Source organism: Dipodomys merriami, unplaced genomic scaffold (assembly GCF_024711535.1).
Source record: "Dipodomys merriami isolate MVZ:Mamm:240054 unplaced genomic scaffold, mDipMer1.0.p SCAF_746, whole genome shotgun sequence".
Classification (NCBI taxonomy): Eukaryota; Metazoa; Chordata; class Mammalia; order Rodentia; family Heteromyidae; genus Dipodomys; species Dipodomys merriami.
In genome coordinates, this window is record NW_027206342.1 from 422,738 (window position 1) to 494,826 (window position 72,089).

A 72,089-nucleotide genomic window follows, 5' to 3' on the forward strand; every position below is an offset into this window, starting at 1 on the left:
AATTTCAACTTGCTCACGGGTGTATGGAATAATAAATTTATTTGGAATTTTTGCAAAGTGCATCAAACAATACTTTATACCCAAAATTGCCTGCTTAGCCACTAATTCAGGAAAATATTGAACAGTTTTTGCTCCCACAGAATTGCCGTGGAGCCACCATAAGGGGCCATTTTGCCAAAGAACCCCCGTGGGATAATTTTTTGTTTTTAATATACATAAATCGATAGGTAATTTTAAATCAACCCGTGAAAGTTGAGCCCTAGACAAAGCTGCCTCAACCTTTTGTAGGGAATTTAGTGCTAAAGGTGTCAGGGATCTTGAGGAGGTGACTTCAGGGTTGCCCTCCAAAATGGCAAATAAAGGTAACAACTCTGACTGAGGGAGATTAAGAAACCCCCTTATCCAATTAATATCTCCTGCCAATTGCTGAAAATCATTAAGTGTTTTGAGATGACCAGTTTTTGTGGTTTAATCTCAGTAGGAGAAACTATGGTTCCCAGAAATTGAACAACACTAGTCTGTTGCACCTTCTCAGGGGCAATAATCAGTCCTTTATCAGCTAAGGTCTCCGTTACCTGCCCAAACACTTAATGAAGAATCTCTACCGAGGGAGCAGCCAACAAGATATCATCCATATAATGGACACTCCGTACTTTTGGAAATTTTTTTCCTGACAGGGGTTAATGCAGCCCCTACGAACAATTGACAAATGGTTGGGCTATTAGCCATCCCTTGGGGGAGAACTTTCCACTGATAGCGAGCATCCGGGGTTTCATGATTAACAGAGGGCAAAGTAAAGGCAAAGCGCTCCCTATCCTTTTCATAAAGAGGTATGGAAAAAAAGCAATCCTTAATATCTAAAGCTAAAATAGGCCACTCTTGAGGTAGCGCAGAGAGACATGGAAGTCCCCTTTGGATGGGTCCCATAATTTGCATCTGGGCATTTACTGCTCTAAGGTCATGTAATAATCTCCATTTTCCGGAGGCCTTTTTAATCACAAAAATTGGGGTCTTCCAAGGTGACACTGAAAGCTCAACATGCCCCAGCTGCAGCTGTTCCTGGACAAGAGTTTGAGCCGCTTCCAATTTTTCTCGAGAGAGGGGCCACTGAGGAACCCACACCGCCTTTTGTGTTAACCAAGGTATGGGTACCGCACCTTCAGTGGAAGCTTTGTTTTCAGAGGCCCCTAAGAAAAACCCAAACCCTTCCTGTCCTGTTTAGGAAGTGGCTCTATCGGCTCCTTGCGTCCTTGGAGACACCGACCAAGCCCCAAGGCTGGCACAAATCCTTGCTGTTTCATCATATTCTGACTGGCCTCAGAATAATCATTAGTTAAAGTTAGCTTTAGCTGTTGCTGCACATCTCTTCCCCAAAGATTGACAGGGACGTCTACCACAAATGGCTGCATTTTTCCAACTTGGCCTTCGTCTGTTTTCCAAGTCAATTCTTTTGCACTTAACTGTGGGGCATCGGCATAGCCCAGCCCTTGTAAGGTCTGGGAGGATTTCTGAGTTGGCCATTGCTTTGGCCACTCCCCTCTTTGGATGATGCTTCGATCTGCCCCTGTATCCACCAGTCCCTCAAATCTTTTCCCTTCCACTTGGAGAATTAGCATGGGTCTTTGGTCTAAAGTTATGGACAGGCATGTAAGGTCGACTCCAGTGGAGCCTAGCCCTTTATCTCCTCTCTCTATCTCCTTAGCGGGGAAGTTGCCATGAAGAGAAGGCAAAAGCAGGAGCTGTGCAATTCTATCTCCGGGAGAAATGGACACCACTCCATGGGGGACATGGCAAAGTCCCCGTATAGTCAGGGTCAATCACTCCCGGGAAAATTATTAATCCTCTCATTGTGGAGGAGGAGCGTCCTAAAACTATTCCTACAGTGCCTTCATCTAAGGGTCCTGTCATGTCTGTCTCCACAATCTGGACACCCATCTGCTGTGTTAATACCCGTCCAGAGGTGGCACAGAGGTCCAACCCTGCGGAGCCTGAGGTTGCTCTCTTTGGCTGGGGGTTGTTGCGGGTGCTGTCCGGGAGCCAGAGTCTGATATGCCCCGTAAATTTTCGGGCCCTGGGGATGAGGGCCCTCCTTCCTGTTTTTTGGCTCTGGTTCCGAATCAGCGTTTGGAGTAATTTGGGGGATAAAATGTCCATTGATGTCTCTAACTGACCTGCACTCGTTGACCCAATCCTTTCCCTTTTTACAACGAGGACACACTCCTGGAGTCCTTGGCGGCCTGGGTATGTTTTGCGCAGGACCACCATTTTTTGGGCACTGTTGTCTAAAATGTCCCGACTGACCACACCGGAAACACCCTTTTCCTTTACTATCTTTTGCGGCCCCGGCAGCCGACAAGACAGCAGCTGCCAGCCCCGCATTGGTCAGGGGGCCACCTACTTCTCTGCAGGCTTTTAACCAAGCTTCTAGGCTTTGAGTTCTTACTGGGGTAATTGCCCTCTGACATTCCTTGGTGCTTTGTTGAAAAATGATTTGCTGTACAAATGGCATGGCTGTTTCCAGATTTCCTAACACCCGCTCGGCTGTCTCTAGCATACGGGCAACAAAATCAGAAAATGGCTCATTAGGGGCCTGCATGATTTTTGTTAGATTGCCAGCCATCTCTCCCTTGTTTGGGAGGGCCCGCCAGGACTTGTAAAAGATCTTGTTTACCTGGCGGTATACTTCAAAGGGATATCCTCCTGTCTGGTCTACCGTGTAGGGCCCCTGCCAGAGAAGCATATCTACGGTCCAGTCCGGGTGCCCGTCACGGACATTTTGTCTGTATTGGGCTTGAGCCTTGTCTTGAACAATAGACCGGAAATCGAGGAACTGCCCAGGATTGAGACAGGTACGGGCTACCTCAAACCAGTCCGTGGGCGTCATAACATTGACAGTCAGTCTTCAGAGCAGGGCAGTGGTATAATTAGCCGTCACTCCATAAGTCCGGACTGCCTCAACTAAATCCTTAAGCTGGAAGTAGGAAACCGGCTCAAAATTTCTTTCATTAGTAACTGGATTTTCAAAAACTGGAAAAGCGGCTGCCAGCCACGACCAGGTACTTCCTTTTATAAAGTGACTCCGCCCCGCCGGCGGGCACGCCCCGGGGGCCAAGGGGTGAGGGCCAGCTCCGTTTCCTCTTCCTGGCTGCTGCGGTACTCCCACCCCTAGGGGGCGCCACCCCCCATATCTGTCTGCCTCATACTCCGCCGCAGCCTCTTCTAACTCTTCACTATCAGCTGGATCGAGCTGTTCTCCCTCCTCCTCTAACATTTCTTCCTCTGAGTCACTCACAAGATCACTGCATTCTTGGTCCCGCCCTTCCACATGTAGGGCTGAGAACCGGTTTGCTTTTAAAGAAGGGCATAGGGGTCTCCATGAGACCCCTTCCTCCCTAAGACCCTTCTCCGTTTGTGAGGGCTGCAGTCCCTCCTGCTTTAATTCTTTAGGATCCTTTTGTCTTTTTTCCCTTTTTCTTTTAGGCCTATTTTCCTCCCCATTACTGGATGCTGACTCTGATAGACTATCCTGATGCCGTGTTAGTACTTTGCATCCTTCCTGGATTAAATCAAACCCTCCCTCCTAGAGGCAAGTGCGCACCATCAAAAAGACAAGCCACAAAGGAAGAAGCAATGCAAGCAACCAATAAATATCTAAATCTACAGTGAACAGCATACCGGGGGATACTTACCGACGTCCCCTCTCCGTGTGTTGAGTTCTGGCTCCGGTTCGGCCTCTCGCGCGGGTCCCGGGTTTCGGCACCACTTTGTGGCGCACGCCTTCTTGACCAGCGAGGAAGAACGACCACCACACCAGGAGTCTTCTCAGATCACGCTTTATTGGAGAGCCTTTTAGTTGATGGGAGAGCTTGAGCACGAGAGAGCGTGCACCCGAAACATGGCCACTTATATAGGGAATAGAAACACGGGTCTTTCTGTCATTGATCGTCTGCCTTGCACCGTCACCAGGTGCCACGGGATTGGCTGGGGACTCTACGTGGCTCGTGCATGCGCAAAGCCCAGGACCCACCGTCCCGCCAAGCACCACCTGAAAGGGAGTGGTTACCTCAAAGCTGCAAGGGAGTGGGCGCCATCTTGTAATGGCGTTTACCCTGGCTCCCTACAAGAACTAATGCCTACTGGTATAAGAAGAAAAAAATATGCAAAGAATAGAATCTGAGCAGTGTACATGAGTGTCCATAATTTTAAACTACTCCCAATTACACTTTGTAAAAGACTGAATGTGGCTTATCTAAGGGAAAACATCAACACATGACATAAATGAAATTAAAAATCTCATGAAAAGAGAGAAGGAGTTTCTGGAAAATAATAGTTTAACAAATGGTGGTCAAAATATTTCTAGTACTGACAAAATTGCATGCCTATTTGTTTAGATCCAAAAAAGGAACCAAGTTTTTCGAGCTGATTTGAAACTTTGGCAAAGTAGCAGGATACATCTGTAACATTATTATGGATGTTGACTCTGGCATGGAATTCATTTCCTCTTTGATCTGACAAATGAATATATGAAAGAACATAATTTCTCTAACTAAATATCAAGACCTAACTAAACATATCATCAGAAAAGTCATCATGTAAGCTGTATTGCAACTGGGGTAAAAGAAAAATCCTTCATAGTGATTCTGTATTTATTGTATATGTTGATGTTTTTCGTAAAGTATTTCCTTTAGTTTGCATTTTCAAAACATTGTGTTACATGATGTATATCTTGGTAACTAATTTTGGGTGCCTCCTTAAATTTTGTTCTGAGTAAAATGTCTCACTTCAGTTTCTAACCCATGAAATTATGTTGATTCCAAAACATTCTAATAACCACTGTATATAATACACAAAATCTCATAAGCATGACACCAGTAAGCATTGGTTATCATTTTGATATCAGGGTGCCATGACTTATAAGGCCTATCTGCATGAGTATCATTGTACCGTGACTCCTCAGCCTAAATTTAGCCACTGTTAAAAAATGTTTATATCTTTCATTGTCACCCATCTGAGATTAAATCTGAGTATAAAGCCTAAGGAAAATGATAAAGTAAGAGTTTAACTTTTCTGGATATAAAGTAAACAAAATGCAGCATAGGGTAACTCACTGGTTTAAAGTCAACGTATTTCACCAAAACATTCTAAGCATTTCCTTACGATGTGTATTATTCTCATGAAGGGAATGGGGAATTTGAGAAGAGGACTAACCAAGCATTGTCTTCAAATATATATAATTTGGATTTATCTCTAAATTTCACTATAAACATTTCTGATAAAAACTTAATAATTGATTTTCTGGTCAGATTTAATATATCCTACTTTCATGTACCAAACTACATTCAGAAAATGCAATACATCAATTAACTAAAAAAAAGTCCTGGCAGAAAAAAATGGCATCTCGTTATTATGGAATGCCCAATTCTTAGGTATTATGTCTCCAGTTAATGAATGTGATTGTTTAAATGCTTCATAAAGTTTTAATTAAAATCCATCAGTGTAACCCCTCTGTACAGTATGTTCTCAAATAAAATAAAATAAAATATTAAAAAAATCCATCAGTGTACTATAATAAAATTGTGGATAATTTTATCCTAGAATCATTCATGAACTGCCCATTCAATCAAGACATACATCAAATTCATTTGGTATTCATACGGATATGAATGAGTTTCTTAGGAACTCCTGCCATTTGGAGGTGCCAGGACCAGGATTCGAACTGTGGGCTTCAGCTCCCACCACTTTAAACCGAGGATTAGGAACTCAACTGTCTGTCCAAGAACATCAGAAAGACCAATGATTAGGCAGGCAGCAGTGGCACTCAGCAGTCCTCCTTGATACTGAAAAGGCTGTGATAGGAGGATCATGGTTGAAGTCACCCTAGGGAAGAAAGTCCTTGAGAACCATGTCCAACTTCAGGGCCAACGAAACCAGAAGTATAGCCGTATGGTTCCAGTGTTAGAGGGCTATCCTTAAGTAAAAGCAGCTCATGGACTGTGCCCAGATTCTGAGTTCAAGGTCCAGGATTGGCAACAAACAGACATACACAACAATCTGTGCAGCCATCCACTTAAAGCAGGTCACCCTCAACAGCCTTTATTTACATTTTATTTTGAGGCCAACACAGGAAGAATCACAAACAAGGCAGGGGAAGAGAAGATCAGGTTTCTTAGAAGTAACCGGTATTCAGAAAATTAAACTTAGGGACATAAAATGGTAGCCTACTTATATAAAAACTAACATTAAGAAAAGGATGAAGGGCCTGGGAATGTGGATTAGTGGTAGAATGCTTGCCTAGCATGCAAGAAGCCCTGGGTTCAATTCCTCAGTAGCACATTCAAGAAAAAAATAGAATTGGTGTTGTGGCTCAAGTGGTAGCATGCTAGAGACAGTGCCAGGCTTTGCTTTCAACCCAAGATCTGGCAAAGAAATAGTTACTTAGGTAGGTAGGTAGGTAGATGATAGATAGATAGATAGATAGATAGATAGATAGATAGATAGATAGATAGATAGATAGATAGATAGATAGATAGATAGATAGATAGATAGATAGATAGAAAGATAGATAGATAGATAGATAGATAGATAGAAAGATAGATAGATAGATAGATAGATAGATAGATAGATAGATAGATAGATAGATAGATAGATAGATAGATAGATAGATAGATAGATAGATAGATAGATAGATAGATAGATAGATAGATAGATAGATAGATAGATAGATAGATAGATAGATAGATGAAATATGATAGATGAATCTGGACTTGGATGTCAGGAGGATAGTAAGGAAGACTTCCCAGTCATTAGGCCTTCTGCAGTGTGCCAGGACACCAACATGGCCTTCACACAACCAGAGAACAGGAAGACTGTCTCTTTCCACTTCTCAGGTAGCCAAGGGCCCCAGAGTCAAGAGGTCAGAGCCAGGTTCTAAGTGAGGTGCTTGGAGACAGTAGAGAAAAGGCCTTGCCTCTCCTTAGGCGGGGGATTTGCATTAATTATGTGGAGAATGAAGGAAGGAGAATGGACTGGCAGAGGTAGAAGGGCCTTCAAATCTGACAGATGGAGCGTCAAAGACCTACTCCCTAAGACCAAAGAGCAAGGTTTTCTACTCTGTTCCTGCCCTCTCTCCCAATAAAATGGCTCTCTATTGTTAACTTAAAGATAGCCTGAGGCTCCCTTCACCTGAGGGAGGAAGGTTAGCCATTGTTTGAAGAGGCTGAGAAAAGCCTGACCCTTGTGTAACTCTGACAAATGTGTCATGTTTCCCCTCATTACTGGCCATGCCTGGAATGTTGAGTGTGTACATTCTGCCTCCTAACCCTGCATGTCTTTTTCTCTTCACCTAGCCTGGCATTTGTAACTGTTTTTTGCATTCAAATATTGTTACATTGGAGTTCTTCCTGCAAACAGGGCTATTGCTTGGATGCTGAGAATTTCATTTGAACCCAGGATGGGTGAATAATGTTTCTTTCCTGCTTCTATCGCTCAAGAACTCTAACAACCATTAGCGTACAAGTAACGTCTCATCACCAAGGGAAACACAGGAAGTTCTTGAATATCTGACCTTTCAGAAGTGGAATTCAGAGTTTCAGACTTTCCTACCCTGGCTGGCTTCACCCTATGATCCTCAGACCTCAGCCTCCGGAGCTAGGGTGACAGGCGTTTGCTACTGGTGCTCTGCTAGGTTCAGAACTGTAATTACATTGATATTACAAGTCAACTGCTTATCACAAAGGGCTTGGGCAACATATTAAGCCTTTCAACAATGGACCTTTCAGAAGCCTGTAGGACACAAGGTTATAATCCTAGCGTCTGAGAGGTTGTGTGTATGGATGGGCTACACTTGAACCTTGAGCTCTGACTCCAATTCTGGTGTACATGAGCATTCATTTTCCTGAGAATGTTATCCTAATTAGCAAATAGCAAAATACTTCGCTGAACCCTCACTTTTTTCCACTTTTGTGTCTCAAACACAAGCCTGGGCACTGTCCCTGAGCCCTTCAGCTCAAGGCGAACTCTTTACCACTTGCCCCACAGCACCAAATGTGGTCTTTTTGTGGTTCATTGGAGTTAATAGCCTAACAGGTTTTCCTTGCCTCGGCTGTCTTTGAACTGTGGTCTTCAGATCTCAGCCTCCTGAGAAGTTATGGTTCCAGTTGTGAGCCACAGGCATCTGGCCTATTGTTTTTCACAGTCCAGGTGCTTGATCTTAGGCCCTGGGTACTGTTTCTGAGCTCCTTTTTCTCAAGTCTAAGGCTGTGCTACTTGAGCCACTGTGATTATGTGGCACTGAGGATTCAAACCCTAGCATTCATGCATCCTGAGCCAGCTCTCTACTACTAAGCCACATTTCTAGCCCCACCCTTACAATTTTATCCCTCAACTTGCCTATCCCCAAGAAAAGGCTTCTGAGTAAAAATCATCTAAAGAAATTCCTATAGGAAGGTTCCAAAGATAAAGCACACAAAGCTCATACTTGGGAGAGACTCTAAACATGTGAATACTGTGACACATGCTTCCATTTAATTATGTATCATGTTTCAACACTTAATAAAATATTAATGAAAAACGAGTCAATGTCCTAAATTATTGTGTATACATTTATAATAGATGTACAACATGTACTAAATATTATGTGTATAATAATAGTAAATACAATATATACAATAAATAAATGAATCAAGTAAAAAATAAAATAAATACAAAAATCAATAATAAAAATCATAATATGTAATACACATCCACATGTAAATATATATTGTATATTACCCATATATAGGAATACTTTTTTTCCATTGCAGGGCTTTCATTCAGACCCTTGTAACTCTAGCCTGAATTTCTTTTCCTCAAGGACATGGTGCAAAAGAGTTACCTCGATGGTGAGATCAAATCCCAGCAATGATGGAAATACTGGCCCAAGTTCCAAGATAGTGACAATTTTTTAATGGAAGCAGTTATGTTTATTCAGTGACATACTGAACATTTTTAAAAAAGCAGTGGAGAATTTTGTACATCTATTCAGACATCTTTCTCTTACCCCCAAAATGCTTCTTTTGAGCACTACTTTTCTTCATTTTTTGTTGTAAAAATGTTGTACAGACAGGTTACAGTTAAATGAGCATGGTAATGAGTACATTTCCTATTGAGCATTGTTGCCTCCTTCTTTGTTTTCCCCCTACTATCACTTCCCTGCCTGCTCGACAACTACTCTCCCTGCCGAGATCAGTGACTTAATTTTTATTTTTGGATTTGTATGGGGTTTGAACTCAAGTAGTGGCAACTCTGCACTTTCCCTCACATTGCTACATATTTACCAAGACCCTGAGTTCAAATCCCAGGCTAGGAAACAAAACTGGTAGAAATTCCAAACCAGGGAGCTATGTTTCTTTTTTAATTTAAATATTTTTTAATTTATTCTTTATTTTGTCGACATGCGGCTTGAGCTCAGATAGAGGCAACTCTGCCTCAGCTTCAATTGCCCTAGGGTGGGGTGCACCCTCGGACCCATAGACAATCCAGGGATCCTAGGTCCAGAGGGCTTACAGGAAGAAAAATCAATAACATAGCATAAAAAGTGGTGAGCTGCAGAGGGCTGGTTGATTTAAGTTTTTTTATTTGCAAGGTGACCATCCTGGGTCTGAATGACATGGCTGCAAAGTGAACCTGACCTGCCATATCTGAATGCTGGCGTGCTATCAGGGAACCCATAGGCCAACCTGTCAACATAGGCCCTGGGTTCAAATCCAGGTCCTGACACCTACCAATGGCAGGAGACCACAAAAAACTCATTCCTATTCATAGGAATACCAATTGAGAGTAGTTCATGCTTTGGTCTAGTCTAAAATTGGAAGCAATAAACCTAGGATGCTGATTCATCTTAATTAATAGATTATTATTCATGAAAAGAATAATATTCCTTCAATGGTGGTATAATAAATGCCTAAGAGTTGGTAGGAACATAGTAAGTTTCCTTCAATCATAGATATATGGCTTTGGTGCTCTTTACCAATACATATTTATTTGTATACCACCCTCTGCCTATCCATGTATCACTGTTTTGGCCAAACCTGGGACTGGTTCTCAGCACCTGGGAACCACCTGACAGCTTCATTGATTAGAGGCTGCCGTGCTCACACTCATCCATTCATGAATTGGGCTTGCTAATCCCTGAGATCATATCCACGCACTGCCAAAAATTTAATCTTGGAGTAAGAAGCCAAGTATGACACATGTTTTCCTTTTCTGGGAGAGTCCTCGGTGTCAAGCATGATGCAGAACGTATAGACAAATCTGGATGCTGTGATATATGATGTAAACACTGTAATAAATGTTAGAGGGGTCATCAGAGTCAATAAAATAAATGGTAAATAAATGAATAAAACAATAAATAAAATGAATAACCACACCCAACAAAATATGGAATATCTGTATGGAAGTATAAATCCTATCTTTAAAATGGATATAAGGAGTATGTTTTCCAGGCCTGAGGCTTGAATTCAGGCCTAGGGAACACGAATGCCTTTCTTGTCTTCAAACATCATGAGATTCCCTTCCCTCCCGGTGTTGCATATTTACCCAGACCTTGAGTTCAAATCCCAGGCGAGGCAGAAAAAATGGCATAAATTGCAAATTAGGGAGCTAAATATGTTTTTTTAATTGCAGGCCATTGGAGAAGCCATAATCCTGCCCAGCAACATAGGCCTACATTTCGAATGCCAGTCATGCCACTTCTGGATGGTGGGAGATCCTAAGAGGCTCGTTCCTATCCACAGGAATAAAGATGGAATGTTCTCAATGTCACAGTTGAATGAGATGCTCATGAATGATACTTGTATACAATTAGACGTCATGATTTCAGTCGGTTGATTGATTTTATTTAATATTTTATGAAGCATTAAAAGAATATTATTTCTCACAAAGACACAATAATTTCAGGACACTGATTTACTTAATAGTTAATTAAAGATGAAAATAATAACATAAATTATCTGGAGGCATAATAAATACCCAAGTATTTGTAGGAATGTAGTCTATATAAATGAACAATGGATAGACATCTCTATCCATAAAGATATATATTTATTAGCATACTACAATCTGCATGTCAATCTGTACTTGTTTTGTCAAACCCTTGTTCTCTATCTCAGACCTTGGGAACTGCCTATCAGCTCAATTTGCCCCAGGATGGCATGCTGACACACACCCTTTCATGAATTTGTCCCTGTAGGCCGTGAGTTCAGATGCCAGCATGCCCAAACAATGAATCATGGAGTAAGAAACTGATGGTGACACGTTTTCCTTTTCTGAGAAAGTCTGGAGTGTCAGGTATAAGTGGAATACATATGCAGACCTATATCCTATTTAATCAATGTAATCAATGTTCTATGTGACATATTAGTCAATTAAATAGTCAATACATGTTGGATCTTCGTCCGCCCTAAGAAAGATGGATGAGGTCCAAGCAAATATAAGTGCACTTGCTCGCCGGTTCCCCCCACCCTTAGCCCGGGAGACATTCAGACAAAGCAGGGAGTCAAGTCACGCAAGAACTCGTTTATTACCACAAAGAAAGCATCTTTTAAAGGGAAAAACTGCGTGGCATGGAAGGGTAGGGAAAGGAACCAACCAATCACTGTAAAGGTCACACCCTATCATGCGCCTAAGCTTTATGCAATCAGATTTTAAGGTAAACAACTCGGGCTCTGACCACTCAACTTCCTCTCACCACCATCTTTTCTGCCTATGTGCACCACAAATACATGAATCAAACAAAAAATAAAATGAATAACTACACTGAATGCAATATGGAGTCAACCTATGAATGTAAATATAAATTATATATTTAAAATGTTCACAAATAGGATGTATTCTAGTGCTGGGGATCGATTTCAGACCTAAGGAACAGACATGAACTTCTTGACTTCAAGAAGGCTAGCTTCCCCTTTCTACACAGTGCAACAGAGTTACCCAGACCATGAGTTGCGATCCCTGTCCTGGCAGAAAAAATGGCACCTTTATACAATGTGACACCCAATTCTTAGGTATTTCATTATGCCTCCAGTTAATGAATGTGATTGTTTAAATGCTTCATAAAGTATTGATTAAAATCGATCAGTGTTCTCTAATATAATTGTATATAAATTTATCCTAGAATTATTTAAGAACTGTCCATTCAATCATAACATGCATCACATTCCACTGGTATTCATATAGATAGGAAATAGTTTCTAAGGATGTCCTTCCATTTGCAGGTGGCAGGACCAAGAATCCAACTGTGGGCTCCAGCTCCCACTTAATCCCAAGGATAGGGAACTCATTGGTCTGTCCAAGAACAGAAAGACCAATGATTAGGCAGGCACCAGTGGATCTCAACAGTCCTCATTGATACTTACAAGGCTGTGATAGGAGGATCATGGTCAAAGTCACTTTAGGCAGGAAAGTCCTTGAGACCCCTGTCTAACTTCAGTGCCAACAAAGCCAGAAGTAGAGCCATGTGGCTCCAGTAGTAGAGGGCTAGTCTTGATCAAAAGCAGTTCACAGACTGCGCAGATCCTGAGTTCAAGATCTGGGACTGGCAACAAACAGACATACACAACTATCTGTGCAGCCATCCTCTTGTCCCCAGATCACCCTCTTGTCCTCAACTGAATTGGAGAGAGTTCCCTAGGAAAAGGGCTGGGGGAGCTGCTGTCATCTTGACTCCATCCATTTTGCCTGCATCACAAGATTCCGACCACACCCCCATGCTTTCATGGTTCTTTCTGAGCAAGGGGATACAACAATTGTGGCCACGCCCACATTCCATAATGTCCAGCACCAGGATTCCACCAGCAGTTGAGGAAGGTAGAAGTGACTGAGTGGTGAGCAAGAGCTCAAGTCCACGTTGGAGTAGAGTCGAAATTGACGTCCTAGTCGGTGAGTGGGAGAATAGAGGATTTCCCAGAGCCTGGGAACATGGCCAGCCCATCTTTCCTATCGCAAAGCTCAGATGTCTGAAACAACAAGTATCTGTGAGAGCTGTGGGCAAGAAACTACTGCTAGAACACCGGCAGAAGAATTTTCCCATTAGACCTGCAACATTCAAGAAAACAAAGAACACAAAAAAAGGGGGGGGTCTTCAAGAAACACCAGTGGGGAAGGTGATTCACCAGAGGGTACAGACAAAGGTGGTGCTGACCGTGGGCCTCCCTTGCCTTTGGACACAGTCACAGTCACCAGGGTCCAGAGTGTCAAGGGTCCCTATACCACCTAAACATGGTGCCTGCCCTCGACCACAGCAAAAGAAGAAACCAGGTACGCTGTGCTAAGATCCTACCACTGAAGCTGGAAAAGACAGACCTGCAGGATGGACAGGACAAAGAGAGGGAGAAGGTAGCCCAGATGCACGAAGCACCAAAAACAGAGCTAGACATCCACAAGCCACCCATACAGAGCTTGGTTTCAGCAGAAAGCAATTTACAATTTGCACTGGGCTAGTGAAGCAGGAGGCCAATGACAGAAAAATGGAGCAAAAAGCTCTCACCAGCTACCTGCAGGCCACAGGGTGTAACGTGTTGGAGCTGGAGATGGCAGTCGCTGCTGCACAGAAGGAGACCGAAATCTTCTTCGAACAGCTGAATGATGTGACACTTCAGCTCGAGGAAAAGACTAGAAGCTTCAATGACCTGGATTAAGTGAACACAGAGTTGCAGGAGAAGTTGCAAGCGATCTGGACAAAGAAGAGCAACAGGAAAAACAGAATCTGCAAGTTTCAACAAGTGCTGGTAGGGCATGAGGTAAAGAGACTACTGGAAAACCTGAGCTGGATGGTGACCTCAGCAATTCTGGAAAGAAACACCTTGATGGGGAGCCTGAGCATTGAGAGGTCCACGTGGAAGGAGGAGGTTCAGTGGCTGACCAAGCAGGTGAACCAACTGACAGAGGAGAAGGAGCAAAGGGCGAGGCAGGTGCTGGCCCTACAGAATGAGCTGGAGGAACTGAGAAGGATGCTGGCAGAGCCTCGGCCCTCCGCAGAGCCATCTCAGGCCGAGTGGCAGTTGCAGGCCAAGGCCTACTGCATGCAGATGGAGTTGAAAAACCTGGAGGAACAACTTCACATCCAGGTCCAGGAAAAACAGAGGCTCAGACACCAGAATGTGGAGCAGCAGGAGCAACTATGGAGACTGGATGAGAAGGCCAAGTATTGGCAGTAGATCCCCGAGACCCCACGATGCGCATGTGTGTGTGACCCATAGATAGAGCTGGCCCTGCTGTGGGATGCTCTCCACAAGGTGAGCTATGAGAAGGAGGAGCTCACCAGCATTCTGAAGCTCAGAGCCACCTGTGAGCAACACATTGCCTCCAATGAGCAGCTGAACTCCAAGGAGGCCCTGCAGCAGCACCTTGCAGAGGCAGACCCAGCTGCTAGAGCAGCTGAAGCAAGTGCAGCGCCTACCAATTTGGGGGAGCAGGTGGTGCCCCCAAAGTGGCAGGATACTCCCAAGTGCCCAGAAGTGACCAGACCACAGGAGGAGCGCCTGCAGGCCCAGCTGAGCCTGGCTTTCACTGGGCAGGGGAAGTTGTGAGCCCTGGGGAAGCAAAAGTTGAGGAGGTGACTCCTCCACAAAGTGAGCACCGCAGAGGATGGAGACATGCCCCAGACCTAGAAGGATGTGGCTCTGCAAGCACTCTCAGAGGCTGAGATCCACAGGGGGAATCTCCTGCTGCAGTAGCAGTGACCCCAGTGCAGTTGCATGGCCAACCTTGCAGCTCAGTGTCAGACAGAGCTGGAGGCACAGGCACCCCCGCCCTGAGAGCTACCACCACAGCAGGCTTGGGGATGGGAATTGGGACACTTGGGTGTCCAAGAAGAAAATCTGCTTCGTCCATGACTTGTATGATGAAGTGGACATCCATAGTCCAGCGGATGAGCTCCACAATCGATGCAGCCAGCTGTTGGCACACATCCACAAATGTCAAGGAGTCCCTTGTGGTATATAAGGAGCAAATGTTCATCCTGGATGAGCTGTGTCAAGAGAAAGCGAAGCGTGTGTGCTGGCTCACCCAGAAGAAGATGTAGAAGAAGAGAGAGCTGCAGGAGCTGCTGTTACTTCTCTCAGGGGAATGAGTGGACAGGAGGCTCCAGATGCCAGCACAGGCTGAGCCCCCCCCACACACACTGCTCCAGATGCCTCAAGCTCCAGGGTGGGTGAAATAAGTGAGGAGCACAAAGGTTTTGAAGAATTGCAACTTTAAGACAACTTGGACACTGCCAGAGTAGTGGTCGGGGTTCACGACCTCGTAGATGACTCCCCCATGGAGCACGTTCTACAGCAGATGACCCACACCCAGATCAGCATAGAGCTCGTGGACTCGGGCAAGGAGCACTCCCACCCATTCTTCTGTAGACTGATGTGGATGATGACGCTGTATATGAAGTACTTACTCTCAAAAGCCAGGGCAGCCACCAGAAGTGGGTGGCCAGGTGGCCTTCTCTCAGGCCTCCATCTGCTGTGAGATAGGAAGGGTAAACTTCGGGTCTGGTAGGGCAGAGGCTGCTGGGATGCAGCCCAAATTCAAGGGACATCTAATGGCCCATTGGTGGCCAGGGAAGAGACCCATGTTATGCTTATCCCAAACAATAAATTGTTTTCAAGGGGAAGAAAAGCCTACAACAAAGATTCGTTCTTCCAGTCCTGGAGCTTGAACTGAGGGCCTGGCTACTCAGCCTGAGCTCTTTTTGATCAAAGCTGGCACTCTACACATTGAGCCCAGCCTCCCCTTCCAGCTTATTCTGTATGAAATTGAACCCAGGGTGTCAGGCATGCTAGGTGACCACTCTACCACTGAGCCACATTCTCAGCTAGGACGATTCTCCGCCATCCCAAAACCATATGGCCATTCCTCAGATAAATAGCAAGTAGAGCCTAGGATGAATATGAAGCACAAGTATGGTTCACAGAGAAATACTCCCCTGCCCCCTCTTTGACCCCCTTAGTTGAAGATTCTCTTCTACGATTTAGGGATGAGAGAGGGAGAGGGAGTCCCGAGAGAGGAGTAACAAGAAGAATAGTCCCCTGAGCCCCACAGTCTACCCCACACAAGTGGTCCTCTAGACTCCAATATTACCTGATTCAAAGTGGAATCTACCCTGTCTCCCTATTACTTCAATGCTCAGGATGAAATAAAGGTCAGCTTTGTCCTTAGCCCACACACAGGGTAGAAGCTCCTAGTCCCAGACCGACTTCCACCTCTGACTGCCCCGAGTTAGGCTGGACCCACCACTCACCACAATGGTGGCGGTGATGACCTCATGCATAGATTCTAGGAAGAAGGTCTATGGCAAAGGGCAAAAGCAGCAGCGTGAGCAGGGGGAAGGAGCTGGGGCAATTGCTCTGGGATCTTCCTCCTTGGAGACCTCCTATCAAGCCAAAGCCATGCTGACACAAAGCAGGGCCAAGGCCAGAGTGTGAGACAAGATGGAGGAGCATGGTACTAAAGGAGGTACTGCTTTGTATTAGAGCACTTGAAAATTCCAATTATATTTGGCCCATGCCAATCCCAAAGCCAACATGCAGTGACTCTCCTTGTTGTTGTTGTCCCTGAGCGCTGTCCCTGAGCTTTTTTCTCAACGCTGGCACCCTATCACTTGAGCCACAGGGACTCTTCTTGTTTTCTGATGATTCATCGAGGATAAAAGTCTCACACACTTTCCTGTCCAAGATGTCTTGGCACCATAATCCTGAAGATCTCAGCTTCCTGAGTATCTCAGATGACAGTTATGAGCCACCAGTGCCCAGCATGTGATGCCTTTTGAAGGCATCTTGGCAAGTCTGTAAAAGGAGCCAAAAAGGGCTTGGATAGACCATGACCCAATCAAGGAGCTGGGATGGGGAAAGACTGACATTCTAGCCATCCTGTTCCCCAAAATTAAAGATGCCAGATGGTGTTGGATGCATCAAACACCTAGGCCAACAGCCATCAGGCTTAGTGGGGAAAAGGTAGAGAATATCCAAAGATAGCAGTGTCAAAATCTCTGATTTTGCATGCATGTGGTGCGTGCGTGTGTGTGTGTGTGTGTGTGTGTGTGTGTGTGTGTGTGTGTGTGTGTGTGTGTGTGTGTGTGTGTGTGAACTCAGGGCCTAGGCCCTATCCCTGAGTTTTCTTGCTCAAGCTAGTGCTCTGCCAATTGAGCCACAGCCCCACTTGCTTTTTGATGGTTAATTGTAAGTAAGAGTCTCAAGGTCTTTCCTGTCCAGGGTGGCTTTGATGCATGATGGTGGCCCCAGGAAAGCAAGAGTAAACACAACTCACGGGGACAATCCCCATGGAGGGAGACTCCTGCTCCCTTGTGGTCAGATTGGGGACATGCGGGCCCTTACCATAATCCTCTAGAGTTCAATTGTGGGAAGTGACCATGGCTAAGCTGACTCTTGCTCACCCTGAGTGCTGATGCCAGAGCAGATCTTTTCCACCCTAGGCCAAGAGCAGGCATTACCTGGTGTGACATGTTGCAGCTCTTGCCCCTACTGGCCCAGAACCATGGTCTGAGACGTCAATTTACTATTGCTCAGATCCACATTGCACCCATGACATGCCATTTTGATGTTCTCCATGCCCCAAGACTCGACCCTTCTCTGGTACTGTGGCCCGCTCTGTAGGCAATGGCCTCCAAACAGACTGCTCTCAAGACTTGTACAACACCTAGACATTGGGAGACCCTCAGGGGCCCACTGGAAAGTACTCTGCCTAGAGCCACAGAGTGAGGTCCAAGCAGGCCAAGGGTTGGTCATGGGGCTTGAACTCTGGACCTGGATGCTGTCCTCCAGCTCTTCAGCTTACCACTTGAGCTACAGGGCCCTTCTGGTTTTCTGGATGTTCCTTGGAGGTCAGACTCACCAAGTCTTTCCTCCCCAGGCTGGCTTGGAACCGCAATCCTCACATCTCAGCCTCCTGAGGAGCTAGGAAGACAAGCATAAGTCACCAGTGCCCGGCAGATCTGGCCTTTCAACACAGTGTACTAGCTGCTCCTGAAAGCTTTTCTTTATTTTTTCGTGCTAGTACTGGGGTTTGAACTCAGAGTCTGGGCTCTCGTCCCTTAACTTGTCCCTCAAAGTTTGCACTCTACCACTTGACCCACAGTTCCACTTCTGGCTTTTGGTAGTTAATCAGCAAGAAGAGTTTCACTAACTTTCCTCCCCTGATCTGGCTTGACCCATGATCTCAGATTTCAGTTTCCTGAGTAGCTAGGATTTACAGGGGTTGAGCCACTGCTGGCATTGGGCTAGAACCTTTTCTTAAGCAAGGGTCCTTCCCTGCGTTTGCCCTTACTCCTCCATGCAAAGGAGGTCTAAGGGTCAGGAGCTGTAAAAAATAGGCTTCCAGCCACAGGAAATGGCTGGGGTCCATGGTGAAAAGTCAAGTTGATCTTCCCGCTGGGCCTAATTCTGGGACAACACCCTCTGCTTTTTTTTTTTAATTTTATATTATTTTATTTGAGAACATACTGTACAGAGGGGTTACAATTACATGGGCAGGATAATGCATACATTTCTTACCAAGCATTGCAGCCTCCTCTTTTGTTTACCCTTCACCTCCCTTCCCAGACTCCCCCCTCCCCCCCAACCAATCATACCCCCCTTCCCCCACACACACCGACATTGTAAAGCTGGTTTTGACATGACATTTTGTACTTCTCATTGTTGCAACAGGTCCACCTGAATCCTTAAACGACTTGTTTGTCCCCATCTCCTCCACATGTTATACTGACATCAAATATATTGAAAGCGGGGGTTACACTGTGGGGGAGGGACATACAAAGCAACAAAGAAATAATCTTATAAATGTGTTAGAAACACATGCATGAAAGAAACGAAAACATACACCCTCTGCTTTCATACTCAAGTAGAAACGTTGATCCCGCATTGAACGTCCTGCCAGACTTTTCTGTAGCCACAAAATCTTCATTCCACCCATACCACCTGCTCTACAGCATACCTCAGGACCTTTGCCCATGCTGTAACTTCTGCCTGAGGCTCTCTGTCCTGTATCCACATCTTAGAAGTCGTGTGGAATTTTGTCCTTGGTTATATCACCTCCTGGAGCAAGTCTTTCCTTCCCTTCTCCCTCTTTTAAAATACTGAGTTGCTAGAAATGGTGTGTATCATGGTGTATCATGGTGTGTGTGTGTGTGTGTGTGTGTGTGTGTGTGTGTGTGTGTGTGTGTGTGTGTGTGTGTGTGTGTTTGAGTGTATGTGTGTGTGTGTGTTTGTGTGTGTGTGTGTGTGAGTGCCAGTCCTGGGGTTTGAATTCATGGCCTGGATGCTATCCTATCTCTGAGCTTTTATGCTCAATTCTAGCCTTCTACTACTTGAACCACAGCTCTACTTTCTGGCTTCTTGGGTTTTTACTTGGAGAATAGTGTCTCATATACACTTTCCTGCTTGCAATGGGGATCCTCAGATCTCAGTCTCCTGAGTAGCTTACAGGGCTGAGCCACCAGCACCTGCCCTCTACCCTACTGCTTACCTATATCCTCAGCCCTCCTCTGAGTCCCAGAAAAATATGTCTCACCAGGCTCATTTTTTTAACAGTCTTGGGGCTTGAACTCAGGTTCTGTGCATGTTCCTGAGCTTATTTGCTCAAGGCTAGCACTCTATCAATTAAGCCACAGTGCCACTTTTGGCTTTCTATTTCTGTGGTACTGAGGAATCAAACCCAGGACTTAGTGCATACTAGGTAAGCACTCCACCACTAAGCCACATTCGCAGCCCAAATCCCACTTCTATGAGAGTGGGATTTATTGGCATACCTCTTTTGGCATAGAAATAGCTTACTATTTCTTATCTTTGCCAAGTTTTGGGACCAGCCTATGACTTAGCAATGCGGAATGATTAATTAGTGATAGCCACCAGGCTCCAGAGGTCTAGGCTCACATCCTACAGAGAAATAGAGAATATGGAGCCAGAACCTACGACAACTCCTACAATTTAGGAACTGTGGTCTCCTTGGAGGCAGTGACTGTCTGCTATGTGTCCCGATGGGATACCTCAGCCAGACATAAGACTTCAGTTATTAAATGGCAAAGAAGGATGCTTTGTTCAAGCTGCTGGCTCAGACTTAGTACTTTCTGAGGGCTTTTCCCTGCTTGCCCAGGTTGGGGGGCTGGGCATGGGCAAACTGCTGAATATCCATCATCCATCCATCATCATCCATACAAAGAAACATGGAGTTATTGCCTCCTTTTGGGGGGAAGGGGGCAGTTCTGGGTTTTTACTATGAGCTTAGGCCCTGTACCTGAGCTCCTTTTGCTCAAATGTAGTGCTCTGCCCTTGAGCCACAGCCCCATTTATGTTTTACTTTCCTGTGATATCTTAGAAATAAGAGTGTCGTGGACTTTCCTGCCCTGGCTGAATTCAAATTGGCATTCTCTACATCTCAGCCTCCTGAGGAGCTAGGATTACAGGCAAGAGCCCCTGGCTCCTGGGTTTCGTTTCTTCTTGTTCTTTTTTGTAATTGTAACAATCTGAAATCTTCTCGGTGTCATTCCAATGGTTTGCATCTGAAGTAAACTACCCAGGTCTGGAGTTCAAATGCCAGGACTGCCACCCACAAATGGAAGGAGATTTTGACAAACTCATTCCTATTCATGTGAATGCTAATGGAATGTTATACAAGTAATAAATAAATTTTCAGTTAATTCATGATTCTATTTTAGAATGCCACACAAAAATTATTGGATTTATATCTTCCATTCTAGCTTCATGGTATGATTCCCCTAATGGAAGGATATCGACTAATTTTTAATTAATGCGTTTCTAAGTATTACATGGAGGCATAATTTAATAACTAATAATTGATATTTTATATATATATATATTCAGTTTAATATCCTCACATTCCCTGTTTCTCTATGCATGTATATACTATTAGGAACACCTGTGGATTGATCACAGGTACTCAGAACTTCCTGGCAGCTCAGTTTGCCGGAGGCTGGTGTGCTAAGCTTGTGACCCCATTTTTAGATTGGCAATTGTAGGACATGAGTTGAAATCCCAAAAATTTATTCCTGGAGTCAGAAGCCAATCTTGACACATTTTTTTTCCTTCTCTGTTAAAGTCCTGGGTCTCAATATGATGTATAATCCATATGCAAATATATCCTATGTGATATGATGTAATAAAAGAAACATATACATGTAATAATACTAAATATATAAGGGTAATAAACAACATATGCAGTATACCTATGTATGTAAATAGATCTTATATCAATATTACTATTTCCAGAGCTGGGGCTTCAATTCAAGCCCTGGGAACCGATCTGAATTTCTTGTATTCAAGGACGGTGATCCTTTCCCCTTCACCCACAGTTCCACAGAGTTATCCAGACCCTGAGTTCAAATACAAGGCTTCCTGAAAAATGGTGCAAATTCCAAACCAGGGCCTAATTATGATGATGATGATGATGATGATGATGATGATGATGATGATGATGATGATGATGATGATGATGATGATGATTAGCCAAGCACAGGGCTTGCACTCAGTTCTTGGCATCTTTGCCACAGCCGATCCTTATATCCCAGGACCCGAGTTTAAATCTTGGGCCTGGGAAAAAAATAAAAAGTAGAAGCATGAAATTGAGAAGTTCAAGAAGGTGGTTTTACTTTTATTTTCCTTTGTATTTTGACCTTCCTGAGTGCAAATGACAAGGCCAAGAAAGTGAATATAACCTAGCATTGCTGATGTTTGGCAGGCTATTAAGGAAGCCATAGCCAAAACTGGCAACTTAGGTATGGAGGTCGAATCCCAGTATTGCTTCTAATGAATGGTGAGATTCTAGAAACGCATTCCCAAATAAATCCATACAAATGGAATGTTATAAATGTAACAATTAAATTAGTAGTGCAAGATTATATTATAAAATTATACACAACAATTTACTACATTGACTAATTTTCAATTAGTACTTTATTATGTATTCAATCATGATACTTTGAAAAGGAAGGAATAATTTAATTGCCAATAATGGTGAGTAATATGGTATCTGCAATTTCATAGTATACAGACATATCTCTCTTGTTTTATGCATCTACATCTATCTATCTATGTATCTATGTATCTATGTATCTATGTATCTATGTATCTATGTATCTATGTATCTATGTATCTATGTATCTATCTATCTATCTATCTATCTGTCTGTCTGTCTGTCTGTCTATCTATCTGTCTGTCTGTCTGTCTGTCTGTCTGTCTGTCTGTGTCTGTCTTTCTGTCTGTTTATCTACGAATCTACACATTTATCTGTTTATACACTTGTCCCTCCTGAGGCTCAGATGTAGAGTGCTCGCCTAGTATGTACAAAGCCCTGGATTCCTCACTACCATGTGCACACAGAAATCCAGAAGTTGTGCTGTCGCTCAAGCAGCCGAGCACTAGCTTTGAGCATGAAAGCTTAGGGACTGTGTCTAGTCTCTTACTCAAGACCCAGGAATGGTACCAAAAAAAGATGGAATGTTCTGACTGCAACTATATAAGGATAGCAGTGCAAATACCTCATCACAGAGCAAGCCTTGAGTCTGGTGCTGACAGCTGCCATCTAACCTGATTTAGCCAGAAGTAAACTGCTGCAACCTAGCTCCACAGAACCAGATGCTGCTGGCTTGCTCACCCCTGTCATCCAATATACTTGGAGGCTAAGATCTGACACTGGTGGGTTTAAAACCCGCCCTGGCAGGAAGTCTGCGAAACTCTGAGCTGTGGCTCAAAGTGGTAGAGCTCTAACCTTGAGCAAACTATCATAGCACAGTACCCCCAAACTTTCAGTGCAATCCCCGTGTCTGACTCCACCTCCCCACCAAAAAGCCACCCCTCTAAATCATTAGATGTGAACTTTGTGTGGCTTGGGATGTGTTTCTGAAAGAATGACAATACTGATGAAAACACCCTAATTCTAATGACAGTGTGTGGGATACAGATATGTGATGAGTCCTTCAGGAGGTGTTGTGTGCTGAGTCCTTCACAAGGTGCATTTTTTCATCTCTTTCTCATAAGAGCTCCACAAGTAAGATGATTGTGTAGATGAGAAACTTGAGGCTCAGATATGTCCCCATGTCAGGGCCAAAATTATGTATGTACCTAATTCTAGTGAGTTGTCTCCTGCAGATAATTGTTTTGTTTTATTTTTCTCAGTCATTAACCTAAAACTCAGGGCCTAGCCACTGACCATTCCCTTTTGGGCTCATGGCTAGCACCTTACCACGTGGAGCCAAGAACTGCCTTGCAACAGAGTGTTACAGTCTAAGTATCTGTGGCTGAGTTCTGTCATCCTTCCTACTCAGGAAGCTTAGATATGATGATCTCCGTTCCAAACTATCCCAGACACAAAAGATCCCATAAGTCTATTGTCTCCTATTCACCACTTAGAAATTTGAAGTGGAAGCTGGGCGCTGGTGACTTGCACCTGTCATCCTAGCCACTCAAGAGCCTGAGAACTGAGGATTACAGTCCAAAGCCAGGCTGGGAGGAAATTCCTTGAGAGGCTTCTCTCCAGTGAACTACCAAAATCCTGCAGGGGTGCTGTAGCTCAAGTGTTGGGTGCTTGGCTTTAACTGAAGAGCTCAAGGACAACTCCCAGGCCTAGACTTCAATTCCTCCAACTTTCAAGAAAAGAAAGAAAGAAACTTGAAGTGCAGTGCTGGGGCTGTGTCTTAGGGGTAGAGTGCTTTGCAGGTATAAATCCCTGGGTTTGATTCCTTAGTAAAACATCACTAGAAAAAAGCCTGAAGTAGCTGTGTGGCTCAAGCGGTAGAGTGCTATCCTTGCACAGGAGAAACTCAGGTACAGTGTTCAGGTCCTGAGGTCAAGCTCCAAGACAAGTGTATGCACACACACACATACACACACACACACACACACACACACACACACACACACACACACACACACACACACACACACACACACACACACACACACACACACACACACACACACAGATACCAGAATTGAAGCTGTGATACCAAATGGTAAAATTCTCATGGTCAGCACCCAGGCCCCATGTTCAACTCCAAAACCTAGTCACCCAGGGCATATTTAGGAGAGATCAAAGGTTTCAAACCCTGATGAGCTTCAACAGCCCTAAATAACAAGAAGCATTGTGATATTAGACATATGCTTGGATTTAGCAAGCTTCCAGAATTCTAGGAAGGCACTGTTGCCAATAATCAATCATTGTGTTAGGTTCAGCTCCCTTATTGTCTGCCAGAAGGACCCTTGAATTAATTGTAGTAGGTTATTTCCACACTGGAACATAGTATAACAAAGACAAGATAAGTACAAGGAAGTTGGCCTGCCATGGGAGGTGGCACAAATGAAGGCTTCCTGTCAAAACAAAGCACTAGGGAGAGTGATAGCTTGGGGTACAAAGAGGAATTTTTCTCCTAGCCTTCAGAGCCTGCCCACACTCCTCCTCACTAATTGTCCTGGATGGAGTTCTTGGTTACACAGCTGTAAAGGAGTGAAGCCTTTTGTCTGCCTGTTCCAACAATGAAGCAGATTGTCTCCAGCAGCCTGGGGTGTGGAGAAAACCTCAGGCTACTCTGGGAACAGTGAGGAGAGCCCAGGAACATACACTGTCTTGTAAACACTCTCTGTGCTATGAAATCATTCTATTTAAAGAAAATTTCCTAGCTGGGTGCCTTTCATCCTAGGGACTCTGGACATTCACAGATAGAAATTCATGCATACATACAAGGGGAGACATGGAGTTACTTTTGTTGTTTATTTTGGCAGTTCCGGGGATTGTATTATGAGCCTAAGCACTGTCTCTGAGCTCATTTTGCTCAAGGGTAGCCCTCTGCCCTTTAGCCACAACCCCATTCATGGCGATCTTTTATTCCTGTGAAACCGCAGAAGAGTGCTGTAGACTTTCCTGTACGGGCTGAATTCAAACTGGAATTCTCTACCTCTCAGAATCCTGAAGAACTAGGATTACAGGCAGGAACCTCTGACACCTTTCTTTTCTTCTTGTTCTTTTTTTTTCATTGTGACAAAATGAAATCTTCACAGTGTCATTCTAATGGTTTGCATTTCAAAGTAAACTACCCAGGCCTGGAGTTCAAATGCTAGGACTCCCACCTACACATGGAGGGAGATCTTGAGAAAAGCTTTCTTATTCATGTGAATGCTTCACGGAATGTTATAAAAATAACAATTAAATTTGCAGTTAGTTCATGTATATTATTTAATTATATATACGCTATTACTACCAATTATTGATAAATTATCCCTTACTTTATTTAAGTATTATGGTTGAATACATAGCAAAGTATTAATTGCAAACTAGTCAATGTACTATAATTATTGAGTTTAATTTTATAATGTAATCATACACTACTAATGGAATTGTTACTTTACAACATTCCATTCATATGGATATATGAAAATGTAGTGGATTATGTCTTCCATTCTAGCACCATGGTATGATTATCCCAATTAAAGAATACTGACTACTTTTACATTAATGCTTTAATAAATATTCAAACATGATACTTCATTAAATGGAGGCATAATTTAATAATAATTCACTATATATAAATATAATTTAATATCCTCACATTGTCTCTCTCTTATATATTTTGCAAACTACATATCTACCTATCTATTTATCTAACCATCTATATCTATACCTACATCTACATCTATATCTATATATATCAGTCACAATTATGGCTTGTTCCCAGGTTGTCAGAACTGGCTGGTAGCTCAGTTTGCCAAAGGCTTTTGTTCTACAACTGTCCCGATCATAAGTTCGGCATTGTGGGCTGTGAGTTCAAATCCCAGCATGGCCAAAATTTTATATGTCAAGTCAGAAGCCAATTTTGACACATACTTTTTCCTTCTCTGTGAAAGTCGTGGGTCTTAGTATGATGTATAATTCACATGAAAATATATCCATGTGATAATATGTAATAAATATAATAAATGGTATATATGTAATAAACTAAAAAAAACATAAGGGTAATAAATGTCATATGGAGTAATCCCATGTATGTAAATAGATCTCATATATGAATATTATTTTTATCAGTGCTGGAGCTTGAATGTGGGCCCAGGAAACTGGGCTGAAATTCTTGTCTTCAATGAGAGTCAGCTTCCTCTGCCCCACAGTGCCACAGAGTTACCTAGACCCTGAATTCAAATCCCAGGCCTGCCAGAAAAATGATGAAAATTCCAAGCAAGGGCCTTAATTTCTTTTGGCCAGGATTAGGGCTTGAACTCAGCTCATGGCAACTCTGCCTCAGCTTCAATCATCTTAGACTGGGGTGCAGCATCTGGACCCACAGCCCATCCTGAGATTCTAAGACCCGAGTTCAAATCTTGGGACTGCCAATAAAAAAAAAAAACGGAGAAGTGCTGGGAAGGTAGCTCAGGTAAAGAGTGCTTGCCTTGCATGCATAAGACCCTGGGTTCGATTCCTCAGCACCACATAAGCAGAAAAAAGCAGGAAGAAGTGTTATGGCTCAAGTGATAGAGAGATAGCCTTGAGCTGAACAGTTGGGGGACAGCACCCAGACCCAGAGTTCTGGCCCCAAACCAAGAAAAAAGAAAGAAAAAAATAGTGCCGGGAAAAAAGGAGAAGGATAAAACTGGGAAGTTCCAGAAGGTGGTTTTACATTGTTTTTACCTTTACAACCATCCTGGGTCTAAATATCAGGGGCCATAATGTGTACATGACCTTGCACTGTTGAACTTTGTTGGGCTATCAGGGAAGCCATAGCCAAAACCAGCAACCTAGGCCCCGCGTGCGAATCCCAGGACTGCCACCTATCAACGGCGGGAGATCCTAAGAAACTCATTCCGACATACATCCATATGAATGGAATGTTGTAAAGTAACAATTACATTAGTAGTATATGATTACATTATAAAATTATACACAATAATTATAGTACATTGACTAATTTACAATTAATATTTTGTTATGTATTCAACCATAATAATTAAAGTAAGGGATAATTTATCAATAATTGGTAGTAATATCGTATATATAATTAAATAATATACAGACATCTCTGTCTTGTTTTATACATACATACATACATACATACATATATACATACACTACATATATACATATATATATATATATATGTAACAATCTACATATATATTTCTACACTTGTCATTCCTGGGGCTCAGTAGTAGAGTGCTTGCCTAGTATGTATGAAGCCCTGGGTTCGATTCCACACTATCACATGCACAGAAAAAGCCAGAAGTAGTGCTGTTACTCAACCAGTTGGGCACGGGCTTTGAGCATGAAAGCTTAGGGACTGTGTCTAGGCCCTTACTCAAGTCCTAAGACTGGCACTAGAAACAAGTTAGAATGTTCTAACTGCAAGAATAGAAGGCCAGGATTTCAAATACCTCCTCACAGATTAAGCCTGATGCTGATGGCTGCCATCTAAATTGACTTCGCCAGAGGTCAACAGCTGCAACCCAGCATCATGGAACCAGACACTGCTGGCTCACCCCTAGCTGCTCAGAGGGTGAGATCAGACACTGGTAGGTTGAAAGCTCACCCTGCCAAGTAATCTGCTGGGCTGGGCTGTGAGCTGGGCCTCAAAGTCGTAGAGCTCTAGCCTTGAGGAAAAGGTCTTAGGACAGTACCTGCAACCTGTGAGGGAAATCTCCTAGGCTGATGGGCCTCCCCACAAAACAAAACACCCCTCTAAACTGTTAGATGTGAACTTGTGCAGTTTGTGAACTGTATCTGAAAGAATGGTATTAAGCACCCTAATTCTAATGACAGTTTGTGGGATACGGCTATGTTATGAGTCCTTCCTGGGGTGGTGGGTGTTGAGTCCTTAACGGGGCACTGGGTTGTTCATGGGATATTGTGTGCTGAGTCATTCACAGGGTACTATGTGGTGAGGTCCTTCACGAGTTTTATTCTTTCATCTGGTCATTATAAGATCTACACAAGTAAGATGATTGTGCAGATGAGAAAGTTGAGGCTCAGATATGTCCCCAAAGCAGGGCCAAATTTATGTATATACTGAGCTCTAGTGACTTGTCTCCTGTAGACAATTGGTTTGGTTTAGTTTTCTATATCATGAACCTTGAACTCAGAGCCTAAGTATTGACTTTCTTCTTGGGTTCATGGCTAATGTTCTACTTTGTGGAGCTAAGCACCCCCTTGCAGCAAAGTGTCATGGCTTAGGTCTCTTTAGCTGAGATCTATCATCCTGCCTGCTCAGGAAGCTGAGGATCTTGGTACCTTTTACCCTTGGTGGTTGAGTGGCTCTGATGCTCCTTTAGTCTTGATGTAATGATGCCAGAGAGATGTTTGTATCTGGAAATAGCACATCTCTATCCAAGTACTTTTAAAGTAACTTTTAAAAATACTTTTGAAAGTGATTTTAAAATATTCTAATGAAATTTTCAAAAAGTTTGTTAATTTTGCTCTCGAAATTAAAGTCACTAAATTATGGAGTTAAAAAAAATTATCCCAGATCATGGACAAAAGCCAGCCTGGGCAGGAAATTCCTTGAGATGATTATATCCAATAAACCATCAGAAAGCCTAAAGGGGTGCTGAAGCTCAAGTTGCAGTGCACTAGACTTGAGCTGAAGAGCTCAGAGACAACACCGAGGTCCAGACTTGAACTCCTCCAACTTACAAGAAAAGAAAGAAACCTGAAGTGGAGAGCTGGGATTGTTTCTTAGGGGTAGACTGCTTTACATGTGTGAAGCCCTGGGTTTGATCCGCATCCTTAAAAAAAAAAAAAGCTGAAGAGGCTGTGTTACTCAAGTGGTAGAGTGCTGTCCTTGGACAGGAGAAACTCAGGTACAGTGTTTAGGTCCTGAGTTCAAGCAAACACACAAGCCCCCCCCCCCACACACACATACACACACACACACACACACGGAGGCAGGAGTACTCTTGAATTAATGTTAGCAGTTTGGTTCAACACTGAAACACAATGTTACAATGACAGGATGAGTGCATGAACTTGGCCTGCCATTGTGGTTGCACAAATGAAGGCTTCCTGTCAAAACAGAGCACTGGGCTTGGCGCTGGTGGCTCACGCTTCTAATCCTAGCTACTCAGGAGGTAAATATAAATCATGTATTTAAAATATATACGAATATTAATTTTTCGAGAGCTAGGACTTGAATTCAGGCCCTAGGAACAGGCCTGAATTTCTTGTCTTCCAGAAGGGGGATCTTCCCCATCCCCCACAGTGCTGCAGATTTACCCAGACCCTGAGTTCAATTCCCAGACCTGGCAGAAAAAATGGTGTGAATTCCAAGCCAAGGAGCCTCATAATTTTTAAAATATTTTAAATGTATGTATGTATGTATGTATGTATGTATGTATGTATGTATGTATGTATGTATGTATTTATGTATTTATGTATTTTTATTTTGTCAAGCAAAGGACTTGAACTCATGTTGTGGCAATTCTGCCTCAGCTTTGATCACTCTAGGCTGGGGTGTAGCCACTGGACCCACAGCCAAACCTGGGTTCCTGGGCCCCAAAGTCTGACAAGAAAAAAAAATAATTAATGCAACACAGGAAAAAAAAAAAACTGGCAACTTGCAGATGGCTGCCGGTTTTACATTTGTTTTCTTTGCAAGGTGACCATCCTGTCTGAAGACACTGTTGAAAAATGTTGGTAACCTGCCATTGCTGAAGGCTGGCGGGCTACCAAGGAAGCCATAGGCCAACATGGCAACATAGGTCCTGTGTTTGAAGCCCGGTTGGGACCCCTACCAAAGCGGGAGATCCTAAGAATCTCCTTCCTATTCATAGGAATACCGACAGAAGATTATGAATGGCAAGGTTGAATAAGTTGTTTCTGAATACAACTATATAAATAGAGTGATTTTAGGAGGCTAATGGATTTTTATTAATATTTTGACATATTCAAAGAATAGTATTAATTACATGGACACAATAGTTTTGGAACAGTGGTTGATTTAATTAATAATTCATTAAGGATGAAAAAATAATATTAATTACATGGAGAGGCAACAGCCCTAGGGGTCTATAGCTGAGGTCTCTCATCCTGCTTTCTCAGGAAGCTGAGATCTGAGGAACTGGGTTCCAAACTATCCCAGACACAAAAGGTCTCATGAGCCTATTATCTCCAATTCACCACTAAGAAACCTGAAGTGGAAGCTATGTGCTTGTCACTCATGTCTGTCATCCAAGCAATTCAGGAGGATGAGATCTGAGGATCATGGGTCAAAGCCAGCATGGGCAGGAAAGTCCTTGAGACACTTAGCTCCAATGGACCACCAAAAAAGCTGAAGTGGCGTTTGGCTCAAGTGGTAGAGCACAAGACTTGAGCTGAGGAGCTCAAGGACAGCACACAGGCCCAGACATCATCTTCTACAACAATAAAAAAAGACAGAAACAAACAAACAAACCTGAAGTAGAGGGCTGGGAATGTGCCTTAGGGGTAGAGTGCTTTGCAAATATGAAACCCTGGGTTTGATTTCTCAGGACCATAACCCTAAAAGAAAGCCTGAAGTGGCTCTGTGGCTCAAGTAGGAGAGGGCTATACTTATACAAGAGAAACTAGGTACAGTGCTCAGGTCCTGAGTTCAACCTCCAAGAATCGTGTATGTGCCTATGCACCCTCTCCCACGTGTGCGTGCACACACACACACTCACACATACACAGACAAGAAGTGATGCTGTTACACAAAATGGTAAAACACCAGGCTTTTGCACTGAGCTCATGATCAGCACCCAGGCCCTGTGTTCAACCCCAAAACCTAGCCACACAGGGCCCAACTAGGAGAGGTCAAATGTTTCAAAACCTAAAGAGATTCATCAGCCCTAGATGACAGGAAGCTTTGTGATACCAGATATGTGCTTGGATTTCCCAAGCTTCCTGAAACCTAGGAGAGGCATCATAGGCCCATCATCACAGGAAATGAAACATTTCATTAGGTTCAATGCCCTACTTGTCCGCCAGAAGGACTCTTGAATTATATTGAGCACTGTATCTGAACACTGGACTATAGTCTCACAAAACCAGGATAAGTGCACAGGACGTGGCCTGTCACAGAAGGTGGCACATATGAAGGCTTCGTGTCAAACCAGAGCACTGTGGAAATAGATAATTTGGGGTACAAAGAGACCTTTTTCTCCTTAACTTCAGAGCCCACCCACACTCGTCCTCACTATCTGACCCGGACGGAGTTGTTTGCTACACAGTTGTACAGGACTGAGGCCTTTTGTCTGCCTGTCCAGACAATGAGAGAGACTTCTTCTAGCAGGCCTGGGATGCAGAGAAACCCTCAGGTTACACTGGGAACAGTGAGAGGAGCCCCGGAACATGCACTATCATGAAAAGTCTCTGTTGTGAAATCATTTTATTGAATACACATTACCTAGTTTGGTGCCATTCATCATAGCTACTCTGGAGCTTCACCTATAGGAATACATCCATACATACCCAAAGACATGGAAGTACAGGCTCTTTTTGAGGGGGCAGGTCTTGGGGTGGAACTATGAGCCTAGAACTTGTCCCTGAGCTCATTTTGCTCAAGGGTAGTGAATTAAGCTGGAGTCACATCCCCACTTCTTGGTTTTTCTGTGATCTCTTAGAAATAAGTGTCATGGACTTTCCTAATCTGGCTAGAATCAAATTCAGATTCTCTACATCTCATGCTCTGAGGAGCTGGGATTACAGTGAGAAGCCACTGGCACCTTTTTTCTTTTCTTCTTCATTTTTAATCTGGACAATCTGACTTCTTAGCAGGGTCATTCCAATGGTTTGAATTTATAAATTAACTACCCAATGTTCTTTAGAACTGCTTTACCTGAGAAGGATTTTCTCTCCTCATCTTCTCCTCTGGGTCATGTGTTTGAAGCCAAAAGTGAGAAATGAGTGTCACAGGATTTGGGAGCAAATGTCCACAGGACATGTCAATTCTGTCACTTAGCATTGAGCTGCAGTAAATTTCCTGTCTCAAGATGAGAGTATCAAAAGCTGGAGCGATCCTCATACTGTCTTCATTACTCCTTTTGTCTATAAAATGATCTAGTAATTATGAGAGTTGTGTGTCTACAAGCTTAAGAATCTAGAACCCACTAGAAGCATCTTCATGTATCTCTTTTTCTCTAGTGCTTCTCGAGATTTAGACTAAGGGTTTGTGTGGAGGGACTCCTTGGTGCATCCCTGAGGAAAGCCGCTTGAATCCTGTTTGGGAGATCACGGTTCAAATTCAGCCTGAGCAAGAATTCTGTGAAACTCTTATCTCCAATAAACCACCAGAAAACCAGAAGTGGAACAGTGGTCCAGAGGGCAGAGTTCCAGCTTTGAGAGAGAAAGCCGAGAAGGAGACACAGGCCAGACTAGGCAGGAAAGCCTGGGAGGTGCTTATATCCAATTAATGACCAGATGGCTGAAAGTGGAGCTTGGCGGTGGTAAAGCCTCAGCTTTGGGAAAAACATCTGAGGAATGCATTGGGCCCTAAGGTTAAGCCCTGGGATGTCCACAAAAAATTTTCAAAGAGAGAAGGCCAATTTTATGTATCAGTACCCTACCTACTTATGTCTGTATATTACCTCCCTGAATGCAAACAGACCTTATGCAGTGCTTCTCCTTTTATTTACTGATTTACATTTCAGATATGCTCCTTTCCATATACTGCATCATTCTCTTCATTTCAGGCCCATGGCTTTTCTCTTCCAGGGTTCCAGGCCTGTGTCCTTATATGATACACTGACGCTCTCAGGAGCCTTTATTTACATACTTTTTTTTAAAATGAAAGCAATCATGTTTACTCAGTTCCATACTGAACATTTTTAAAAAAAGCAGTGTAGCTGGGCGCTGGTGGCTCATGCCTGTAATCCTAGCTACTCAGGAGGCTGAGATCTGAGGATCGTGGTTCAAAGCCAGCTTGGGCAGGAGAGACCTTGAGACTCCTATCTCCAATAAACCACCAGAAAACCGGAAGTGGTGCTGTAGCTCACGTGGTAGAGCGCCCAGATTTCAAGCCCCACAGCCGACCAAAAAAAAAAAGCAATGTAGAATTTTGTACATGTATTCAGACATACTTTCCTTACCTCTAAAGTGCTTCTCTGAGAACTATATTGTTTCTCTTTTTTGTACTTTTTTATTGCAAAAATGTTTTACAGAGGGGTTACAGTTACAGGAGCAAGGTAATGGGTACGTTTCCAATTGAGCATTGTTGACTCCTCCTTTGTTTTCCCCCTACCATCCCTTGCCTTACATCTCCACTACCTCACCCTGCCGAGGTCAGTGACTTAGTTTTTCATTTTTGGTTGGCACTGGGTTTGAACTCAAGCTGTGGCAACTCTTCCCTCACATTGTTACAAGTTTACCAAGACCCTGAGTTCAAATCCCAGGCTAGGAAAGAAAACTGGCAGAAATTCCAAACCAGGGAGCTTTATTTTTTCTTAATTTACTTAAATAATGTTTTTCTTCTTCTTTTTTTTCTTTACAACCATGGGGCTTGAACTCAGTTGGTTTAAACTCTGCCTCAGCTTTGATCTCTCATTGCCGACCCTGAGATCCTAGGCTCAGAGTTCTTGCAGGTAGGAAAAAAAACCTGGAAAGCACAAAAAGTGGCAAGCTGTAGAGGGCTGGGGTTTTATGATTTTTTCTTTGGACAGTAACCATCCTGAGTCTGAATGACATGGCTGCAAGGTGGAACTGACCTACCTTTGCTGATGGCTGTTGGGCTATCGGTGAAGTCATAGGCCAACCTGTCAACATATGCCCTGGGTTCAAATCCCAGTCCGAATACCAATGGCAGGAGATCACAAGAGACTCATTCCTATGCATAGGAATACTGATTAAAAGAGTAGTTCATGCATCAGTCTTGTCTAAAATTGGAGTCAATAATCCTAGAATGCTGATTGGTCTTGATATTATTAAGCATGAAAAGGGTAATATTCCTTCAATGGTGGGATAATAAATACCTAAGAATTGGTAGGAGTGTAGTAGTTGTCATTCAATCATAGATAGACGGCTCTGGCACTCTTTAACAATATATATTTATTTGTATACCACCGTCTGCCTATCCATGTATTGCTGTTTTGGCCAAACCTGGGAGTTGATCTCAGTGCTGGGCAAACACCTGACAGCTTCATTGTCTAGAGGCTGCCATGCTGAAACTCACCCATTCATGAATTGGGCCTGTTAGACACCGAGTTCAGATCCTCACACTGCCAGACATGATGGAGAACACATCTAAAATCTAGATTTTATGCGATAGGATGTAAACAATGTAATAAATGGTATAGGTGTCATCAGAGTCAATAAAATAAATGGTAAATAAATGAATAAAACAAGAAATAAAATGAATAACCACACCAAATACAATATGGACTGAACATCTGTATGGAAGTATAAATCCCATCGTTGAAATGTATATAAGGAGTATCTTTTCCAGGCATGAGGCTTGAATTCAGCCCCCCTATGAAGAGGGAATGGCGGGAGATCCTGAGATACTTATTTCTGGACCTAGGAAGAGTCATGGAATGCAATCGATCTCATCCTTGAATGAGTACTTCGTGCATGATGCAAGTAGGAAATGATAGGCAAGACTCATGGGGTATAGATTATTTGTAAAGGTGAGTTGATGAAGCGTGACAATAATAATAACAGTCATGAAATGGAGGCATCAGGAAAGATCCAAGAATCAGTATTCACACAGATGGGATTCCATCAGAGGTCACCATCAATCCTACTCTATACAAATATATACTTATTTGCATACTACCTTCAGCTTATGGATGGGTGACTATTGTGCTTGCCACTCTCCCCCAGGGGGGCTCAAACTTATGTACTGGGGAGGCCTAGCTCCTTCGTTGCTAACAGGCTGGTGTGCTCATATGGAATCATTCACCAATGGTGCCTGCTAGGCCTGACTTCAGATCCCAGCCCTGCCAAAAGATTCTTCTTGATGCCAGAAGCAAATCGTTGCACCTTTTTCATTTCCTGTGCAAGTACTGGGTCCCAGCTAGGATGGCGAATGCATGGGCCACCCTGTGGTCATGGGAATAAGTTGTTATCCATGTCAGCCCAGTTATACCTGTCATCATATACTCAAGAAAATACACAATACATTCATGAATAGCATACAAAATGAAGACAATAAGTACACTCAATGCATGATGCAGTCCACACACGGTTGTGAATATACATCCCATGTTTCAATGATGCATTGAGGACTATATTGGCCTCCCTAGGGCTCGATCTCAGTTCCTAGGAACAACCCAGCACCTTACTGGTTCACAGTCTGTTGTGATCACGTGGACCCACTGTGCAGTTGGGCATCTTAAGCCCCGAGTTCGAGTCCCAGCACTGCCAAAAATTCACCCTGATGTGAGAAGATAGTTGTTGCACCTGCTTTCCTGTGCTGAACAAATTCTGGGTCTCTGCTAGATGGAGAAGGTATAGGCAACTCTATACTCATGGGAATAGGTTGTCATCCAGTTCACAACAGTTATATCTGTCAACCTATACTTAAAAACATACACATCAATGAATAAGACACAAAATAAAGAGAATGACTACACTGAATGCAAGATGCCGCCCACCCATGTTTGGAAATATAGATCCTCTGTTTAATTATGAATTCATGACTATATTGGCCCCCACCAGAGATCAATCTCAGGACCCTGGAATGGCCTAGCTCCTTAGAGGCTCACAGGCTGGCGTGCTTACCATGACCCATTCACCAATTGGGCCTGCTAGGCCTTGAGTTCAAATTCCATCACTGCCAAAAGATTCATTCTGATGTGAAAAACCTAGGGTTGCAAATGTTTTCGTGTTCTGTGCATGTCCTGGGTGTCATTGAGGATGGAGAATGCTATATAGGCAACTCTAGAGCCATGAGAATAGGTTGTCATCCATGTCAGCACAGTTATATCTATCATCATACTCAATAAAATGCCCAATACATCAATGAATAAGACACAAAATAAAAAGAATAACTACACTGAATGCAAGATGCATACCACACCTGTAGGTAAAGAGAGGTCCTATGTTTAGAAAAGGTGGTCTTGCTCTTTTGTCCAGTGCTGGGCTTCAAATCAGGCCCTGGACCAGGTCTGACATTCTAGTCTTCAAGGATGATGAGCTTCCCCTTCCCCCACAGTGCAACAGAGCTACCCACACCTGAGTTCAAATCCTAGCACTGACAAAATATTCATCCTGATGTCAGAAGCCAGTTGTTGCATGCGTTTTCTTCTCCTGTGAAAGTCCTGGGTATCAACTAGGAAGGGGAATTCATAGACAACCCTATAACCATGGGAACCTTTTGTCATCCATGTCAGCACAGTTATACCTGTCACCATACTTAGTAAAATACACAATACCTCCATGATTTAGATACAAAATAAGGAGAAGTTCACTAAACACAATATGCTGTTGACACATGTATGTCAATATAGATTGTATGTTTAAATTATGAATTTATGATATAGTGGAACACCTTGGGGATCAATGTCAGATCCTGGGACTGGCTTAGATCCTCAGTTGCTCACAGGTTGGTGTGTTCACCTTGACTTATTGGCCAGTTGGTCCTACTAGGCCCTGAGTTCAGATCCCAGCACTACCAACAAGTGGATCGTGGAGTAAGAAGCCAAGTTTGAAACTTGTTTTTCTTTTCTCTGAATATCCTGGGTGATCCTGAGAATCCTGGCAGGGTGGAGAACATTTCTACAAATCTAGATGCTCTGTGATAGGATTTCATCAATGAAATAAACAGAATGGGTTTCATCATAGTACAATCAATGGTAAATAAATGAATAAAACAAAAAATACCACACCAAACATGTATGGACTGAATATCAACAGGTAAGTATAAATCCTATCTTTACAATGCATATAATTAGTATGTTTTCCAGGGCTTGGGCTTGAATTCAGGACTAGTGAACAGGCCTGACTTTCTTATCTTCAAGTACGGTGATCTTCCCCTTCATCCACATTGCTGCCGATTTACCCACATCCTGAGATCAAATCCAAAGCCTAGAAGAGTAAATGGCATGAATTGCAAGCCAGGAAGCTTTTTTAAAAAAATTACTTTTCTTAATATGGGGCTTGAACTCAGGTTGTAACAAGTCTGCCTCAGCTACGATAACCCTAAGCTGGGGTGCAGCCACTAGACCTATACCTGCTCCTGGGATCCTAGACCCCCAGGCCTTGCAGGGAAAACAATGCACAGAAAAATTGTGGCCTTTTTATGTTTTCTTCGTTTGCACGGTGACCCTCATGGGTCTGAATGACACTGTTGCAAAGGGTACTTCATCTTGCATTGCTGAAGGCTGCCAGACTATTGGGGAGGCCTTAGGCCCACGTGGCAACATACTCCCTGATTTCGAGTCCCCGTCCTGACTCCAACCAATGGCAGGAGATACTAAGAAAATGGTCCCCCATCCATAGGACTAACAATGGAATGTTTTCAATGTCATGGTTGAATGAGTTGATTGTGAATGATGTTCCTATAAAATTAGACCGCATCATTTCAGGAGGCTGATAGACTTTATTTAATATTTATGAAGCATGAAAAGAATATTATTACTTACAGAAACACAATAATTTCAGGAAACTGATTTCATTAAGGATGAAAACAATAATATTAATTACATGGATGCATAATTAAAACCCAGGAATTGGTAGGAATGTAATCTATATAACTGAATAATGTACAGATATCTCTTACACTCGAAAAGATACATATCTATTAACGTACTGCCATCTGCATATCAATGTTATTATTTTGTTAACATCTGTGGCTTGATATCACGTCCTGGGAACAGCCTGTCAGCTCAATTTGCCCCAGGATGGAGTGTTGACACTCACCCATTCATGAATTGGGCCTTGTAGGCTTGTAGGCCATGAGTTCAGATGCCAACACTGCCAAAAAATGAATTGTGGAGTAAGAAGCTGATGGTGCCACATGTTTTCCTTTTCTGTGAAAGTCCTGGGTGTCAGGTATGAAGTGGAATACATATGCAGACATATATCCTATGTAATTAATGTAATAAATGCTTTTTTGGGGGGGCTTTGGTCATGGGACCGGAATTCTGGGCATGGGCGCTGTCCCTCAGCTCTTCAACTCAAGGCCAGCACTCTACCACTTGAGCCAGAGGGCCACTTCTGACTTTTTTCTTTTGCTTATGAGGAATCGAACTCAGGGCCTCATGCCTGCAAGCTAAGCATTCTACCACTGAGCTACCTTCCCAGGCCCATGTAATCAATGTTTTATGTGACATAATATTCAATAAAATAAATGTTCAATGCATGAATAAAACAAAAAATTAAATAACTGCACTGAATGAAATATAGTCAAATATATTTATAAATATAAATCATATATGTAAACTGTACATGAACAGGATGTTTTCTAGTGGTGGGGATTTATTTCAGGCCTAAGGAACAGACTTGAATTTCTTGAGTTCAAGGAAACCAGCTTTTCCTTCCCAAATAGTGCATCAGAGTTAACAAGACCATGAGTTCCAAAACCAGTCCTGGCATAAAAATGGCACCTTTATAGTATGTGTGACCCAATTCTTAGTTATTTCATTATGCCTCCATTTTATTAATGTGATTGTTTAAATTCTCAATAAAATATTAACTAACATCGATCAGTGTCCTATAATATAATTGTGTATAATTTTATACTGGAATCATTCAAGAACTGCTCATTCAATCATGACACACATCACATTCCGTGTAATCTTATGGATAGGAGTAAGTTTTTTGGATCTCCTGCCATTTGGAGGTGGCAGGACCAGGATACAAACTGTGGGCTACAGCTCCCACCACTTAAACCCAAGGATAGGGAACTCACCTGTTTTTCCAAGAACATCAGCAAGACCAATGATTAAGTAGGCACCATTGGCTCTCAGCAGTTCTCCTTGATACTTACAAGGCTGTGATTGGAGGATCATGGTTGAAGTCATCCTATGCAGGAAAGTCCTTGAGACCCCTTTCCAACTTCAGTGACAACAAAGCCAGAAGCACTGTGGCTCCAGTTTGGAGGGCCAGCCTTGAGCAAAAGTAGCTCACAGACTGTGCCCAGATCCTGAGTTCAAGGTCCAGGACTGGCAACAAACAGAAATACACAATAATTTGTGCAACCATCCAGTTAAAGCTGGTCACCCTCTTGTCTCCAATTGAACTGACATTCTTCCCTGAAAACGGGCTGGGGAGATGCTAACTTCTTGACTCTGCCAATGTGCTTGCATCACTGGATTCCGGCCACACCCCCATTCTTTCATGGTTCTTTCTGACCAATGGGATACAAGAATGGTGGCCACGCCCACATTCCATGCTGCCTGGTAGCACCGGGATTCCCAATGTTAGTTTACACCACTACGAGCAGTTGAGGAAGGTGAGGTGTTTGAGTGGTGAGGAAGAGACTCAAGGCGACTTCGGAGTATAGTAGGAAATTGAGAAGCCTGCCGGTGCCCCAGCTGCTTTCCCCCTTTCCCAAGTTTTGAGATTTCAAATATCAGGCAATGTCTCACTGCCAGCCCGATTAAAGCCCCAACCTGATCCCTGGACCTGGTTCTCTACTTTGGGCCCATTTGTCCACAAAACCACTGCCATCACTGCTGGCCCCACCTGGAGCAGCCTCCAGCAGCTTCTCCCAGCAGCACAGGTGAGTGGCCGCCCCCAAACCACCCCTGCTGAGGTCAGAACACCCTTGGAGGCACCATGACCCCTGCTTGTTTCCTCTCCCTGGCTCTGAGGAACCAACTTTCTGTCTTGGGCATTTCTAAAACAGAGACTCAATATATGGTCTGGCTGGGCTGGATCGAGGTTCTCCTATCTGTGACAGGTATGCTCTTCCAGGCCTGGTCCTCTGTAGTTGGGTTGGTAGACAGGTCGCAACATGCGCAGTCATCAATTTAGATGGCTTATCCCCAACTTTTATTCCACAGCAGCCGATTCTTGACCATAGGTAAAGCTCTGGGTAAGGCCGCAACCATCAGACCTCATTTTCCTCACAGGACAGTTGTTAGGAAATAAGGGATTTATACAGAGGGATCTGTGGAACATGGCTAGGCACAGAGGGAGCAGCCTACAGATAAGGTTCTCTGCAGTTCTGTGAGCAAATGACAAGAAGATACCTGGAAAGGGCTCAGATGAGGTCTTTTATTAATCATGCAACAGATGTGGGATTATGAAACAAAACATGGCTCTCTTTCATCATTAACCTATCCCCATATGGAAGGGGATCCTTCATTCTGTGGAGTTTTGCAGCTGGGGAAACCGAGGCACACAGAAGCCTGGTGACCTACTTAGGACTTCAACTTCACAGGAAGCTCAGCCTAACTTTGCTACGATGCTCCCTAAGACAATGGTTGTTATTCAGTAGACTTCTGGTGGTAGGAAGTCCACTTCTTGTCAGTCGTGGGGCTTGAACTCTGGGTCTGGGCACTGTTCCTGAGCTCCTCAGCAAAAGGCTAGCACTCTCCCACTTAATCCCACAGCACCATTTCTGGTTTTCTGGTGTTTTTTTGGATATAAGAGTCTCACAGACGTTCCTGCCGGGGCTGGCTATGAACCATGATTCTTGTATCTCAGCTTCCTGTGTAGTTAGGATTAGAGTTCTAAGCCACCAGCAACCTTTTTAATTGTAATTGTGACTTTTTTTCTCTCCCTCTTTCACAAGAAATGGTTGAATGGGTGCTGGAGGAGGGGGTTCGGCATCCACATGTGGCTAGAACCCAAGGTTGCCCTCTCATTCTGGAGGTGGGCTGTAGTTCAGGTGCTGTCTTGCTCAGCCTGTTGAAACAGCTCCATGAGATAAGCCCCTCTGTGCCCTGGCTAGACCATGACAGTTCTTCATTATCCATCCAGCCTTACTGGATTTATTGTATTGTGTTGCTTTCCACATCATTTCTAGCACCTGGCCAAAATTATGATACATAGTTACTGAATAAAAATGTAATGCCATCTTAAGAAAGTCATTTAGGGCTCTGGAAATGGGGCTTCATGGTACAGTGATTGCCTATCATGCATGAAACCCTGGGTTCAATTCCTCAGTAACACATAAAAAGAAAAATTCTGGAAGTGGTGCTGTGCCTCAAGTGGTAGAGTGCTAGCTTTGAGCAAAAAAAAAAGAAGAAAAAACCTCAGGAATAATTCCCTATCCCTGAGTTTAAGCCCCTGGACTGGCAAAACAAAAACAAAAACAAAAACAAAAACATTTAGTTAGTAAATGCAAAATAAAGAACCCATACTTGTAATATATAATTGCTCCTTCCATATTGACACTTGGCAATAGTCCCTAATTCATGTACTTATATTAGGAAACTGTGTTGAAAAAAAGTTTTGTTCATTAAGTCATAGCTATTAAAGCCACGAATGTGCTTAGATGTCAGGTGAAGATTAATTCTGGAAATTCAACGATTCCAGCATTTGGTATCGTCACTGCTAATCACAAAGAGAAGGGTAGTCTAAGTGTGATTTTGAAACCTTTTGGTCAGTTATGGCACCAAAAAGGCAGAGGGTAATTAAGTGTTGTGACAGAAGATAAAGAATAACTGCAGATGTAAGGAATAAATGATAGTAACTAAGGTATACCAGAAACTGTTCTAGACAACCATTTTTGGTTATTGAAGAACTTGTTGTCAACTAGGCTTTTCCTCATTGTCTATAGCATTCTAAATCTCTTAGGCTAGTTCTTAATCTCTGTGTGATAAAATGTATCTCCTTCTATGCTGTTGTTTCATAGGTGATCTCCTTTGCTTTCTAAAAATCACAGTCTTTCTATATTTCTCTATGAACATTATCTGATACTAAATTGACCTATACAGATGTCAGAGGATGCTAATGTAAGGGTCCCATAGCTCATGAGTCATTAATGTAACAAAATGGAAATAGAGGACATATTTATTGCTATGTCAATTTTTCTGAAAAGCTGCAATGTCATCATTTGGTTAAAATTTCCATTCATTGTCAACATAGTTTTATTCAGTGCACATAAATGCAAATATCTGCCAGGTGCTTCTTGTTTACACCTGTAATCCTAGACACTCAGGACGTTGAAACCAGAGGATTGTGGTTCAAATAAGCCTGATCAGTAAAGTCCATGAGATACTAATCTTCAGTTTACCACCAGAAACCCAGAAGTGGTGCTGTAACTAAAGTGGTAGTGCACTCAAGTTGAACTAAAGAGCTGAGAGACAGCGCCCAGGATCAGAGTTCAAGCGCCACAACCAATAAAAAAGGTGAAATATGACTTTTAACTTTCCGCAAAAGGAATGAAAAGATCAATAATCTTCCCAAGCAATACAAATAATTCCAAAATTATTCAGTGCACCTAATTTTGCTGAGTAATGTTATGGATTATTTGCTGGACATATTCTCTAAAAACAAATCGTTTAACTAGGGATACAGGTGGACCCATTGAAACAATGAGATGTACAAGTTCTAACGTCGAAAAAAGAACTTTACAACTTTGGTGGGGGGGAGGGAGGACCAGGAGGGGGGAGGGGGTAGTATGGGAAGGGATGGGATGGGGAAAAAAAGAGGAGGAAACAATGCTTGATTAGAGATGTACTTGTTATCTTGCCAATGTAATTGTAACTCCTCTGAACGGTATGCTCACAATAAAAAAAGAAAAAAAATTGTCAAATATTAGCTTTAAAATAAACTTCATCTAATATTTCACGTTGGAAAGAGAAGTCTATACAGTTGATGTCACTTGGCTTTCTTATTATCTTACTTCAAAGCCAACCCAGGCAAGAGAGTCTGTCAAACTCTTATCTGTAATTACACAGCAAAAAGCCAGAAGTGGAGTTTTGGTTCAAGCAGTAGAATACTAGATTTGGGGGCTGGTGGGCAGGAAAGAAAACTGTTCACGGACAGGGTCCAGCCTCTGGGTTCAAGCCAGAGAACCAACACACACTTAGCAAACAAGCAAATAAAAAAACCCCATATTTCATTGGAACCCTCTTAAAGAAGTACTGATCTGAGAAGAGGCTCTTTTTCCCGATTATACTCACTGGATGCTTCTTTGAAATCCTTCTTGCTCTGGAGAACTCAGAACTTAATTATAGGAATTGATAAATGACTCCTGCAAGAAGATAAACATCTCAGGGGTGAAATATACATCGATAAGACTTTGAAACCTCCATGTCTTTGTTTCTTTGCAGTAGAACTTTTTTTTGGGGGGGGGTTTCAGTCATGGGCCTGAATTCTGGGCCTGGGCACTGTCCCTCAGCTCTTCAACTCAAGGCTAGCCCTCTAACAATTGAGCCACAGCACCACTTCTGGCTTATTTTTGCTTACGTGGTGCTGAGGAATCGAACCCGGGCCTCGTGCATGCAAGGCAAGCTCTCGACCACTGAGCCGCCTTGCCAGTCCCTGGAGTAGAACATGTTTAAAACAACGTTATTTCCTTTTGTTCTATGCTGGCCTTCAAATGGCACATTATTTCTTTTTTTAATTTATTTTTTGTGGTGAAAATATTGTACAGAGGGGTTAAAATTACTTGGGCAAGATAATGACTACATTTCTTATCAAGCATTGTAGCCTCCTCCTTTGTTCCCCTTCCCATCACTTCCCAGTCTCCCCCCAACCCCCACCTAATCCTCCCCGCTCCCGAATCAAAGTTGTAAAGTTCGTTTTCGACATGACAAATTGTATTTCTCATTGTTGAATTGGGTCCACCTGTATCCTTATTTAAACGACTTTTTTCCCTTTCACCTCCACAAATTATACCGACATCAAATACAGTGAAAGCAGGATTTATACTGTGGGGGAGGGACATACAAAGCAACAAAGAAATAATCTTATAAATGCGTTAGAAACAAATGCATGAAAGAAAAAAAACATTTAAATACATATCTGATGTTTCATTTTCCTAACTTCACATTATCTAACCTTTTCTGCTTGACTCATACATATACTAGATATTGCAAATAATGGAAACCATGGGACTTAGGTTTCTTTGGGGTTGGCTTACTTCACTTAACATAATTGTTTTCAAGACTTTCCATTTCCTACCAAATGGGGCAATGTCATTTTTTCTGATAGAGGCATAGAATTCCATTTTGTATATATTCAACATGTTCTTGATCCTTTCATCTATTTAAGGGCAACTGGGTTGGTTCCATATCTTAGCTATAGTAAATAAAGCTGCAATAAACAAAGTTGTGCTGGTGGCTTTAGTGTGGTCTTGTTTGTAAATATTTGGGTAAATGCCCAAAAGTGGGATTGTTGGGTCATAGGGGAGCTTTATGTGGAGTTTATTAAGGAACTTCCATACTGCTTTCCAAAGTGGTTGAACAAGTTTTCACTCCCAGAAAAAATAAAGTAAGGTTCCCATCTGTCCACATCCCCTCCAGCATCTCTTGTTATTAGAGTTCTTGATTATAGCCATTCTAACAGGGGTGAGGTGGTATCTCAATGTTGTTTTGATTTGCATTTCTTTTATGGCTAGGGAGGTTGAGCATTTCTTCATGAGGTTACTGACCATCTTTTTTTCTTCTTCAAAAAAGTTTCTCTTTAAGTCTTTCGCCTACTTAATCATATGGCAGATGTTTCTTTGAGGATTGGTTGTTGGCAGACTTAATTTTTTGAGTTGCAAGTATATTTTAGATAAGAGATCCTTGGCCGTTTTATGGCTAGTGAAGATCTTCTCCCAATACGTGGGCTTTCTATTGATATTGCTAGCTATGTCCTTTGCCATGCAGAAGCTCTGAAACTTCATGCAATCCCATTTGTCCAACCTTTCTTTGGTTTCTTGTGATTCTTGGTCTCTATTAAGAAAATTTCTGCCTGGACCAAGGAGACCTAGGTTTTCTCCTATTCCATCATGTAATGTTTTCAGAGTGTCTGCTTTGACTCCGAGGTCTTTAATCCATTGGAAGTTGATTCTGGTGCAGGGTGATATATAAGGTTCTAGCTTTAGTTTTCTACAAGTAGTTAACCAATATTGCCAGCACCATTTACTGAAGAGGCTGTCTTTCTTCCATTCTATTTTTTTAGCTCCTTATCAAAGATTAGATGGCTATAGGTCTGTAGGTTCATTTCTGGGTTTTCAGTTCTATTCCATTAGTGCTGAGGTCTGTTCTTATGCCAGTACCAAGCTGTTTTGATTACTATGGCTTTATACTAGAGTTTGAAATTTGGTATTGATATTCCTCCAGCAGCATTCTTACCGTTGAGTGGCGTTTTTGCTATTCGGGGTCTTTTATTGTTCCATATGAATTTTTGAATTGCCTCTTCTATATCCTTGAAGAATGAGGGTGGAATTTTGAGAGGTATCTCATTAAATTTGTAGAGAGCCTTGGGAAGTTTTGCCATTTTCATGATGTTAAGCTTTCCAATCCAAGGGCATGAAAGTTTATGCCATTTTCTAGGTTCTGTTTGATTTCTGTTTTCAAGTTTTTAAAGTTTTCATCATAGCGGTCCTACACTACTTTGGTTATGTTAATTCATAGGTATTTTATTTTTTGTGGGGCTATTACAAATGGAGTTGCTTTCTTAATTTCGGCCACACTTTTCTCATTGTTGGCATACAGGAAAGCCATTGATTTTGGGGGGTTAATTTTTTACCTTGCTACATTGCCAAAGTTTTGAATCAGCTTGAGTAATTTGGGAGTGGAGTCTATGGGATTCTTTAAATACAAGATCATGCAATCTGCAAAGAGGGAGAGTTTTATTTCTTCTTTCCCTATTTAGATTCCCTTTATGTCTCTATCTTGTCTTATTGCTGTAGCTATGCATTCTAATATACTAGATTGAAGAGAAGTGGAGAGAGTGGACATCCTTGTCTTGTTCCTGAGTTGAGAGGAAATGGCTTCAGTTTTTCACCATGAAGTATAATGCTGGCTGTAGGTTTGTCATATACAGCCTTTATTGTATTGAGGAATGTTCCATGATTCCTAATTTTTCCAAATCTTCATTATAAAGGGGTGTTGGATCTTCTCGAATGCTTTTTCTGCATCTATTGAGATAACCATGTGGTTCTTATCCTTCCTCCTGTTGATGTGATGAATAATATTAATTGATTTGCGTATATTGAACCACTTTTGCATCCCTGAAATAAATCCTGCTTGAAGGAGTTATATAATTTTTTGGATGAATTCTTGAAGTCGATTGACCAAAATTTTGTTGAGAAGTTTTGAATCAATGTTCATCAAAGAAATGGGTCTTTAGTGCTCTTTCTTTGATGAGTCCCTGCCTGGTTTTGGGATGAGGGTTATGATGGCTTCATAGAATGTGTTCAGTAGTGAACTTTCTCTTTCAATTTCATTGAAGTTTGGAGGAGTATTAGTGTGAGCTCTGCTTTGAAGGCCTTGTATAATTCTGCTCTAAAACCCTCTGGTCCTGGACTTTCCTTAGCTTGGAAGTCTCTTATTGCTGTTTCAATTTCAATGCTTGATATGGGCCTGTTAGGATGGTTTGATTCATCTTGATTTAGATTTGGCATGTCAATAATTGCTAGGAAAAGAGCCATTTCTGCCAAGTTCTCAAACTTATTAGCATAAAATTTTGAGAAGTTTTCCCTTATAGTATTCTAAATCTTGGTGGTTTCTGTGGTGATGTTTCCATTCTAATCTCTGAGTTTATTTATTTGGGTGTGTTCTCTTCTTTTTCTGATAAGATTTGCTAAGGGTCTCTCAATTTTGTTAATTTTTTCTAAGAACCAACTCTTTGTTTTGTTGATTTATTCTATAGTTTTTTTGGATTCTAATTCATTTAATTTTGATTTAATTTTAATTAATTCTTTCTGTCTGTTGGATTGGCATTTATCTGGCTGCTCTTTTTCAAGGACGTACAGATGTCTCATTGAATTGTTAGTTTCAGATCTCTTCAATTTGTTTATGTAGGAACTCAGAGCTATAAACTTGCCTCTGAGTTCTGCCTTTGCTCTGTCCTAGAGGAGCTGGTAATTTGTGTGCTCATTTTTTTTGAATAGCATGAACATTTGAATTTCCTTCCTTATCTCTTCTATGACCCACTCGTGATTCAGCCGAGTGTTGTTGAGCAGCCATTTGTTACAGGAATTTCTTTGGTGGCTTTTGGTGTTGAGTTCTAATTTTATTCCCTTCTGGTCAGAGAGAATGCAAGGAATAACTTCAATGTTTCTGAGTTTGGACCAGTTTTCTTTGTGGCCTAAAATGTGGTCTATTTTAGAAAATGTTTAATGTGTTGCTGAGAAAACCGTGTATTCTGATGCTTCGGTAGATGTCTGTTAAATCTAGTTGATCTATGCAGCTGTTTAGATCTGTGGTTTCTTTGTTGAGTTTTTACCGAGTTGATTCATCTAGTGGGGAATGTGGTGTTTTAAAATCCCCAACAATTAATGTCTTTGGATCTCTGTGGGATTTTAGGGAAAGTAATGTTTCTTTGGATAAATTTGTGTGATGCTTTGTTTGGCGAATAAATATTTAGAATTATAATATCCACCTGAAGGAGAGATCCCTTAATTAGTATGTAGACACCTTCTTTATCTCTTCTCACTAATTTTAATTTGAAGTCTATTTTATCTGCTCTAAGGTTTGCAACTCTGTCTGTTTATGGGGTCTGTTTGCTTGGTAGATTTTGTTCCATCCTTTAACATTAAAAATGTGTTTGTTTTTATGGCAAGATATGACTCCTGCAGGCAGCAGATAGAAGGATCTTATTTTTTAAATCCAATTTTACAGTCTATGTCGCTTAATTGGAGAGTGAAGTCCGTTAATGTTGAGAGATAGGACTGAGAGTTACTTGGAAGTTCCTGCCATGTTATCCACCTTCTTGGGTTCTGCGAAAACTGGGTTCTTTCTATGGTTCTTGGATTCTCATTTTGGGTGCAGTTTCTTGGCCTTAACTGTGGTCTTGTTGGTTTTCTATGTGTAGGACATCTTTAAGAATTTTTTGTAGGGCTGGTTCGGTGGAAAGTTATTCTTTCAATTTTTCTTTGCTATGGAAGTTTTTTATTTGGCCTTCAGTTATGAAGGAGATTTTAGCTGGGTACAGTATTCTTGGTTGATAGTTGTTTGTTTTTAGGGCATGGCATACATCATTCCAGGCTCTTTTTGCTTTTATTTTCTCTGCTGAGAAATCTGAGATGATTCTAATTGCTTTCCCTTTATAGGTGATTAATCATTTCTCCTTGACAGCTTTAAGAATCTTTTCCTTGTTCTGAGTTGATCCTGTGTGGATTATAATGTGACAGTGGGATGTCCTATTCTGGTCTTGTCTATTTGGGGTTCTAAAAGCTTCTTGTAACTGAAGAGCCCTATCTTTTTCCATGTTTGGGAAGTGCTCTGCTAGGATCCTGTTAAACAAATTTCCTAGACCATTAACTTCTCTTTCTAGGTGCTCCTCTACACCCATTATCCTTAGATTAGGCCTTCTGATGGTGTCTTCCAAGTGTTGGATAGATCTACCATATTTCTTGGACTTGTCTTGGATGGTTGTATGCTCTTTCTCTGTAATATCTAGGCTGTCTTCAATCCCGAGATTCGATCTTCTGCATGGTCTAAACTGCTGTCAAGAATTTCTACTTCGTTTTGTATTTCTTTTCCTTCTAATTGGTCAGATTTGATGGCTTCAAATTCTTTGTTGAAATTTTTTTTTAGATCTTGTATGAACTTCTTCCTTAGTTTGGTGTTCTGTGTTTATTTTCAAATCACTTAGTTGACTGGTTATTGGTTCCTAGGACTCCCATTCATTCTGTTGTATTCCATTCAGCATTCCCTTTGTGGTCTTCCTGACTTTCTTCAGCTCTTTGTTAATGGATCCCATGAACGCTTTCAATGATCTTTGTGTATTTTCATCCTGCCCTCTCAATTCCTGTATTACTCTTGGATTGGTTTCCTCACGTTCTTGCCATTCCTGTAGTTTTCTTTGAGTGTTCTCATCCTGTTCACGCCATTCCTGCCTTTTTCTTTGAGTATGCTCAAGCTGCTCACGCAAATTTTGTATCAGTTTTTGTGTAGCTTCCTCATGCTCATGATTTTCCTGTATAAACCTTTGGATTGCCTCCTCTCTCTCCCTATCACGCTTATACAGAGTCTTTTGTGTGTTTTCAATCTTTTCTTGCATTGACCTTTTGTTTGTCTCCATTTACCTTTTGTTTGCCTCCTGTCTCTCCCTATCACATTCATACAGAGTCCTTTGTATGTTTTCAATATTTTCATTAATTATGTTTGCCAGCAGTGTTTGTAGAGCTATTTGGTAACTCTCCTCTGGATTATTCATTATCTGTTCTGTCCCTGGTTATCATGAGTGGGAGTGGAGATACCCGGACTTGCCATTTTTCTTGTGGTTTTCTGCCTATTCTGCCCATTTGGGATGAAAATAACACCAGTTTTGTGCTGGAACACTAACTTAAGACAAGCATCAACCAAAGTCCCTATTTGCACAGTCAATAGTCTGCAGATACAATCTAGTTCAACAGATACATCTATTCAACATCAAACAACTATATATTAATGGGCTACAAACCGCAAAAAGAATTTGGTAAGCTAGAAATTATTAGGTTTAGGGAGAGATGTGGGTAAAAAGTAGGAATAGAGTGATGTGGGAAGGCACAGGGTGAGTTAACTTAAGTCCTAATCTCAAAGCAGGAAATAGGCTGGATAGGATGAAAGTACAGAGAGAGAAAAAGAAGAAAGAGAAATGAAAAAAGAGAACAGAAAAAATAGAACAGTAAAAATTAAATATATTATGCAGAAACAGAAACAATCTATTAAGAGAAAAACATGAATATGAGAGAAGGGGAGGGAAATAAAGGAGATGTGAAAAATTTAAATATAAACTTACTTAAAATATTATATAGGTATAAAGAAGTAGTATTGCTATTAAGGAACTTAAGTCTAAGAGGTTTTGAATTGAGTAATAAATTTGTGGATTAAGTGTGTACACAATGGGTGATAAGGCCTAATAATCGACTACAGGTTTGTCTGAGGATGTGCAGAACAACAATTAAGTAACATAAAGAAGAACCAAGGAGAAGAAAATGTGAAAAGGATAAGAAAGAAAGAAAAAAGATCAGAAGTTCAGTAGAGCTAAACAAAAACAAAAGGTAATTTAAAAAAATAGAAAGAAAGAATGAAAGAAAAACGCGCGCACACACATACATACAGCTAAAATAAAAATTATAACAGAAAAAAATTTACTAGAAAACTTTTTTTTGAAAAAAGGTAATAATAAAAATTTAAAAAAGATTTAGAAAAAATGGGGTCCGGGAACATACTGTACAGAGGGGTTACAATTACATGGGCAAGACAATGAGTACATTTCTTATCAACCATTGCACTCTCTTCTTTTCTTTACCCTTCACATCCCTTCCCAGCCTCCCCTCGCCCCCTTCATCCAATCCTCCCCACGCAAACAAAATAGTAAAGTTCGTTTTCGATATGACAGCTTGTACTTCTCATTGTTAAAATGAGACCACCTGTATCCTTAAACAACTTGTTTTTCACTTTCTCCTCCACAAACTATACCGACATCAAATATAGTGAAAGTTGGGGTTATACTGTGTGGCAAGGACATACAAATCAACGGTTAATAATCTTATAAATGCCTTAGAAACGAATGCATTAAAGGAAAAAAACATTTAAATACATATCTAAGGGTTCATTTTCCTAACATCAATTATCTGACCTTTTCTGCTTGACTCATACATATACTTGATATTGCAAATAAGGGAAACCATGAGATCTATGTTAATTTGGGCTTGGCTTACTTCACCTAATATAAATTTTTCCAAGACTTTTCATTTCCTAACAAATGGGGCAATGTCATTCTTTCTGATGGAGGCATAGAATTCCATTTTGTATATATACCACATTTTCTTGATCCATTCATCTACTGAGCGGCATCTGGGTTGGTTCCATAACTTGGCTATGATAAATAATGCTGCAATAAACAAAGCTGTGTGGTAGCTTTAGTGTGGTCGTGTTTGTAAATATTTGGGTAAATGCCCAAAAGTAGGATTGATGGGTCATAGGGGAGCTCTATGTGAATTCTTTTGAGAAACATCCATATTGCTTTCCAAAATGGTTGAACAAGTTTACACTCCCACCAAAAATGAAGTAAGGTTCCCTTCTGTCCACATCCCCTGAGCATCTGTTGTTTTTACAGTTCTTGATTTTTGCCATTCTAACTGGGTTGAGATGGTATCTCAATGTTGTTTTGATTTGCATTTCTTTTATGGCTAGAGAGGTTGAGCATTTCTTCATGTGTCTATTGGACATCCTTCTTTCTTCTTCAGAGAAGTTTCTCTTTAAACCTTTGGCCCACTTATTTATAGGGCATTTGCCTCTTTGAGGATTTGTTGTTGGGGGATTTAATTTTTTGGGTTCCAAGTATATTTTAGAATAACACCCTTGTCCGTTTTATGGGTAGTGAAGATCTCCGAATACGTGGGCTTTCTATTGATATTGCTAGCTATGTCCTTTGTCATGCAGAAGCTGTGCAACTTCATGCAATCCCATTTGTCCAACCTTTCTTTGATTTCTTGTTTTTCCATGTTTTTATTAAGAAAATTTCGGCCTGCGCCAAGGAGACCTAGGGTTTCTCCTATTCCATCCTGTAATATTTTAAGAGATTCTGCTTTGACTTCAAGGTCTCTGATCCATTTGGACTTGATTCTGTTGCAAGGTGTTTTATAAGGATCTAGGTTTAGTTTTCTACAAGTAGTTAACTAATTTTGCCAGCAACATTTATTGAAGAGGCTGTCTTTGTTCCATTCTATTGTTTTAGCTCCCTTATCGAATATTAGATGGCTATAGGTCTGTAGGTTCATTTCTGGGTTTTCAGTTCTATTCCATTGGTCCTGAGGTCTGTTCTTGTGCCAGTACCAAGCTGTTTTGATTACTATGGCTTTATAGTAGAGTTTGAAATTTGGTATTGATATTCCTCCAGCAGCATTCTTACCATTGAGGAGCGTTTTTGCTATTCAGGGACTTTTATTTTTCCATATGAATTTTTCGATTGCCTCTTCTATATCCTTGAAGAATGACGTTGGAATTTTGATAGGTATGGCATTGAATTTGTAAATAGCCTTGGGAAGTATTGCCATTTTCACGATGTTAATCTTTCCATCCAGGAGCATGGGAGGTTTTGCCATTTTCTAAGTTCTGTTTTGATTTCCTTTTTCAAGATTTTAAAGTTTTCATCATAGTGGTCCTTCACTTCTTTGGTTATGTTAATTCCTAGGTATTTCATTTTTGGGGGGAGCTATTACAAATGGAGTTGCTTTCCTAATTTCAGCCACACATTCTAATTGTTGGCATACAGAAAAGCCATTGATTTTGGGGCATGAATTTTATACCTTGCTACTTTGCCAAAGTTTTGAATCAGCTTGAGTAATTTGGGAGTGGAGTCTATGGGATTCTTTAAATACATGATCATGTCATCTGCAAAGAGGGAGAGTTTTCCTTCTTCTTTCCCCATTTCGATCCCCTTTATGTTTACATCTTTTCTTATTGCTGTAGCTAGGCATTCTAATATACTAGATTGAAGAGAAGTGGATAGAGTGGACATCCTTGTCTTGTTCCTGAGTTAAGAGGAAATGGCTTCAGTTTTTCACCATGAAGTATAATGCTGGCTCTAGGTTTGTCATATACAGCCTGTATTGTATTGAGGAATGTTCCATGGATTCCTCATTTTTCCAAAATCTTCATCATAATTGGTGTTGCATCTTCTCGAATGCTTTTTCTGCATCTATTGAGATAACCATGTGGTTCTTATCCTTGCTCCTGTTGTAATGAATAATATTAATTGATTTGCGTGTATTGAACCAGCTTTGCATCCCTGAAATGAATCTTGTTTGATCGTGGTGTATGATTTTTTGGATGAATTGTTGAATTTGATTGGCCAAAATTTTGTTGAGAAGTTTTGCATCAATATTCATCAAAGAAATGGGTCTTTAGTACTCTTTCTTTGTTGAGTCCCTGTCTGGTTTTGGGATGAATGTTATGATGTCTTCATAAAATGTGTTTGGTAGTGAACTTTCTCTTTCAATTTCATTGAAGAGTTGGAGAAGAGTTGTTGTGAGCTCTGCTATGAAGGAGGGAAAAAAAAATTTTATAAAAGGTGCAAAAAAATTGAAAATTTTTTTTTATTTTCTTTGGGAGGGGTGGGGAAAATCCTGTATCTCCCTTGTTTCCGTAGCCAACCTCTTTTTGCATTCTTTGGTCTGCTTGTGGTGTTTGAATTTCCTGTGGCTTGGTTGGTTTCTTAAGTCAGTTTTTTTTAACAGGCAGAAAAATGCTCTGCTTAACCCAGGATTTTGTGATCTTCTTCCCAGGCTTGTTCAATGGGAGGGAGATCTGCTTGAGTGTCACAAAAGAGGGAGATGGCTTTTTCCTCAAGTTTGGAGATGCTGTGATGAGGCTAGGTTCTGTGTAGGGTTGAGGCCTTTCAGCAAATAGTAGCTTTTCCCAGGGGTTAGTTTGTGAGAAACTCACAGAGCCCAGCCGGTAGCCACTCTCAGGGTTTATGTTTACTAAATTTCAATTGATTGTCAAGGCTGCTAAAGGGAGGGGCAGCCTCTGGCTCCAATTATCCAGTGAAGAAAGCCATTCCTTGGGCTGGCACCTGTGCTGGGTGACTTTTCTCTGGTTGGAGTTGAGTCTGGCAGGTCACTTTAGGTTCTTGTGACCTGCTAAAAGTCTCTAGTTTTCTTCCAATGCCTGAGTTGAAGCTAGCAGCTCCACCAAGCTTTGTCAGTATCCAAGATGGATATCTCCAGTACTGGGGGGGGGTGGCCTTCCCTCCTCTGCTTGCTGAGAAGGAGTGAGGATATTAGGCCTCTACTCATGCAGTGTCTTGGTCCCTGGGTCATCTCTGGTCTGCGAACTACAGGATGACGATGTCTGCTCTTTGTCAGTTCTTGCTGGTGTTGAGTAGAATCTGCTTGCCCACCGCGTCTGGCTCCTTCGTCCCAGCCTCTCTGTTTCAGGTATGGTGGGTACGGCTGCCGCTGCCACAGCTTCTGCAGCAGTGGCATCTCCTGGCAAGTGCTCTGATCTGTCTTTTTGCCTGGATTTTCCCTCTCTGGCCTAACTCTTTGTCCTCTGATGGCAAACTTGGTGTGATTCTCTGGCTTAGGACTGTTCACTGGAACTCTAAATCTGCTTTCTATTTGAGAGCTTGTTTAGCCTTCAGCTTCTCGCTTCTCCTCCACCATCTTCCAGGAACTTCCCGGTAAATTATTACTTTCTGTAATACTCTCAACTAGAATTTACAGAAAAGTCATGTATGAGTCAAACACACTAGAAAAGTCAGGGAAAGAGTTTCCTTCAAGCCTTTGGATTCATTTCTTTTTTTATTTTTTATTGTAAAGATACTATACAGAGGTTACAGTTAGATGAGCAAGGTAATGAGTACACTTCATATTGAGTATTGTTACCCTTTGCATTGTTTTCCCCCTACCATCCCTTCACTCCCTAGGTTCCCTGAAGTTCTTTTTTTTTTAAATTGTGGTTAAGTGATTACATAATTTCACCATATAGTGGACTATTGATGCTCATTTAAAATCACAATTTCATTTTAACTTTCCTGGAGCGAATTGTCTATCACAGTCTATAATATATAACAGTGTACACTATACACCATACATATGATCAGCAGCATCGGGATTTTTAGTAGTGGTTCGACCAGATGAGTGGGAGTTCTTTGTTTCTTAAGTCCTGTTAATTTTGTTGTACCAACTAACATTTTGAATTTCGCATCAACTTATCAGGGAGACCAGATACCGTTTGTCTCTATGCTCTTGGCTTACCTCGCTCAACATGATTCCTTCTAGCTCCATCCATTTCCCTCCAAATGTCATTATTTTTCATTTTCTAATGGCTGCATAATATTGCTTTGTTTATAGATACCACAATTTTTGGATCCATTCATCTGTGATGGGTCATCTGGGTGGTTTCCACATCCTAGCTATTGAGATCAGTGCTGCAATGAACATGGAGGTGCACGTGTCCTTGTATATTGGTTCCTGTTGTTCAGGGTAGATGCCTAGAAGTGGTATGACTGCGTCGTAAGGGAGGTTCAATTTTAGTTTTCTAAGGACCTTCCAGACTGCTTTCCAAAGTGGTTATATAAGTGTACATTCCCACCAGCAGTGTATAGGGTTCCTCTTCCTCCACATCCCCTCCAGCATTTGTTGTTGGCTGATTTGTGGATGTGAGACATTCTGACTGGGGTAAGGTGGTATCTCAGCATTGTCTTTATTTGCATTTCCTTCAGCACCAGGGATGATGAACATTTCCTCATGTGCTTCTTTGCCATTTTTATTTCTTCATCTGAGAAGTCTCTCTGTAGTTCCCTTGCCCATTTAGTAATTGGTTTGTTAGGCTTGGGAGGGATTAGTTTCCCTGTATATAATGGATGTTAGCCCCTTGACTGATATGTTGCTGGTAAATATTTTTTCCCAATTAGTTGGTTGTCTTTCTAGCTTGGTTGCGATAGATTTAGCTGTGCAGAAGCTTTTTATTTTAAGGTAGTCCCATTTGTCGAGTCTCTCTCCAATTTGTTGTGTCCCTGGGACTCTGTTCAGGAAAGTCCTTCCTGTGCCTATTAGTTCAAGTGTCTCTGCAGTGTCCTGCAGTGGTTTTAGAGATTCAGGATTAATGTTAAGGTCTTTAATCTATTTTGAGTTGATGTTGGTGCATGGTGATAGGCTGGGGTCCACTTTTAGTTTTCTGCATGTGGCCACCCAGTTTTCCCAGCTCCAATGGTTCAAAAGGCTGTGTTTCTTCCATTGTATGTCTTTTGTTCCTTTGTCAAATGTCAACTGACTATAGGCATGTGGATTTATTTCTGGATCTTCTATTCTATTGATCTTCGGGTCTGTTTTTGTGCCAGTACTATGCTGTCTTTGTTATTATGGCTCTATAGTAGAGTTTGAAGTAAAGCATGGACATCCCTCCCTTGTTGTCTTTATTCCCTAGAATTGTTTTGGCTATTCTAGGTATTTTGTGGTTCCATATGAATTTTTGGACTGTTTCCTGTATTTCAGAGATGTACATCATTGGGATTTTAATAGGAATTGCATTGAATTTGTATATTAATTTGAGCAGTATTGCCATTTTCACTATATTGTCTGCCTTTCCAAGAGCATGGGAGGTCTTTCTATTTCCTAGTGTCTTCTGCAATTTTGTTCTTTAACTTTTTATAGTTTTCATTAAATAGTTCTTTTACATCTTTGGTTAGATTAATTCCTAAATATTTTATTTTTTGGGCGGTTATTGTGAATGGGATTGCTCCCTTTACTTCCCTCTCTTCTTGTACATTGTCAGTGTACAGGAAGGCAACTGATTTTTGTGGGTTTGATTTTTATCCTGCTACTTTGCAGAAGTGATTCATGTTTTCTAAGATTTTGGGGATGGAGTTTTTGGGATCCTGAAGGTATAGTATCATGTCGTCTGCAAAAAGGGATAGTTTAACTTCTTTCCCTATGCTGAACCCTTTAATGTATTTTTCTTGCCTTATTGCCCTGGCTAAGGGTTCCAGGACTATATTGAATAGGAGTGGAGACAGTGGGCATCCTTGTCTTGTTCCTGATTTTAGGAGAATTGGTTGTAGCTTTTCCACATTAAGTATAATATTGGGTATTGGTCCGTCATAAATGGCTTTTATTGTTTTAAGAAATGTTTCTCCTATTCCTATTTTCTCCCGAGCTTTTAGCATGAATGAATGTTGAATTTTACGAAAGGCATTTTCTGCATCTGTGGCGATAATCATGTGATTCTTGACCTTGGCTCTGTTGATGTGTTGGATTACATTTATTGACTTACATATGTTAAACCATCCATGCATGTCTGGGATGAAGCCTACCTGGTCATAGTGTATGTTTTTTTTATGTGTTTCTGGATTCTGTTATCTAGAATCTTAAGGGTCTTTGCATCTGTGTTCATCAAGGAAATTGGCCTGTAATTCTCTTTTTGTTTGGGTCTTTGCCTGGTTTGGGGATGAGTTTGGGACAGCTCCCTCCTTCTCTGTTTCTCTGAAGAGCTTGAGGAGTATGGGTATTAGTTCTTCTTTAAAGGTCTTATAGAATTCTGCTGTGAATCCATCTGGCCCTGGGCTTCTTTTGTTGGAAGACTTTTGATAGCTTCCTGTATTTGTTGTAGGATATTGGCTTATTTAACTGGTTTATTTCTTCTTTGCTCAGTTTGGGCAACTTGTATTTCTCTAAAAATGCTTCCATTTCTGCCAGGTTTTCTTCCTTTAGGGATTATAACTTTTGAAAGTAGTCTGTTAGGATTGTTTGGATATCTTGGTTACGTATTGTGATTTTTCCCGTGGAATCCTTAATCCTGTTAATATAGGTTTGCTCTCTTCTTGTTTTAATTAATCTTGCCAACGGTCCATCAATTTTGTTTATTTTTCAAAGAACCAGCTTTTTGTTTGGTTAATTTTGGCTATAATTTTCTGATTTTGTAATTGGTTAACCTCTGCTCTTAATTTGGTTATCTGGCTCCGTATATTAACTTTAGGTTCTATTTTTTCTTGTATTTCTAGCTGTTTTAATTGCAACATGAGATTATTTACTTGGTCTGTCTCCATTCTCTTGATGTGGGCACTGAGGGCAATAAATTTGCCTCTCAGGGCTGCTTTTGCTCTGTCCCACAAGTTTCTTTGTGAAGTGTTTTCATTGAGTTGTAGGAAATGTTTTATTTCTTCTCTGATCTCTTCCATTACCCAGGCATTGCTAAGGAGTGTACTGTTCAATTTCCATGTATTAGAGAAATTTCTGCAGTATGCTTTGTTATTGAGAACTAGCTTGATTTCAATGTGGTCTGATAGGATACAGGGTATTATTTTGATCCCGTTGTATTTGCTTAAGTTCCTTGCATGAACTATGATATGGTCTATTTTGGAGAAAGTTCCATGAGCTGCTGAGAAGAATGTGTACTGTGTTGTTTTAGGGTGAAATACTCGGTAGATGTCAGTTAATTCTGCTTGAAGTACGGCCTCAATTAATTCAGTAGCTTCTTTGCAAATCCTCTGGTTGGTAGACCTGTCCTTTGGTGAGATTGGTGTGTTAAAGTCTCCTAGTATTATCGTATTGGGATCTATTTTATTCTGTAAGTTTGAGAGTATTTGTTTAACATATCTGTGTGCACCAATATTTGGGGCATATAAGTTGATGATGGTAATACCTCCTCTTGGATTGTTCTCGGTATTAATATGGAGTGTCCGTCCTTATCTTTCTGAACTGATTTTAAGGAAAAGTCTATTTTGTCATATATCAGGATAGCTACACCTGCTTTCTTCCTGGGGGCATTTAATAGGTAGATCCTTTTCCAACCCTTTACTCTGAATTTGTTTGTATGTTTGGCTGAGAAGTGGGTCTCCTGAAGGCAACAGATCGATGGGTCATGTTTTCTGATCCAGTCTGCAGTTCTTTTTCTTTTGAGTGGTGAATTAAGCCCATTAATATTAAGAGAAAGTATAAAGAGATGCATTGTTGTACCTGTCATTCCCTGTTTTCCTGAGTTTTTCTTCTTTTCTTTCCTCCTGTGCTTGCTCAGTTAGACTGATTAATGCCTGTCTGGGTGCAGGTCCCAGTTCCTGGTTTCTTTCTTCAGGTTGTGTCTCCACTCTTAGTATTCTTTGTAATCCTGGCTTAATGTTTATGTATTCATTTAGTTTTTCTTTGCTATTAAAAATTTTCAGTTCTCCAGCGAATGTGAATGCTAGCTTTGCCAGGTATATCAGTATGGATTGGCAGTTATTGGCATTCAGGGCTCGTATGGTACTTTCCCAGGCCTTTCTTGCATTCAGTGTTTGTGTGGAGAGATCTGCAATGATTCTAATTTTTTCCCCATTGTTGTATAGCTCCTTCTTCATTTTTGCTGCATGAAAGATTGTTTCCTTATTATTCAGATCTATCATTTTTACTATAATGTGTCTAGAAATGTTTCTCCTGGGATCTTGCTTGTTGGGTGTTCTATATGCTTCTGTTATGTAGGTAAGATGTTCTTTTTTGAGGTGGGGACATTTTTCACCAATAATCTTGTTGAATAGGTGTTGCATTCCCTTGCTCTGAAATTCCTCACCTTCGTCCACTCCAATTATATGAAGGTTAAATTTCTTGGCATTATTTTCTTTCTCTTGAATTTCCCTTTTGCTTAATTTGAGTGATTTTTCCATATCTGTCACTTTTTGTTCCAGTTGGTGTATTCTGTTTTCTGTATCTGACACTCTACATTCCATTTCATTCACTCTGCTGATCGTGGCTTCTATTGTGGTTTGTATGGAGGAAATGGATTCCTTTATGGATTCGATGTTGGTTCTCAAACTATTGATCTCACCTCTTAATGAGGTATGTACTACCTATAATTTGGCATTTATCTCACTTCTTACTGAGGTTTGTGCAGCCTCTATTTTTGCATGCAACTCCTGTTTGAGATCTTGTATGTCTTTTGATAGCTCATCCTTGTGCTCTTTCAATTACTGGTCTATTTCTCGCTTTATTTCTTGAGTCATAGCCTCCAGCATACCTTGGATGTAGTTTTTTTCTTAAATTCCTGTTTTGCTCCCACTGGGGCTCTCCCTGCGTGGCTGCTGGCTATTGAGGATAGCTTGCTATCCTGGGTAGTGATAAACCTTGTAATTTTTCTCGGTGATTTTCTCATGGGGTTCAAGGATTATTGGAGACTAATCTGCAATTTTATTTTGGTGTGTCTGTCTTTGCTTGGTTGCTGATTCTGCATTGGTAGATAGAGTCTGTACCTGGTCTGGGATCTGTTGGGGGCGTACCTCCATAGGTACCTCCATAGGGTCTGACCTACATAGGATTCTCAGCTCTCTGCTTTAGATCGCTGGCAATTCCCACCTTTGGAAGGGATGAGCACCCTAGACTGCTTCTGTTTGTTCCTACGTGTGCTCTTGGCAAGATCGGATGCTCTGGATGCACTCTCCCAGATGCTGGATTCGGCTATGGGCTCCTGATGTTTTTGTTTGTTTGGTTGGTTGGTTTTTTGGGGGGCCGGTTGTGGGCTTGAACTATAGGTTTGGTTGCTGTCCTTCAGCACTTCATCTCAAGGCTGGCACCCTACCATTTGTACCACAGCACCACTTCTGACCTTTTCTGCTCATGTGATGCTGAGGAATCGGATCCAGGGTCTCATGCGCCCAAGACTATCACTCTAATGCTGAGCCACCTTACCAGCCTGAGCTCCTGCCTACTATCAGGTGCTGGTGGCCTGTGTTGCCCAATCCCAGCCTAGAGTATATGAGTTGGGTTTTGGTGAGGTTTTGGCTTCTCTTGTGCTGAGTCTCCAGGTCTTTTGTTGTCACAGGTGTGCTTCCCAAGGGGTGCAGTTCCCTGTTTTTCATCCCTCTGCTGAGGCATATGCTCAGTTGGGAGGTATTGGTTGTGTTGTTCAGGTACCGGATTGCCAGGCCTGGTTCTGGCCCCCCACCTGGTGCATGCTGGTTAGGCCTGTGCTGCTGTGTATACCACCTAGTTTATGCAGCCTGGGGTACACAGTTTACATTTCTTCTACAGTTGATTGTCTTGACCCAGGGGCGCTGTTCCTGGCTTGGGTGTTTAAGCTCCCTTCCAGTGGTGATCTTGCTCTAGCCTGGCCAGCAGAATGTGCTCCAAGGGCCAGTGGAGCTGTCGAACAGTTCCCAATTTTATTGGGTCCTGTGGTCAGGGTGTTGGGGTAGGGAGTCTGGGTCAGGGCCTGGGGATTCCCTTCAGCTCTGGTCTCCTTGAGGGATACACTGTCCCCTTTGGGGTATTCACCCTGGAGCTAGTTGTTTCAGTGTGGTGTAGGTTGTCAGTCGTTGTTGCAATCTGAGTTCAGTTGGGGTGGTTGCGGGCTAGGCTGGGCGGTGGTGGCTCTTTTGTCTCTGCTTCTTTCGAAGCTGTCGGATCCACAGTGTCCACACTCAGGCGGCTTCTGCTCGAGTTATGTGCATGCAGCTCCCTGTGTCTCTGGGACCCTGGCAGCCCCTGCCAGGTTGTCCCAATCGGCGGGTCTGACATCGGTACCTCAGGCATCTTCTGCATGAGTGATCTGCAGGCAACCCTCTGTGTCTCTGGGACCCCGGTGGCCCCCACTGGGTCATCGCAATCAGCGGGTCTGACACCAGTACCTCAGGTGGCTTCTGTGCTATCTGCAGACAGCTCCCTTTGTTGCACTGCTGGTGCCAGGCAGCTTTGGTGGGATGGAGCTTCTTTGCTTGGATGGAGAGTGAGGGGTGGGGGTGGGATCATCGTGGAGACTCCCAGCTGGTAGGTTTCTCTATTTGTGGTGATCAGAGGGTCTGTGAACTGGTACCTCAGGAAGCTTCTGCACGGGTGATCTGCAGGCAGCCCCCTGTGTCTCTGTGACTCCAGCAGCCCCCTCCGGGCCGGCTGGCCATGGCTTGGCAAGCTGCCTTGTGGCCAGTGAATGTTGGGGGAGGGGTCTTCGCTTTTCTCTGTTCTGAAATTCTTCTTTTCCTCTCTGTCTTTTTATTATTTTCCACCTCCTGTTTTTCTCTGAGTGTTTGTCTTTTTGTTGTTGTCGGTCTCTTAGGGAGATTAAGCATTGGAACTCGAACTCTCTTTTTGGTTGGGGAGAGCTTTGGTATTTCCCTACTGCCTTGTCGCCATCTTTGTGCTTTTCTCATACAGTAAAAAGGAAATCACAAGTTAACTTGAACTTTGTCAATCCTCTGTATTCCATTCTCCTCCTAGGATCAGTTTCCACATCCAGTAACAGTTACTTCCAGGAACAATCGATGGTGATGCTTGAGGTATAATGAATGTTTTCTAGCTTCACCGAAATAACACAAGGACACCTTTGGACCTGAGGTAACACGTGTTTCAGAGACAACTTAGTAAAGAGAAAATAACATTTATATTGCTTATAAATACATTATCCATGAGTATATTGAGTTCAAACTTTGTAAGTCCTCTGTAAATTAAGGCGAATTTTAAATGGGGAGAAGGTTCTCAGATCATTTTTTTAATGAGTGTATGTGCTGCACATTATTTCCCAAGTGTACATGAGTTAACAGTAGGGGAATCAATAGCAATAATAGGAAAAAGAGAAGTTTTGTGTTTAAGTTTAAGGGTTCATTACGCTATAGAAGACTGTACAAATAAGACAATATTGAAACAATAAAGCCAAGTCTAGTATGTAGATTTATGAAAGTGATATAGGGAAATCATTACTCCTACGTGGAACACGAAGTATGAGGCCACTCTCTTTCTAAATCACGCTTGTTAATCACGCAAATTTGTAGAAAGTAGAATGGAAGAATAATTCTGTTTACAATGCAAGTCAGATATAAGAGCATGGACTTAACTGGAAAAAAAGTCCATCTTGAGAGAGCAGGGATTATACGAGCCATGAACTGGTGGATAAGATCACATTTGTTTTCTTTCCTTTACTTATATATTTTTTGTTGGTAGTTGTCTTGGCACTTGAACTCTGGTCCTGGGCTCTGTCCCTCTGCTATTCAGCTCAGGTTAGTATCCAGCCTGGGCAGAACAGTCTTTGAGATACTATTTATAATTAATGAGCCAAAAGCTGTATTAGAAGAATGGCTCAAGTGATGGAATACCAGTCATGAGCAAGATGGCTGAATAAGAGCTTGAGGCTTTTGCATACATACGTACAAACATACACAAAAAACACAGAGGCACTTATATGTGCACACACAAATATAAAAATGAAGCAATTCTCAGAATATGTAGAAAAGTTAGGAAACAATAGATAATATGTCCTCAGTAAGACTAGAATCAAGTGATAATTTTTAATGTTAGAAAGTTCTCAAGTGAATTTTCTTCAAAAAAGTTTAAGAAAATTACATAGATAGGGACCGGAGACAGTAAGAGAGTCAAGTAATCATTATGAAAGGGATCGGATCCATGGAGGAATGAGTCAGAGACCCCACAGGTGTATCTGAAAATGATCATATCCTCTGTGAAATGTTAGAACACCTTTTAAAATAGTACATGAACAGTCTGAGCAGTCTAGTGGATGATATGACTGGAGAAGTTCAGAATTGCTAGTCTGTATCTAGATTAAATAAACCAAGAAACTATGGCGGGTCAATGTGATACAAGCCTAGAATTCTAGCACTCAGACTGACAGGACATTAGAAACTGGAATTACATAGTGATACCTTCGCTGGACCAGGCAGTATAATTTTGTCTCAATAAAAGAAACGAAACAAGAAAGAAATACGCAATTGGTAGTTTGGGCTAATTTTGTCATTATGTGTTGAGAAGTCGTTTCCTATTGAAATGCAACTCATATATAATCCTCAGTTGTGCTTTTAAATGCTCTCTTCATTACAGAATACTCTTGGATGCAAAATGGCTCATGATTTCCATCCAAAATTTGAAAAAGTAAGTAATCTTCATTCTGTTAGATTCCAAGGAAAGGATGAAGGATTACAAAAGCTTAAGCCTAGCGATATAGCAAACTTCGTCTAATGTAGGACTTTATAGATCTTGCTAAATTAAAGTTTAGATTTAAAATATATATTTTGGTTTTGTTTGTAATTTCATATTCTATAGGATACTACAAAATTCTTTTTAAGTAGAGGGTTTAATTGACAAATTTACAAATGTTTCCTGCATTCTATTTGCCTAGAATATACTTTCAAGGGATCTATATTTAGAACTCTGTTAATAGATATTTCAAACAGTTTATTTATAAAATGATGTGAATAATGTAGACAGAGTTGCCAACAATGGATGATATTAATTTATAAATTTAGAAAAAGAGCAATTTTTTGAGGCTTTGGTATCACATTGTATGAAGAGAATAATTATGTGATTTCTTTCTTCTACCTGTATGTAATACAGGAAGCAATTTCCTTAATTACATGTCTCTGTATACAATGAGAAAAATGCTAGGTTTGGGGTTTGTTTTTGTTTTTGTTTTATTGGTTTGTCCTAGGAGTTGAAATCTGGGCCTGGACACGGTCTCTGAGGCTGTTTATGCTCAAGGCTTGTGCCCTATCACTTCAACATCACTACCACTTGTGTCTGGCTTTTGCTGAGAAGTTTATTGGAGATAAGAATCTAGGGAACCTTCCTGCCTAGGTGGGCTTTGAAATGTAATCTTCTGATATTAGAATCCTGTTTATCTATGATAGTTATAAAAGTATAAATATAAATAATATTTGCAAGAATACCAGTGGAGGAAAAATGATGCAACCCAGTTTTTTGTGGTGCTTTTTCCAGAACACGTAGGGCATCACATTAGCAGAGGTGTAGTATTTTTTCACAATGGAGATAAGCTATTCATGACGTGAATTAAGGGAATTTCGAGGTGCACCCTACAAGTTGGAAACCGTTGGTCTAGGATGACTTTATTGCATAAACCTTGGGATTGATGGTCATAGAAGTAATAGCTTAATTCTGATAAACAATTGCTTACTCTTGAAGAATTAATTATAACTGATGTTTCAAAGTTTTATACTATACCAGAATGTGGCAATTTTTCTGTTGATTTTTCTATCTGTAACACCCCATTGGAAAATGTACCTATAGCAGGATTTCATAACATGCAAAAAAATACTCTTTTGAATCTCTCAGGTATGGAATGTTCATTATTTCAAAATGAGTAGTTATTAGTCAGAGGAATGTTGAAGACCACATATATTCTGTCCTCTTAACAACTTATTTACTTTTAAAACTTCTGGGTTTCTGTAAAATTAACGTGTTTTCTGTTTTAGTATGAGAAAGTACTAAATTTATTTTTTTTCAAAATATTGGCAAGTATATTGTGAAAATATTGTCTAGTTGGACAACATTCAAGTGGATGGCCCTGTGATTAAAAATGGGTAATTAATTCAAATTAGATGTCAAATAGTACTGATTTTTAAAAAGTTACTACATAAATAATAATATTTACTATACCAATACAGTGAAATTTTATTTCATGCAGCTTATTTTTTAAATTTAATTTTAATGTCAAAGTGATGTTCAGTGGGGTTACAGCAATTGTAAGCTAGTGAATACACAACTTTTCAAACTTGTTACCCCCTCTCTCATTTTTCTCTCAGTTTTACTTCACCCCAATACGCCTCACAAGTTGTAATGTACATTTCCAACTTATTGTCTTGTGAGTATTGCTATTGCATTGGTTTGCCCTTTGTCCTCTGTCTCGCCATTTTGTTGTTCCTGTTCCCTTCCCTAATTAAGGTAAATGTATGCACAATTGACAGGGTACCAAAATCAAATACAGCAAGGGATAAACCATAGAGGAAAATCCCAAAGAAAATAGAAATCACATTGTACATTAGAAACCACAACTGCTAATAAATAACTCTGTTTCCATAGCTTGGAGTTCATTTTGCTCAACATCCGCTCATATGATCATATACATGCATAACGAAGCCACTGGAAAATGATAGATTCATGGACAGCATATCAGGAAAAAACATATTAACTGTTTTTATGGTAAATTTGGAATTAGGATTCGTGAATTCGCGATTCTGATAAAGGAATTTCAAAAAAGTTTAAAAATTTATGACAGGTAAATTTTAATTGTTCAAACTTTTTCACAACTAAGCCTATTAAGAAAATTTTAAATTACCTGGAAAAATAGTGTTTCATGTAAAGAAATCCATAGAGACTTAGCTGAGAAGGAGCAATGTGAGTGAAGATGGCTCTTCACAAACCTCACAAACCTTGCTGTAAATCATGTAGGTTCCCTTGAGAATTGTCCTTAACCAGGAAAAATACTCTTACTGTGTAAAAACAAGGTTGTAGTGGTATTTAAACTCAAATTTTTTTTAAAAAAATAAGAAATTAAAATTTGTGAATTGACTTCAATTACCAAACAGTAATTTCCTGAAAAAGATAATTTGGTTCAAATTATTTAGGGAGAGAATGTCCTCCACAATGATAGAAGGTATTGGGTTTACACTTTTCTGTTTGTAATACTTTCCACAATGTCTTTCCTCGTGAAGCAGTGGAACAGAGAAAAAAATCTGATTGGATACTTCAAACCAATTATTTCTCATTTCTAAGTAGCTCAAAAATATAATATCCTTATTAACATGAGATAGTGACGACCTATCTAATTACATAAGCCAAAAACTTTTGAGATCAGAAAAGAATTGGGAAAATTGAAAAGGTAAGCAAACGCGTTCTTAGAAGCCCTAGCTAAGCATATTGGCTTCTGCAGTGGTGGGAGGCCAAAACTTTTTGATATAGATTGTCTTAATGTTGTTGCTACCTAAAGTGATTTTAGAGTCTATTTGGTTCAGTGTATTGCAGAACAAATTGAAGACATGAAAATAAATTCCACATCCAAATAAAAGAGTTTTGAAAGAGAAATCATGAAGATATAGCAGTGCGGGAGGCCTTATAGTCCTTCAGCTTTACCAGACCTGAACCCAAGAAGCTATGATTAATTGGAAATCACTCAAGAGCTAAGAGGGGAACTGAGAAGTAGGACATAAAAGTATTGACTTTGTAACAGACACTGTAATCCAAGGAATGTGTGATTTAACTCTATTCTTCTTCATACATCTTGTTGAGCAAATGCAAGACCATGAGAAAAATAATCTATTGAAATAATTCTGCAAAGAATAACTTCACTGTTCTCGATATGGAATCTAAAGAGAGTCTTAAGGGAGAAGATAGAAGTGGAGTATTCTTCAGTTTCTTCTAAGCATCTTGTTAGAAAATATATATATCTTTGAGGTTAGAAGTGATTGAAGCAAAAAGTGGTGGAGTATTTATTTTTGTTTTATTTTTAATATTTAATGCCCTAAACTTATTCTAATCTACTGCCGTGCAAGAACTGGGTTACAATATCAAGTAAAGCTAAACAAACAAATGAAGAGTTCTCTGGTGTTCCTCAACCCCAGATGATTCACCTTTGAAACTGGAGGTCTCCTTTCTTAGGTCTGTTCCCTGTCTAGACACTCCTAAGTGGGTGCCAATGCTCTCAAGGTAAAGTATTTATTTTTGAGGGCCCCTTAGACACGAGAAGATTTTCAAGGTAAAAGAATAAAGAAAAAAAAATATAGCTAAACATTTGTGATTACAGGTTCTTGGACTGGTTTTTTGGACACAAAGTTTTGCATTACAGTTTATCCTCATTAACATAGATGTTGAGTTTTCTTGGCAACCAAATGCAAAAGGGAAGTTTAATGGACTCACTTGGACAAGTAAACAGTATGATAGAAAATAATGTGAAATAAAATTTAGTGAAATATTTTGAACAATTACTTTGCCAGAACAAAGAAGGAAAGGTATAATTCAAAATCAATTGAGTTTATTAAAAGTATGAAAAAAGAGTAATGAAGACAGATGAGAGAAAACATAGAGAAATGTTTTCTTTCCAGTGGAGTAATGCGTTCTTGATCTTGTTTCTTCCATTCTATCTTCACAAGCTATTAAGTGTGCCTCATGACTGGAGTGTCCAGTATAAACAAAGAGCACTCGCAGATGAAAATATTTGCAGTAGGTGTAGGTCATTTATAACCTTTGACAACCTACTTAATCTGTTCTAAATTCTCCCATACCCCAAACTGCCCTCTTTGAACAGCTTTGTTTGCTTTTCCCAAGTCTGCCCTTCATTAACTGCTTAAAATTTTGATAGGTCATATTCATACTCTCTAGAGATTGATGTTTGGTTGTGATTTTTGTTTGTTTTGTGTTTTAACTGAATTACAAAAGGTTGTGCAAATATGTTACAATTAAATATGTCCATCTAATTGTCAAGTGCTCCAGGATCAGAGTCACTCCTTATATCATTCTCAACCAATCCCTTCTCCAAGATTTATTTCAGATTTACCACTTCATTTATTACATGTGTATATTGAGTATTCTAGATATACTTGCCCGTTGTTCCATTTTTCATTCATTCTATGTCTTTACTATTATTCCTCTCAGGTTTCAATTTCCTGATAGTCATTCTGTTAAACTTTCTGTTAATATTTTGAAAGGTTTGTATATATTCCATGCAGTTTCAATGCCGCATATACATGAACTGATGTAAGCTTATATTTCTATAATTCATTTGCAAGACTGGAGATGTGAAGCACCTAGACATGATTTTATTCTCAACCATTTGGAAGATTAATCTTTAGTCAACAAGATAGTTTAAAAATGGCTTAGAATTTATTCCTACCAGTTTTTATAAATGGCTTTGTAAAATGGTGTGATTATTTTATTTTACATGGGATAATATTTTCTACTACGTATAAGTTTTGAAAAAAGAAGAAAACTAAGATTTACTACTATAGAGGAATATGATAGAAATGGAAGACAGATTTTATGTTTGTCACATCTCTGATGAGTACCCATATTCAAGACTTAAAGTCGTATTTCTTACTATGTTAGACAAGGAAAACATAAAACAACACATGATAAGGCAACTATTAGTGACATTTTAAAATGTACCTTCTTATGTGATGAAGTTTACTTTATTAGCTAATATTTGGGTTTGAAATATGGGATGCTGTTCTGTCTAACACATTTCGGGAAAGCACCTACTGAACAACGCCAATGGTGTGGGGAGGTAACATTTCTACACCTTAATGAATTGTTGAACTTGTTTGGGATTAGTGCTGGGTAAATAAATCAATTCTACTGTAACTTGCCCCCTACATTGAAAAACTTGTAATGTCACTATCATCTACTTGTCAGTGTTATTTTGGCGAATGCGATTTTTAAAAGTTTATTTGAAAAGGAATATACTTCAGAAGATTAAATGTAGGTTATCATTGGTTTGAGAATAACAATATTTTTATACGACAGAACCAAGTTTTACTGAAGTAACAGGTTTTTGAAGCACTAAGGATCTTCTCAATTAAAGTTTTTCTAAATTATATTTGACCTCTAAGTCAAGATTTCCTAGCTTTGTTAGACCAATTATGGATCTACCATTCCAGGAAGTATTTTTTGGCCTACTTTTGCTGGGCTGAAATCTTTCATTAATCATTAGGAGAGGGGTATTAAAAATAATCTTGTGACATTTGTGATTTTGTTCACTCAAATGGGCTTGTCATCTGTAATTTGAAAGTTTGAATTACAGTACATTCTCTCATATTTTATGGTCTCATCTTTCATTTTAAGTTGACTTACATTTCACAATAGCTTACTGCTAAATTCTCCAAGGAATTAAGGAACTGAAATATTATAGGAAATGAGAAATTGAGACGGGTCTTCAATTACTTTCTGTTGGCATGTTGCATGGGCCTAGGTGAGAAGTTTTGCTCTTGTTATCTGATGATGCAGATACCTTGGATCTGGTATCCTAGGACCCGTGGGTCCTGCAGAAGAATAATAGCTTTTAGACATCATATCAGCAAAATTTTGGTATAATCAGTAAGAATGCTTCAGAAATATGGAGAAAAACATTTTGGGACCAGCGAGTTAAAACAATAAACAGAGCAGCAGAGTAAAATCCTTTATAGATTAGAGGAAAACAATACTGTGTTTTTACCATGTGAATTCAGAAGACCAAGAAACTTAGACAGTATCAGAAGTTTATACCAAAGACATTGCATTGATACTTTTTATATTCTAATGTTCTAAACTTAATTATTTATATTCCAATCTATTTATGGGATGAATATCAATTTAGTTGTCAAATTATCATCTAAGTCTAGTAAGTTTCACTGTGTGAAATTTAAGATCAGCACACATAAATAAAAATATATAAGTATATATAATATAAGAAATTATTTTTCATTGTTCTGTTGTGGTTAGGGTATCAAAGGCAACTCCGTTTTAAAGTATTGTTCCATTATCTCTCCCTCAGTTTTTGGTAGAGTTAGATCTAAAGCTTTACCATTTTGAGATTTACAGCTTAGAGGCAATAGGAAACACTGTGATTAAAACATTACCAATTTAAGGCCTAATATCGAGGAGAAACATATGGACTTGTGCAGGAGCTATGGAAATATTTGTTGATAGAAAGTCAGTTGTGTATGTTCCTGCCTGGTTGGATTATAGACAGGCTAGGACATTAGGTAATCATGCATATGAACAATATTTTTACCTTCTTGGCTTTAGCTACTTTTGAAGTGTTTGGTTTAATAAATATAATATTTTATTTATATAATATTTATATAATAAATATAATATTTTATAATATATTATATATTATAATATTATATATAATATATATAATATATTATATATAATATATGTAATAAATATGATATTTTATTTACATAATATTTATATAATAAATATAATAAATATAATATTACTTCGAATATCTGCCTTTAGCTACCAACTCATGGATAAGGTCTAAGTGTCCACTGTAGGCTTCCCCATGAAGAGGTATATACTCATCCTCACACCTATTTTTATAAAATACCTTCTATTCTGAACAATTCGTTCTCAACTGTTCGTCTCTCTATGATCCCTTGTAACTAAGATGAGTTTTGTTCCAGTAAGACAATCTATGCAGCCATGGTAAGATATTCTGGTTGGTCTCTTCCTACATGGAAGAAGGGTAAAGGGTCAGGTAGACATTTGTACCTTTGAGACCTCATTTGGGAAATTTTAAGCTGCAGATGTTTAGAAGTAACTTTTAAGAAGGCTTACTTTGAGTCCATTAGATCCACAAAGCTAACTCAGTTGATAAGTAAGTACTTGAAAAGCCATCACCTTTGGACTTAGCTATAAAGGCTTCAAAATATGGTCAAATTTAAAATGAAAAAAACAAAATAGTCATTGACAGAAAAATGGCAAATGTGAGCAATCCACCAAACAATATAAGTTTTTTTCCACTATACACAGAAATTTAGAGAAATGTGTTCAATAACATTTTTAGGAACAATAAGGGTTCATTGTTACAAATAGGCAACCAAGGATATATGCCTGTATAAAGACTGCATCATTAACTACTTAAACTTAGAGGATACTACATGCTTCAGCAGCAGGTCTACCCAAATGACAACAATACAGAGATTCACATGGCTCTTGCACAAGGATCATATAAAAATTTGTGAAGCATTCCTTATTTTTCATTTTTCAGATGCAAGAAATAAAAAACAGTTATTAAAAAGTTGATTACAAAAATTCAAGGGTAACAACATATATAATTCATAGAATTAAAGGTTAGTTTGACATCAGTGTTTACATCTTCACCTTAGAAAGGCCTTTACATAGCAAAACCTTTACAAACTTGAAATTAGATAACATTGTCATCTTATCCCAAAGAAATAAAATACTATAAGGACCTAGGGAAAAAAGGAATCTTAAATGTTTTCTATATGGAATGCAATTTGAATGGACACATTTAGTAATTAACCTATATATTATAAAACATGTAGAATTCAAAATATTATATCTAGGAGAGAAGGAAATAGATTATGGACATTATACAAACATAGATATACTTTTTTTCAGAAAAGCACCAGGAATACCTTTAGTTTCTATAGAATTCATTTCCACAGATAAGTTAAATTATTCCTGATTTTAAAAAATCACAAACTCTGCAGAAAACATTATAGATGTATACGAACAACTCTTGAATATATTTTGATATCAGTGTCAGGCAATTCACTTGGAAGAATAACATGGAATCCATGACTTTTTAAAGTAAGAAATTGTTGTTACTTTGCATTGGGTAAATATTTTTAGGGACATGAAGGATGAACTGGCATTTTTGAAATTTAAGAAACTTAACCAGAATTCCGGGAAGATAGCGGAGGGGAAGCTGGAGTCTAAATAAGCTCTCGCATAGAAAGCAGTTTTAGTGTTTCTATTAACAGTCCTAAGCCAGAGAATCACACCAAGTGTGCCATCACAGGACAGAGTCAGGCCAGAGGGGAAAATCCAGGCAAGGAGACACATCTGTGCTCTTGCCAGCAGCCGCTGCGGCAACGGCAGCAGTGGTGGCGGCGATCGCAGGCATCATACCAAAGCCACAGAGAATCCAGCACGAAGGAGCCAGATGAAGCGGGTGAGCGGATTCTACTCAACACCAGCAAGAACCGATAAGGAACGGAAATCTTTATCCTGCAGTTTGCAGACCAGAGACGACCCAGGAACCAAGACTCAGCGTGAGTAGAAGCCAAATGTCCTCACTCCTTCTCAGGGAGCAGAGGAGAGAAGGCCCCCCTCCCCACCCAGTACCAGAGATCTCCATCTTGGATACCGACAAAGACCGGGGGAGCTGCCAGCTCCAACTCAGTCCTTTGAA

The 72,089-nt window shown here is 40.7% G+C and overlaps 1 pseudogene; it reads left to right on the forward strand.

Annotated features, from left to right (window-relative positions):
• Positions 1 to 70,809: 70,809 nt before the first annotated feature.
• LOC138818370 (U6 spliceosomal RNA) lies at positions 70,810 to 70,909 on the forward strand (annotated as a pseudogene).
• The last annotated feature ends 1,180 nt before the right edge of the window (positions 70,910 to 72,089 follow it).